Genomic DNA, 72,089 nt, shown 5'->3' on the forward strand with positions numbered 1-72,089 from the left:
ACTGAAAAGAAAAAATGTTGATGACACCTGAATGAGTATCTAGCATCTAGTTATTTTCTCATACCAGGCAACACTTGAAAGTTAAGTCCACTAAAAATAATTTTTATGAAGTTAATTTAAATTTTCATTTGTTTTACTTTTGCAGAAAAAATTAGTTTTGATTAATGTTTTAAAATTTTGATTACATCACTATTATCATCACAACTATATAAATTGCTAATCTACATATGTAATTTGATACATTACAATGTAAATAAGTTACATTTAAAGTTGCTCAGCAAATAGTTATAAAGTTAAATGTTAATGGCTTTTTAAATTGTTAAACTAACTTTTAACATAAACACTCAAGTTAGTCACTATAAATCCTGTATCGAAACTCTTTTTATGTATAATGCATAAATACACATAGTTATATAGATATACAGTATATCTGTGGTATTCAAATTTCACAAGGGGGGATGCAATTAGAACAAAAATGTTTAAAAAGGCTTCTTTCTAGGTAATAATTTAAAATGGTGATAATAAAAAACAGGTGGAAATAGTGCTCTAGGGGCTCTTTCCACTCCTAACAAGGGAAGATACATGATGTGTTCTACAATTATTTGGAATTTTATCAATGACATACTGAAAATTATGGGAGTTCATTCACCACAGCAGTGGTCTCCAATCTGATAAAGATGGCAAAAACATGCACCAGAGTCTGTCCCCATTCCTTCTGTCACTCCCTCTTCCTGGCTCTGGACATTCCCCACTTGCCTGGGACCAGACTTGATCTCTTCCTCGCTCCACGTCTTCAGTCCTTACATCTGAGTAGTGAGGATAAACCCATCACTTGTCCTAACCAATTCTAGGCCTTGTAGGAAAGGAAAAGAGGTGGGGAGCCCTGCAAGCCCAGTGGTCTGCAAAAGGAAAGTTAAGTCGGAAGGGCAGAGCTCTTCATGACTATGATTCACCCTTCTTTCTACCAAGCACTTTGAACTATTAGAATCAGTCCCCAGGTTCCCTGCTACCCCTCCCCATCATCCCGTATCCATCCCATTTTTAGATGGATATAACCTGGGAATCTGAAGGGGCCCCGGACATGGTACCCACCCACTAGAGTCCTTCCTAGGCCTAATCTGCCTGTGACCTCTCCCAGGTACTACCCAGCCCCTGAGGAGACCATGGCCTATGGAATTAATGGAAAAATCTTTGCATCCAGTGAAGAACACCTCAGCAGCTAAAGTAGGTCTTGATTCATGGCCACAGGCAAGAAACTGCCTTGCTCTTGATGCAGCTTTTTCTTGTTTAGATCCTGTTCCCTAAGCAATAAACCATGTTCCTTTATTGCTTATAGACTCTACAGGGAGATGCAGCTATTACTAAGGCCCCATTGTCCTTAAGACTGTCCCAGATTAGGGGGTCTGGTAATGTGGGGATTAGATGGTGAGGGATTCCTAGAAAGAAACGTCCAGGGAAATATTCCCCCAAACATGGCGAAGGTAGATCTCTGATTGCCTGAGGGCCCCATGCCTTAATGGGCAGTGGAGCTACACCTTCAACTACACAAGGGGACTTTGGCACCCAACTCACAGTGCTTCTCTCTACCCCAACACCTGGCACCATCCTGGGTGATTTCACTGTCCAAATGGATGACCTAACCAATACTCTGTCTTTCCAAGCCATTGAACACTCATCTCCAGGAAGTGGCATCTTCTCCCCCTTTAACCACTTATTCCTTGGACCTTATCACCCAGAGCTCTCTCTGCTATCTTCTTAAATATAATCATCCCACTGTCTGACCATCTAACTAGTCCACAGTTCATCCTTCTAGTTCTCTCAACATGCGTTCCCAGACACCTAGAACACTGCCAGACATATAGGAGGCACTTGGTATATTCACTTAACATTCTGCCTTGTTCATAGACTTCACTGAGGCTCCTGTCCACAAACTCCTGCACTGTCTCCCAATCTGTCACACAATCTCATCTTCCTCATCAAGCCTGCCTGGGTCCCATGGTCCATCTCATCCACCATTCTGTACACCTACTCTGTGTCAGACACTGTGGACATAGTAATGAAGATATAGACGCAAACACTCACTGCCCCTGGTCTTGTGTCCTTCTTCCACGACCAAACAACAGAACTAAAACCTTGGAATAAACTAACACTCCTCTTGATTCCTACAAGATTACTGAATCTTGTAGAGGCCTCCCCACTGCCTGACACCCTTCCACAGTCCCCTCTCCAAGTTCTTTCTGTACAGATCCTTCTCATAGGCCTTACCCTCCCACCACCTCAGGGACTGGGCTGCATGAGTCAGTTTTCAACATCTCCCTCTCTATCAGCTCCTGCATGCTCAAGCCCCTCTCTCCTTTCCAAAGAAAACCCTTGCTTGTCCTTTATCTCCCTTTAGATACCTACCTCTCTCCTTCTTGTCTCACCCAAGGTTCTCAAAAGAAGAGCCTATACTTGATGTCCAGTCTCCTCTGCTTTCCTGCTCCAGACTTGCCAACTTCAGGGCTCTTCTTCAAAGTGTGTCCTCCGTACCTGTGCTCCCTACAACTCCCCACACCACTGCAATCCTGCCTACTCTGTAGGCTAGAGATGGGGCCCTACCTATTCCAGAGAGGCATGCTGATCTTGCCCCAGTGAATCCAACAGTGTCACCTCTAAGCACAGATTGAGGTGAAAACTTTCCCAATTCATTTTTAAATGTGATACCAAAATGTGGCAGCCCACCAAAAAAAGCAATAAACTCAGAAATGGCGAATAGATTTAATGTAGAGTGTCAACTTCAATTGATTGATAGTGGCTGCCTAGAGTGCTGTGTTGAGTAGGTTTCTGAGGATGCACCCTGGCTCGAAGAGAAAGACTGCTGGGAGTAGGAATATCTGAAAACACAAATAAAAGAAAATCAAAAAGTCAATTGCTATCCACTAAAAGGGAAGGAATAAAATGCCAAAAGCAGTGTTTTCCCATACTCTCCATGTGGTCCTCTAACCCTGGCCTTCTTATAACCACCCAGCTCCTCATCCAATCCCCATGAGTCCCGACTGACCCCAAGTCTAAGTAGATACCTGAAATCTCACTTGTAGGAGAAACCACAGGCACCAGAGCCGCCACTGGTGCTGGCACCAGCTCCACCAAGGCCCGAAAAGAGCCCGAACGTGAGGGTGGCAGTCAGGCTGGTGCTGGCGCTGAAGCTGCTGCCAGCACTGGCACCAGCGCTGGCACCACCACTCTCCTGGGCTTTGGCTTTAGCTTCGGCTCCCGCCTGGATCCGGGCTTTGGCCCAGGGTCCGATGTCAGCTTCATCCCAGTTGCAGGGCCCAGCAGCATTCTCAGAGCCGAGCCCAATGCCCATTCGAGCTCTAATCTCAGCCCTTGCCTTGGCTTCAGCTGCAGCCTCAGCCGCAGCCTTCATATCTGCTTCCATTGCCTCTCGGTACTGAGCTGCCCATTCCTTGGGATCCTTCTTTTGTACCTGAAACGAGAATAACAACCATCTGAAGGGGCAGTCTGAGTACTGAGCACCTACTGTATGCTAGGCACCATGCTACATGCTGTATACAGTAGTAATAATACAATAAATACTACTAGTAATTATGCATCTAATATTCCATCCCTGCTCTGACACTTACTCTCTCTGTGACGTTGGACATGTCACCTAACAACCTCTCTGAGCCTGAGTTTTCTCATCTGCAGTAAGGTAATGACATATTAGTTGTAAAGATTAAACAATTCAGATAATGTATTGGCACATTCATACGGGCTTCTGAATGTTCGTGTATGAGCTGCAGGCTGCTCTGCACACGGCCTATCCCACCCAGTGGCACCCCATGTTCTTGACAGGCCAAGCTTGGGCAGCTCTCTAATTACCTTGCAGGCAAACTTGAGGACTTTCATCTTGCTGGTCTCATAGTAGGAGCGCAGGCCCCAGAAGAACTCATACTCAGGGGGATTGCTATTAGGGACTCTGGCATAGTCCAGGTACCTTGAAAAGAGAGGTTCAAAGACTTTATAAGACCACTCAGAGTCCACTCATGCATGGACTGGACAGGCTTCAGATGGCAAACTCCCCTGCTGAATACTGCAGCTTGTCTTCCAATATTGAGCCCTGTCTCACTGGTCCTGCTCAGCAATCAGATGGAGGTGCAGGGGGACATGTGTATGGGGTTTGTTCACAGGAAGGCCATGAGTTCGTGCTCCTGGTCACAATGACCCAGATTCTTGTTGGGTTTGTTGTAAACCATTTCTTCATGCCCCCTGCTCTGAGCACAGCCCATCAAAGGGGTTCATCCATGGCCTGGCTGAGCCCTGAGACAGTCGCCCACAGAAAATGACTGTGAGGGAAAGAAACTGTCAACCTACAGCAGTGTACTCCATGCATCCTCCCTACCATTTGTGTGCGAGTGCACACATATTCTCCAGGGATCAAGGACAGGGTGGGTCCTGGTCAACAAAGTCAGGAGGGCTGGGCTCCAGGTCCGAATGGACCCTTTACCAGCCAGGGTCATGCTCAGACTTCCACTCTCCGAGTCCTAGGCTTCCTAAGTAATAACAGGGATGGGATAACAGCAGCTATTCTGCAGGGTATTTATGAAAATGAAATGAGATGTACAAGTCAAGACCCCAGTACAGTACCTGACTGCCTAAAGCTACCAATCCAATTTATGGCATTTCTTTATGGAAATTACTTTCTATGAAGCCTGAGCAAGCATAGTAAAAATAACCAAGGTACTGGGGCCAGGATTTAAATCTAAACACAACTCTTCCATTTGCTACCTATGTAATCCTGAGCAAATTATTTCACCTCTCTGAGCCTCAGTTTCCTCACATGTACAAATGCTAGTGATGACAATCCCTGCCTTGAAATTTCTCTGAAGACATACGTGAGAGTACAAATAGGTCAGGAAATGTGTGCACCTATTCTCTGTCACAACCTCAGGAATAAGCAAGCACCTCTATATGCACACATATACACATGCACAAGCACACACACATGCACCATAGCTTTATTACTCAGTTCTGAAACAGGCAAAATGCATGGCACACATCAACACCAGACAGACACTTACTTCTGCTTCACAAACTCATCAGTAATGAGCTTCTTCACATCTCCAAAAAGTGAGTGATGTATCCTGACAGCAGAAAAAGATAAATAAATACATACGTACACACATACATATATACATAAATACAGTTGGGGCTGTGGCACATCCCAGATGTGGGCCAAGGCATTTCCAACAACATAGAAAAGAGGTTTCCAGCATATGACGGAAGCTCCACAGAACCCCAAGAGACAGTGAGACAGAGAGGACCCTTTCCTCATCCACCCAGGTCAGAACCCTGGACCTTCTGCCCCATCCAGCACCCCCACCCACTCCACCAGACCACCAGGCTGATGCAATCCTGGGACCATCCTCTCTTGCCAAAGGACAACACGGACAGCAAGTGCTGAGAGAGCCCAATCATACCCGGGGCGCAGCCCCAGCTTGCGCAGCACCTCCCAGATGACAGCTGCAAGGGGAGGCAAGAGAACAGGGACAGAAAATGAACATGTGGAATTCCAACCACAACCCCCAATTCAGCTGCCAGCCCAGCCACTCACCCTCACTGGACCGATTTCCATTCATGAAGATGATGCTAAGAAGCACCATGAGAAGACCCAGTTTTGGTGAGTCCTTGGTCCTAGGAGAATAATGGGACAGAGAGAAGGTTTACGTCCAGCAGCCATCTGCAAAAAATCACACTGGCCAGCTCACTGGGCTAGCCTCCCCCAGATTCTTCAGATATGGGAGAATTCCTCCCAGTCTATGCTTCAAGCTCTATGTAACCCTGAGTGAGGCACTTAGACTCTTGAGCCTAGTCTCCTATGCATAAAATGGGACGATCACATCCTCCTCTCCCCGGGATGCTGAGAAGATAGAAGGATGCCTGTCAACTTGGTAGGACCTGGGCACCCAGTCAATGTGAGTCCCTTCTTTCTCTCCCAGACTCCTCAGCCCTGAGAGAACTCGAGGCACAGCCCCAATGATGCTCCTGTCCTTCAAGCGCCATGATCCACCCATACCAGGAAGCCCTCCCCTGAGAACCATTCTACCAAGGCCAACAGGAAGAGACAAGCAATGACAGGTCTGCTTTCCTGGGAAGCTTCTGGAGAGACAGAAAATCTGACAGTAGGAATGCCCTGCCCCAGGCTTCTACACCCTTCAGTCAATCATAATCAGGCACCACTAGTCTGAGTAGGGCTCCAACTACGTTCAGGAGCTGGAACAGGGGATTTTTTAGGCTCTGTCTTTCCTGACTCCCCAGGGGGATGTGAGGAGAGAAGAGGACAGAGATGGACAAAAGCAGAAGCCTCCCTCCCACCCTAGCCCTATCCCAGCTTACGTTCCCAGTATGCCTGCATCAGTGGGCTCTAAGGTGCTGAGAAGAATGTATAAGTGGTCATTTTTATCAATTTCCTTTAACTGGATCCCAAATACCTGTGGATGGGGAGAACAGCTTGTGAGATCACAAAATTCAGCTCCTGGGCATCCCACAGCTCCCCATGTACCTAGGTGTGTGCGTGTGTGTGTGCGTGTGTGTGTGTGTGTGTGTGAAATCAGTGAGATAATGCACATTAAGCACTTAGTTGAGTGGCCGGCACACAGCTAACAGGCAACAAATGTACTATTGTTATCAACCTCATCTTTGTGATTAGTGGGAATCTAGGGAGACAGAGACTGGGCAATGGAAGGGAGAGGTGACCACTTGAAATACATTACAGGACGTGTCAATCAGTGGACAGCAGCCAGGACTAACCTGGGTGGCTTGGGTCCTCGCTGTGCTTTACCACTGACTTGCTGTGTGACCTCGAGCTAGCCTATGCCCCTCCCTAGGCCACTGTCTGCCCATCTGTGCAGTGACAGGGCTGGGTTAGTTAGTCTCTGTGGTCCCCCCCAGAAGGGACATGGACACCTCTGTTTGATTCAAGGCTTCCCCACTGCACCCATCCCCCAGGTCTGCCCCTTCACCTTCTCCAAGGAATAGCCTGCTCGTTCAATGATTTCAGGGTACACATCAGTGTATTCTTTGATGATGTCCTTCAGCATGTCTGCAAGGGGAGAGTGTTGCGAGCACCTGGGCTAAAATGAAGCCAGGTGGCCCCCATACCCAAACTATAGACCCTTTACCAACCCGGCTGTGGGTGGCACAAACAGGTTCTGAGCTAATGAATAGAGATGCTAGTATTGCCAAATTAGAACCTTGGGAGGACATAAGTGAGAGCATAAGAGTAAGACAGGCTCTCAGCACATGGAGGGGAGAGGGCAATGGAGGGCAGAGCTGGGGGAAGGAAGGGTTAGGAGGACTCTACCTGAGCGTTTGATGGGAATCTTCGTCTGATCTTTCACCAACAGGTATTTCACCAAGTCATTTGCCTAGGAGAAGAGAAAAAGATGGAAAGCTCAAAATATGTTTGCAGAAGACTTGAGAGGATGGCAGAGAAGAGGACAGCCAAAGCTGTGAATAATGCAGAGTGGAGAGGACAGAGTTCTTACCCTCCCTTGCAAAAGGGCCACATCCCGAGGTGGTGGTGCTTCGGGCTCTTGGGATGACTGGAGCTTGGCGGCTCTGCGGCGAGCCTTGCCCCTCCGGGCCTTAGGTGACCTTAGAGAGAGCAAAGCTCTCCGGGCCCAGGCAGCCAACCGAGTCCTTGATGCCCTGCGGGCCCAAAAGGCTATGGGGCCCCTGGAAGCCCTGCGGGCCATTGAGGCCATTAGGGCCTTTGAGATCCTTCGGCCACCTGTGGTTCCAGAAGCCTGACTCTGATCACTGCTGCCATCCTCTTCCCCATTCAGATGCTTCACCTGCATCAACAGAGAAGCAGTACAACATTGCCAGATGAAACAGATGGTCCTTTTTCCTCATCTTCTCTCTTCCAGATGTCCCCTCTAATCCCACCCCTGCAGTAACAGCCTAACTCACTAGACAGTGGCCATGTTGAGTCGTGGGTTTGTCTTTCACTGGTTTCCAAGCAGGAGTTCATCTTCCCACCAGGCCAGGAGCAACCCAAGGGTGGGGCCTGAGGCTTCTCCTCTTCCTGTGTCCACCACTGGCTCTGCTTATACCACCCTGGACAAGTCACTCCACCTCTCTGGGACTCAGCTTCCTTCTCTACGAAACTGGATTACTTTCAGGATTTAATGAGATGACCTGTGTGAATGTGCTTAGCTCAAGACCTTACACATGGTAGCTACTATATAAATATAAACGACATTTCGTTCAAATTGCTGTTATGCATATTCCTGTCTCCTGTCTCCACCAGTCTGTGAGCTTTCTAATGACAGGAATTATATTACATTTTGCTGAGTGTCTCCCACAGCCTTGATTAGCTCAGGGAAGTTTCTAAAGGTTTGCAGAGCCATGAACCAACTAAGAGAGGAGAGGAGTAGAGGGGCAAAGATCTTACCTTTCGGGCTTTCTTGGCCTTGACCTTGGGCCGAGTATCCTGATTCTCCTGAGCCTGGGCAGCTGCACCCTCAGGCTCAGGTTCATCTCCCGGAGCCTGAGAGGCAGAAGCCTCAGTCTCCAGGGCCTTTGTATTGACCTTTGTATCAGCTACACAGCTGACCTTTTTGGTCTCAGTAGCAGGCATTGTCACAGCCTGAGGGTCAGCATTCTGTATCTTGGTGTCAGCTGCCAGACTCTTCTTTTCAGCTGCCAGAACCTGGGTATCAGTCAGCTTAGTGGTAGGTGAGGACTGAGTGGCAGTTACCTCCTGAGCCTCTGTGGCCTTTGAGACCTCTGTGGCCTTTGAGACCCCTGCAGCATTTGAGACCTTCACAGCCTTTGAGACCACTGGTGCCTTTGAGGCCTTCGGTGTCTCTGAGACTTCCAAGTTCTGAGTCACTGTCAATAGGGTCTGGGTCTTCAAGCTGCTGTCCTTTTCTGAAGCTTCAGTCTGCAAGAGGGAGCAGGGAAGCTCACAGACCTTCTCTCCACCCTCAATTAGGCAAAAGGCTCCAAAATTTCAGGGCCTCACTTATCAGAACTACACTAACTCCTACTTGCAGTGTGCTCTGACCACCTCTGTCCAACAAGGCCTCCCCTTCCTTTGAGCAGAGGAGATGGGGGCCTACCCTCCCTCCCGCCTTCCTTCCTCTCTCCTTCTCCCGCCTTCCTTCCTCCCTCCTTCCTTCCCTCCTCCCTCCCTCTACTTGGGGGAGGGGGGCGGCACCCAAGCAGGGAAGTGGGTGGAGAAAGTCAGGGACAGGAGGGGAGGCGCCAAGGGATTTGGGGCAGCAGCAGGGGCTGGAGAGGAAAAGCAGCTATGAGAGCGCAGAAAGAGGACTTACCTGGACGCGGGTTGGACCCGTACCACTCTGGCTTGTGTCAGACATGTCTCAAGTTGGCCTGGCAAGACCTGAGCCTGAAGGAGAGAATGCCTGGGTCAGGAGGAGAGTCCACGGAACGTCCTCTCTCCTGCTCTGCTGGGAGGCTGATCCTCACCTTCCCTAAGGTCCCAATCCCAAACCCCTCCCCCCACCCCCAAGGACTCCGTTCTCAATTCAGCAATCCAGAGCGTCTAGGTCTCAATTCTCTGCAGCCGCACCCTCCCCTTTTCCAGGAAGATGTGCCAGCGCGGCAGCTCTGAGGACCCCGCCCCTTTTCCCAGTGCACCCCCCTATCAGCCGCAAGTCGACAGTGCGCATGCGCAACCGCTGCAGGGCCCATCTCAGCCCCGCCTGCTTTCCCAGCACAAGCCGTTTCTTTGATGTCCACCGTGCACATGCGCATTTGGCAGCTGGCTTGTCTCCGAACTGGCCCTTCTTTACACGCCCCTTTCTAGCGATCCACAGTGCGCATGCGTGATGGTCACGGACTCAGTCCAGCACCTTTTTCCAACACGCCCCTCTCGAAGTCCGTAGTACCATTCGGTCCCGCCCACTCCCCAACAAGCCTCCCTCTCAAATTGTCGCAGCGTCTGGTGGTCCCGGCCCCTCCCCTACGCACACCCACCCCAAGTCCTCAGTACTGCCTGGTCCCGCCCTTTTTCATAATACGCCCCCTCCAAACAGGGGCAAAGCGCATCTCGGTTCCACCCCTTCCCTAATACACCCCCTCCTCAAATCAGTATTAAGCTAGTGATTCCATCTTGGGCCCAGCTAAACCAGGTCCAGTCCCCTCCCTTCCCAGCCGGATGGATCCGGTACGATCCAGTCCTTACAGCGGGATTTCTCCAGATCCCAGAGGGTGGGGCCGACCCCTACAGGGCTCGGATCCAGAGCTGGGCCCCGCTGCTCACCTCGTACTTCTACAACTCCCGAGTACGTCCACTCTCTCAGAGCCCCTCCGAAACTCAGAGACTGCCCTCCCCCCTCAGGCCGGAAGTGGTCCCGCCCCTTTCCGCCTCCCTAGGGGGCCTCCGTCCCAGCCAGTCTGCCCTTCCCCCCTCCCTGCTCCTCATTCCTTATCCCCTACTCCGTATTCCCTCTGCCTTGCTCCCTGCTCCCTAGTTCTCCATCGTCTTTCCTATTTACCCCACAGGATTCCCTATTCCCATTCCTTACATCCTCCTTCATGTTACCTATGCACTCCCTCCCCCAGTATTCCTTAACCCTTCTCAGCATCCCCTATTTTCTTCTCTGCATTTGCACTTCCCCTCAGTATTCACCTTCCCCCTCACACTCCCCGTCCACCACTACGCACGCCCGGTTCCCGGTTTTTCTGTCCCTCTTCCTCCACTAGTCTCTGCTCCCCAGTCCATACAGCCTACTACTCTCTCGGTCGATCTCTTTGCCTACACCCTCCTCCGGGTAACCTCTCCCCCAGCTGCAGTGGTGCAGTAAAAATTGCCCACCTGCCTGGCGGCTTTAGGTTCGAGGGGATTGGAACCACTGTCTGGAAACCCCAATCTCAACGCCCCTCACCTTGTCCTCGAGCGAGTCCGGAATTCGTCTGCCTTCTCTCAGTCTCTCTCGAAGTCTCAGCCTTCTGGACTAGAGCTGCAGCCAGCCCAGCCCAGCCCAGCCCAGCCCAGCCCCTTTCCGCAGCCCCCTGCCACCCCCCTTCTCCTTCCTCGGGGGTGGGGCGATGGGGCCCCGCTCAGGGCTGTCTGACGCCAAAGCCCGTGTTTATGCCACTGTACCAGGCTCGGTCTGAAGCCATTCCAGACCAAAACCACCCCCTCAAAGCGATTCATTCATTGAATATATTTATTTTTATATCTTTATTTGTGCTTATTACAAAGGTAATATGTTGTTGTGAAAATTCAAATAATGCAGAAATATGTAACATACCAATGAAAGGCCACCCTTATCTCATGCCCCAGAAATAACCAGTTAACGTTTTGATATACATTCCTCCAGATTTATTTCTATTCATATACTAATTATTTGAGTTTTCTCCCAAGTGGTGCACTATACCTACTGTTCTGTGGCCTGTTTTTTTTTTCCAGTTATATATTCTAAACAGCTTTCCATAGTGCACATTTCTCTTAACAGCTCCATAGTCTTTTCTTGTGTAAATGTCCCATAATTGATTTCACCAGTTCAGGATACATGAACATTTAGATTGTTTCATTTTTTTTTACTATTACTCCATTTTTAGACAAAACTTGTCAGCTAACTCTAAAAAAGTACATAGAATAAAATTCCCACCAGCAATGTCTCTTGCACCCTTATGTGCTGCATAAACTACAAATATTTTTCATGTTATTTATAACAATCTTTGCTATAAAAAAGATTTAATTATGATGTAGTGAAATGTATCAGGTTTTTCCTTTGTCACTACTGGATTCTGTTTCATGCTTAGAGATACTTTCCACACGCCTGTATTATAATAATCCCTGTTTTTTCCCAAGCACTTTTATGGCTTTATTATTTATATTTAAATGTTTGATCGTTCCAAATTTTGTTTTGTATAGAGACTAATTATTTTCCAAAATCATAGCCTCTAATCCCTACACTTGTGCAAATTAATCCATCTTTTCCTCCACTGATTTGAAATGGCACCTTTACCGTGTAATAAATTCACATAAGTAATTCAATCCATTCAAGAGAACAAAATCAGATGTATAAAAATGGAAAGTGGACAATATTACCATTAATTAAAGAGTATATGAATGCAGACCTGGACAACCTGAGAGTATCAATCAATTATTAGAAATCATAATGAAATTCAACACAGTGATGAGTTATAGAAATAATATTCAATACCCTTCCTACATCCAAAAATAATTCGAATGGTCATAAGTCTTCTGCTTTATGAAGTCACCTTTTTCTTTACTAAGCAAATAAAATACCATGAATAGCCCTGGGTTCTATGGACAATTTGACATACACACACACACACCACACACACACGCACACACACACACACACACACACACTTTCCAGATATCAAAAGTTGGCTTCTGTTCTGACTTTTTTCTCTTTCTCTGAATTGTTGCTTCCTCCAAGTTTGTGACTTCAGGTCACCACTTACTTGCCTCCTAAGTTCTCTCCCGCATCCACAGGGTTTTATTTTGCACAAACACAGCCCCTCCTTTGTTCCAGTTCTAGTACTCCAAATACTTATCCCTTTTAAATCATGGCAAGCCTTGAATGCCAAGATAAAGACTTTGGTCTTGATCCTGAGAGCACTGAGGGGTTATTGAAGGTTTCTAGGCTTAGATACAACATAGATTTGTGTTTTAGAAAGGACACCACCTTGCTGCCTAACCCATAAGGAGTATGGATTAAATGTCTTCCTGGAAAGAGAGAGAGAATAGTCATCCAGATAAACAATGGTTGTGGTTAGGCCTAGAGTGGTAACAGTAGAGGTGGTGAGAAGTGATTGAATACAGGAGATAGCAAAGAAATTAAAAGCAACAAGACTTTATGAATGATTGGATGTAGGGAAAGGGGTGAGGAGGAGGGAAGTGTCAAAAGGAACTCTTGGGGATCTAATTTGAGATATCGAATATGTGGACAGTAACCCCTTTCACTGAGATATGGACTACTAACGCAAGGGAACTGAGCATTGATTTTGAGGTACTTGTGATACATTCAAGTGGAAATGTCTCTAGGCAGTTGAATCTATATCTGAAGCTCAGGAAAAATATCTGGGCTGTGGTTACAGATCTATGAGTTATCAGTATATAAATGGTTCTATTAATCCATGGGAAAGGGCAAGAGCACCTGGGAAGAATGTAAAACCTTAGAAAATACAGGGCCCAGGGAAGAGCCCTGGAGACCAGCAGTGACGACAGCAGACGTGGAGGAAAAGGAGCCCAAGAAAGAGACAGATAAGTAGTGACCAAGGAGAGAGAGAGAAAAGGGGGAGAAAGTAATGTCACAAAACCAAGGGAAGAGAATGTTTCGAAAGGAGGGAGGCGTCAGTAGTGTTGAATGCTACCAAGAGGTCAAGAATAGCCCCGAAAAAAAATGTCTAGGGAGTGTAACAGTCAGGCAGTGGTCTAGTCTCTGGTGACCTTGGAAAGGATAGTTTCAGTACAGACACTTGTGTACAGATCGTTAATTGTTTACCCTGATATATATTCTCCTCTTCTTCCCTAATAATAGAACATCTGATTTTTTACCTGGACACATAGCTTCCTGGAATAAAGGCCATGAGGACAAGGGTCACCCCCTAAGGTTAGTGGAGCAGTAAACTAAAATGAATCTGGATCTCTAAAAATTTCATAAGGCCACTGTACCGGCTTTGGACTGCCTAACTCTGGATTTCTTTTAGGTGAGATAAATACATGTATGGCCTATTTAAGCCACTGTTGTTTGGGAGTCTGTGCCATGCAGCAGTTTTATGATTGCAGTGACTTGAGATGTGAATTGCAGGTGAGGTTTTTATGACAATGAATATAGACTACTCTTTCAAGAAATATCTGAACCTGATTCCAAAGCTCTCCCAAAATCTAGCTCTGACTAGTTTTCCAGACTTTTTCTGGCTATTTTTCTGAGTACTGCCTATATTCCAACCGAACAAAACACTTCTCTATTACCAGATGTGCCCTGCCTTATCTCATTAGGAGTCTTTTCTCATACAATTTCTTCCCCACAGAACATCCTCTGTTACATCTCCCCTCTGTCACAACTTCCAACACTTAAAAATTCCACAATATTTTAAGTCCTGGTTGTGGCCTTGGGGATCCTGGGGTAACTTTAAAATAATAAAGAGTCAGAATCTTAGGAGATATTGGACTCAAGGGACTCAGGTAAAATCTCAATCCACAACCCTTTCAGGAGAGAAAAGACAAACTCATTTATAATCTTTACCATTTGACTAGAGAGATTTCCTCCCACCTTCTCCTTGTGAATTCTTTTTTTTTTTAACTGAAGTATAGTCAGGTTACAATGTTGTATCAATTCCTGGTGTACAGCATAATACTTCAGTCATACATATACATACATATATTCATTTTCATATTCTTTTTATTATAGGTTACTACAAGATATTGAATATAGTTCCTTGTGCTACAAAGAAGAAACTTGTTAATTATCTTTTATATATAATAGTATCTGCAAATCTCAAACTCCCAATTTATCCCTTCCTACCCCTTTTCTGCACTGGTAACCATAAGTTTGTTTTCTATGTCTGTGAGTCTGTTTCTGTTTTGTAAATAAGTTCATTTATCTTTTTTTTAAGATTCCAGATATAAGTGATATCATACTGGTATTTTTCATTCTGGCTTACTTCAGTTAGAATGATAATCTCCAGGTCCATCCATGTTGATGCAAATGGCATTATTTTATTCTTTTTTGTGACTGAGTAGTATTCCATTGTATAAATATACCACAACTTCTTTATCCAGTCATCTGTCAGTGGACATTTAGGTTGTTTCCATGTCTTCCTTGTGAACTCTTGAAATCTTTTGATCTTTAGCATCTACCCATAAACTCTGACGAACCTACATTACTGAGACCCAGACCAGTTTCCAGCATCCATAGATCAGCAGGCAAATACATGAAATCATATAGATCCTATCTAACAAATAAGAACAAAGATGAAAGCTCAGTTATCATCAGGCAGCTCTGTTCAGGAGATAAGGAAAAGCAGGCTAAAAACTGCTTAGTGCAGAATGTCAGGGGATGAAACTGCCTAATATTAGAGCATCCCAGAGCATCGTAGATTTCAGACCCCTGATACCTAAATGGGAATCTCAGAATATCCTCATGGCCAGTCCTCTCTTAACACATTTCCCTTCCCCCAAACTAGACAAAATCAGTACCTCAGAATTTTGGAAAATTCTGAAGGCCAGGAGCAAGTGGTCTTTCAAGGCTACCCATCACTTCGTTAGTCATCTAAGTTGTACAGCACAGCATAGCAGTCAGCTTAATATTGGACATCACACTTTCCTGTTCCTTACATTTCCTAAACTATTCCCACGACGGGGCACCTTCCCCTGGGCCCCACTCCCTATTGCTGTTGGGCTCTTTCTGTTCCCAACATCCAGAAGGGGCAGCTCCCCTCCTTTCCATGTTCAGGCTCCTGTGCCCTCTCCCTTGAACTGCTGGCAAACTCTCATTGTTGTCCTCCTTTTAGGTACAGGACAATTTAATTCATTTTTTATCACTCTAAGCCCTGACGGCTATTCTTTCCACAACCAAAATGACTACACTCTGTTAAACCGAAGGCAAATTTCCCCTGGATGAGGGAACCCGCTGCCCACTTTGGGACTAACACTCCTTCCCTGCTCTTTGCACCTTGAGTCCTTCCTCAGCATATGCCACTGAGGTGGGTTCAGGCCTCGCATACAGACATTGAGCACCAACTATACATTAGGTACCTCTTCGGAGGTGGTCCTTGCTCTTGAGGCGCTGACATTTTTACCGACTGAGCACTAGCTTCATTTTACAGAAGACAGGTTGGGAGTGAGGGAGATAACTTGTCCATGACAAAGCAAATAGCAGATGGCAGAGATGCCAAATACCAGAACCTTCACCACTATGCTCAACTACCTTCAGTGTATTAAGTCCCAGAATATCCTTTCCAACTCTCTTCATAAACATCTGTGAGGCACATTACAGTAGGATTTTCTTGTGTGGAGGCAAGTCAAACTGGACACCCATACACCCATTTTGATATTGTCACAAAGTGTCATATAATTATTTTGGTGTTGTAAGATGAACATGAAGTTTTTAGGCTTTTCTTTTTATTAAAGTAATGCATGTGCATGACAACAAATCAAACAGTAAGGAAGAGCAAGAACACATGATAAAAATCAATAGTCCCCTGTCTTGACCCTGCCCATCTCCATCCCACCCCCTTGAAGCAACCTTTTAACAATTCTGGCTCTCAGTTCTGCTGGTGGTTCCCTTTACAACTCTAGATAACATGTATATACTTTGTTCTTGGTTTATAAAATTTAGACACTATCCTGTTGACTCCCCAGTATGACAACGAGGGGGTTTTTTTCCCATACACTGCCTCACATTTCCCTCCACTCCCCTGCAATGTTTAACATTGATAGTCCTTTTATGTTCTTAGTTAACTTAGTAACTTGGAAAAAAATGCTCAAACTTCTGTTCCTGATTCCATTCATTTTTGACAGATCATTTCAACTACCCACTTTTTAGGACAAGGATATTGGGGCCATTTATCCTCCCTCTGCCCATTCAATAGCTCACATTACCAATTTCATCTTTCCTTTACATTATCAAGGTTATTAACATTTACATTCTGTTCTGCAGCCACAACCAGGTCTTTCCTGCTTGGTCCCCAGGTTTACTTTAAAACCTGAAAATGAATAAACAGCATTTACATGATCATAACTATGTAAATATTTTTCAAAACCCAGCAAAGTAGTGAGCCAAGAATACAGTTCCTTCTCTATAAGTCCAACATCACAATCTTGGGCCTCTCAAAAGAGAATGTTTCTACTACCAGGGTCAAAAGTAAAAGTCTCTCTTATATTCCATCAGCTGCTTATAACCATGTTATATTTTATTTTACTTTATAATTAAACCATGATTTTCTTGAACAGTCACATGCACAGACACACTAGAGAGTTTCTAATAGCCTTTCTTTTTTCTTGAATTATTTGCCTTTATTGTATTCATTCAATATATATTTATTGAGTGTCTACAGCAGTAAAACAGACAGACATCCTTGCCCCCAGGGAGCTGATATTCTAGTGAGGGAGAAAGAGGAAATGATCAGACAATTATGTAAAATACATGACAAGTTTAAGTGTGATCAGTGCTATAGAAAAAAAATAAATCAGAGAAAAAAGGATAGAGAATGCCGGTGAGAGTGGAAGGTTATTACAGTTTTAAATAGGTTGTTTCAGAGAAAGACTCACTGAAAAGGTAGCATGTGAACCAAGACTTGCATGAGGCGAGAGAGCTAGCCAAGTGGATACGTGGGGAAAGGACATTCCAAAAGAAAGAACAGTCAGTGCAAAGGCCCTTGAACAGGACCGTGCCTGGCATTTTTTTTCATACTTGCCACTTTTGAAGAACATAAAGGTCAATGTTGCTAGACTGGTGGAGGAAAATGAGGAAAGAAGTAATAGGAAGTAAAGTCAGATAGATAATGAGAACTTAATCTTATAGGGCCCTGTAAGCCACAGTGAGATCCACAGGAGGGTTTTGAGCAGAGGTGGGAAAAGATCTGACTTGGGTTTTAAAAGGATCCCTCTGGCTATTGTGAAAATACACTGGTTGGGGGCGGGTGATGGGGTGGAGATAACGAAGTAGGAAACTGGAGGCCCAGTGACGATACTGTTGCACTAATTGCTTGGGTTGAATCCACTGTTTCCTGGTTCACTGTTCCAGGCACCTATTGTGGAAATCCTTCTTCAACTTTGGAATATTCACTTCTAATACGTTATTGACAAACTGTGATTTACTTTTTCTGTTCTCTTGTCTAGGACTCCTATTATCCAGATGTTGAACTTGCTGGATTAATCTTCATCTCTTAAATTTTCTCTCATACTTTGTGTTTCTTTGGGGTTGTTTTTTTTTTTTTGCCCTATATTCTGGGGAATTTCCTCATTTTTATTTCCCAGTCCTTCTGTTGATTTTCTTTTAATTTCAGCAACTTATTTTCCATTCCTGAGGAGACTTTCTTTTCTCCAATTGTTCCTGGTTTTTGGTATCTAGTTCTTGTTTTATTCATGTTGTATTTTGTTCTTTAATTTTGCTGAGAATATTATTTTTTCCGAAATTCTCTTTTCTTTCCAAAATTCCCAAATTTCTCTGGGGTCAGTTGTTCTATTTGCTTATTTTAGCCTCTTGTTTTCATGCTGCAGGTTCCATTTATTTGCCCAAGGATCCTTGGTTATCCATCCCAGTAAAGGGAAAAGGACTGGTAACTGATGTGGGTTTCTCTGCTGTTGTATAAGCAGGGCTGTTTTCTAGCTAGGCCTCTCCCTCATGAGGAAATTCTGACAGGAAATCTCCTGTGGACTTGGGGGAGGTGGCAACTGACAGTCCATGGGTCACCCAAATACTAGAATGAGGAGGCTTTGCTCTGTGGTTCCAAATGCCATAGGACAAGTCTGAACGTTCCCTGCACAGTTTGTAAAATGTTGTTAGAGATTTGGCCTGAAAGTAAGTGCTGAAGCTGCATGTACTCTATGTGCATGGAAAGGACAGAGAGAGAGGGGTTCTCACTGACAATGATGTCCCATGTGTATGCCTTCAAGTAATTTTCCTCCTTAGCTCCATGCCTCACACTTGCCCACGACAGTTCCTGCAGACACAGTCCAGAGTGTCTCTGGGTTCCCACAGACAGACAGATGCCCATCAATTCAGTGTCTTCGCACCCCATCCCCCAACTACGTCTCTGGAGGGACAGGGAGCTTCCCATACCTTTTTTTTTTTTAATTGATATAGTCAGTTACAGTGTGTCAGTTACAATGTGTCAATTATTTCTGGTGTACAGCATAATGTTTCAGTGATATATATTCATACTTATATTTGTTTTCATATTCTTTTTCATTATAGGTTACTACTAGATATTGAATATAGTTCTCTGAGCTATACAGAAGACATTAGTTTTTATCTATTTTAATATATAATAGTTAATAGCTTCCCACACTTTTGATCTCAGTCAGGCCTCATCTCGCTCTAGTCCTAGCAGCTAATGTTTACTGAACATGTACCATATGCCAAGCTTTCCGAAAGTACACCCTCACTTAATCTTTGTAACAAATTTATGAATTATATGCTATTATTATTTTCATTTTATAGATAAGGAAACTCAGGCTACAAAGCAGTTAATTCAATTGTTCAATATTACACTGGCAGTAAGTGGCAGAATTGAGACTCAAACCCAGTAGTTCTATTTTGAACCACTATCTTATATTCTCAGTCCTGCCCTAGCCTGCCTTCTGGACTCTTCTAGAAATTGTAGGTCTCATGCCTGTGGGATCCTTAATTTTTATGAGACCCCTAAGTCCCTCCTGTCTCAAGGCTAAAATCGGTGCCAGGAAAGACCAAGTCTGGGGCCTTTCCCCACCAACCCCTCCTTCATATCCGCTACCTTTTTAAGATGATCGGTGTTAAGTGATCTTTCTCTGGCCTCAGTTACTGGACTCCTATGGATGTTTATAGGAAAGAAAAACCCCACCCTGAGCCAACACAGCAAACAGACAGACCCAGTACTCTAGAATGTTTAGTTTCCATTCATCTTACAGCTGGATGATGGGAAAAAGGGAAGCATGGAACTGGCCCCTCTCCAGGCAAGATGCCAGCTCCAGCTCTTGGACAATCCTGGCTTGTGTGGATTCAATGCCATATTCAGAGCCTTCCCCACCCTTCAGGATAGTCCCTCCCTCTCAAGAGAAGGGATACCTGGAGGCTTAAAAGAGCAAGAGTTTGCAGTTTGAGCTCAGGCCTTCTTGATGTGAACAACAGAGCCGGGCCACAGGTGGCATCATGTGTGAGTGGAGATGTGTCATCTGTGTCCGCTTTTTGCTGACCTTGCTCCTGGAACTGACATACCAGTGACCTCCTGGCCCATCATCATCAAGCACAAAGGTCAGTTCTGGGATGAGGGAACAAAGCTCTGGGATTTGTGAGAAAATAAGCTCCTTGGGGGCAATAGGAGAATTTGGTCTGTTTTCTTAGTCCTAGGAAGAAGCTAGGGCCAGAGGATAGTTATTATCTGTTGAGTACATGTCAGGTGCTGCACCGGGGATTTTAGAATTATTATTTCATTGAGTCCTGATAGCCTCCATGTGAGCTAAGCTCTACTATTATTCCCATCACATAGAGGAGGAAGTGGAGGCTCAGAGGTTAAGACACAGGTAGGAGGTGACAGAACAACAATTTGATTCTAGGTCTATCTGATCCCAAATGCCCTCATTTTCCACTGCTGCACACTGAGAATGAACTAGATGTGTGGGTAGATGGAGGGACCATGGCTTCAGGAAAAGTGTGGAAGAAGATGGATATCTTACTTGCTGTATATAACTTGCCCAGTTAACTCATCCATAAAATATGAACAACAATAATAAGTAGCCCATAGAACCAATGTAAGGATTAAGTAAGATCATGGGTACCAAATGCTAATCATTCTTTCAGTGTATGATTGCACTTATCAGGTGCAATTCTTTATACCTGAGATCCTAAAAGGGGAATAAGTGTGTGTGTGTGTGTGTGTGTGTGTGTGTGTGTGTATCACAATGCCTTGCACAGAGTAGAGCTCAATGAATAACAGCTACTCTGTTATATTCTAAAGCCTTGCTACTCAGAGTAAATTTCATAGACAAGCAACATCAGCATCACCTGGGAGTTTGTTAGAAAGGCAGAATCAGTCCTCACCCTGGACTTGCTAAATCAAAATCTGCATTTTAGCAAGATCTCCAGGAAATTCATGTGCACACTCAAGTTGAAGAAGCACTTGTCCAGTGATCTCTTGATCTTCTGTGACTCTTTGGTTCTGAGACTTGGAAAAGCTCACTGAAATATTAGGCAGAGCCACAAAAGGAATGACAAAGTTCTTTTTCCCTCTCTGGGCCTCAGTTTCTCCACCAGTACCCTGAGGCCTGTCTGGGAGTCCTGGGTACTAGTGCATGTAGGCCAAGGATAGAGTCTACCTAACCCACCTCCTTGTCTTCTCTCAGCTATTGATGAAAAGCTATTTCAACCGATCGACCGTGGTTTCTCACTACGCCCACACATCGGTCACCTCTGCCCTGTTCAATCCACATGTGGAGGCCCATGAAACCATCTGTCACCTGGATCTGCCTCGCCTTGCCTTTATCTCCAATTTCACCACGTAAGTTTGCTTCCAAACTCACTGTTTTGTTCATCCGTGCATAGGTTGCTTCATTCTGTTTTTTGTTTTATTTTTTTCAGCAGAGCAGAGTAATAAAGAGCATGCACTCTGAGATCAGACTTCTTGAGTTTGAATCCTGATTCTGCCAGCTATGGTACTCAGGACAGGTCATTTCACTTCACAGAATCTCATTTTACACATCTGTAAAATGAGGATAAGATTAGAACCCACCTATGAGGATTAAAGGATCTAATATAGATGAAAATAGATGCTAAAATTAGTGGTGGGCACATAATATGTCCTTGATAACATTTGCTGGATTTTTTTTTTTTAACAAACATTTCCTGATGCTGACTGGGTGACTTACACTGGACTGGGTATCATGGAAAGATGAAGATGAATTGCACAATGGTCCTGCTCCCAAAGAGCTCACAGTCTAATAGAGGAAATTTTTAAAAAGCGGATAATTTTAATAGAGTATGCTGGGAGCAAAGAGAAGTGTGTATGCGGGATGCTGGTAACAGTGAGACTTAACCAGTAGATGGTGGTCAGTTCCCCAACCCCAGGCAGTCAGAGAAAGCCTCACAAAGATGACACCTGAACTGAGGCTTGAAATATAAGATGTTCATCAGGCAAGCAGTGGGAGGGCAGAGCTGGGGAGTCCAGGCAAAAGGAGTACAAGAGCAAATGTTTCCTCATTAGGGAAATGGCCAGGACTTCAGTGTTGCTGGAGTGCAGAACACAAGCAAGGGTAGAAAGTGGTCAGAAATGAGACTGGAGAGGTAAAGAAAGACTAGGTGGTAGGGGGCTGCTAATGCCAGACCGAGTACCTGGTCCTTACCTGATGGTCTCCAAACCATCTTAGGTGTTTCTACACCCATCAGGAAAAACTTGATCATCTACTTCCCAAATATGTATTACTTATTAATTTACAAATTATAGAAAAATGCTGCTAAGTAAATATATTAGGTTCATGATGAAGCACATGCAAAAATATAAATAAAGGATGAAGGGGAAAAAACCCTCTTAGCAGAGTGTTAACATCCTTTTCCCACTCCCTCACAATCTGTCTCCAGCACCCACCCCAAGTGTGTGCACCCCACTTTAGAAATAGCTGTGGCCCAGAATGAGGAGGCATGGCCAGGTTTTAAGCAAGGATTGACAATAGTGAGGTGGGGTGGGCTGGAGGGGCCAGCTGGGAATCAAGGAGCTCAGTAAGGAACCTGGGGCAGCTTCCATATGAGGGCTGCTGAGGCTGGAGCCTTGCACTGGCGGTGGGATTTGAGAGACCATAAGGAGGAAGATACAACCTGACACATACATGTGGGGAGTAAGGAAAGAGAGAGTGTGCCCACCTGATTTCCACTTGTCTGACCCGTGGATGACAGTGCCTTCTTGGAGATGGTAAACGTGAGAGGGAGCAGACATGGAGATGCTTAGTAGGGCCGCCTTAGCCTGTATAACACCTTCATGTGAATTAGAAAAAGGCCCCTGGCTTCAGGGCTGGTGACTCAGATTTAGCAGACGAGTGAGGCCAACACAGGCAGAGTTTCAGCCTTTGCTCAGACCCTTTTAACAGAACTGGGCCTTTTGCTGTAAACAACCTGTAAGCCTCTGTTAACAGCAGCCCTGGAGCCTGGGCTTTGTCCTCAGGAACCTCCTGGTCTTGATGGACAGATGGCATTTCCCTGGAGAAGGGAGAGGTTGGAGGATGTAGGTGGGGTGCCCCTGGCCAGGGAGTTCATGGGCTTCCTGAAAGCAGGATTTCCATCTGGGTAAGATTTGAAGGGACCAGGATAATGGCATGTGGGTGACCCAGGAGGATCAAAGGCAAAAAAGCTGGCATGGGTTTGGAGGATGAGGGCTAACCAGAGATGTTGTTGGTCAAATGATGCAAAAGCTAAGTAGTCAGGGAGCATGTGGATTTTTGCTTGAATAGAAAAAAACACCAAAATAATTTTTTTTAATTAAGCAAAGCAAGCTGGAGGAAATGTTCTTAGGCAGACTGTATGGAAAGTATGCTGGAGGCAGCACACACACAGAGGCCCCAGTGTGCTGCTGCCAGACGAGCTCTACCCGACACCCCCACAACCCCCAGGAGACCTTGGGGCAGTGCCAGCTCAGCCCACCCCGACACTAGCCCAGTCATAGCAATAGTCTGTTTCAGCTGCCTAGAGACACCTCCCGCCTGAGTGGTCTCTTCTACAGGTTGCATATCCTCCCCCAAGTGTTCCTAGAAGCTGCTGCTTTGGTCAAATGACTTCATTCCACCCCAACCACCCCTGGTATCTGTGCCTCAGTTTCTCCATTTGTAAAACGGAGACTATAGTTCCTGCCACATACAGAGTAGCAGTAATATTCTCTAGGATACTGAGCTATCTATCACTCCTCAAAGATCAGCTCTGACCCTTTGTCCCCCTTTAAGCTTTATCCAGGACTCCCCATTCTCTGTATTAAAAGTCTTCACAGCCATATGAGCTCATTGAGTCTAGTGTTCAATACCCTTTATTCTCTAGGCCTACCCAGCCACTCGAACTTCTCTCCATAACTCTTTTCCCTACCTCTTTGCTCTAGCCAACTGTAACTGCTTGCTGTTCCCTGAAACATGTTCTGTGTTTTCCCGCTGTCTGTAGGGACTGCCCATTCCACAAATAACTGTTGAGTGCCTGCTATGGGCCAGGCCACATTCCAGTTACTGGGAATACAAGAGAAAATAAGACAGACAGAATCCCTGCCCTCAAGGAGCTTACAATCCAGTGGAGAATACAGATAAGGAAAAAATAAGAGAGGAAATGTCTGCCAGTTTCAGGATGAGAAGTGCTACAGAGAAATAGAAAATAGAGCAAGAGAGATAGAGAGTGAAACAGGAGTGTGCTGAAAAAAGCTCAAGAAACAAGAAGGAGGCCACTGTGGCTGGATCAGAATGAATGAGGAGAAGAATAGGAGGAGATGGGATGAAAATGGTGACAGTCAGACTGTGTAGGGCTGTGAGGGTCCTGATGAGGACTCTGGCTTTGAGTTAAGATGAGAGCCACAGAGACTTTTGAGCAAAGAAGGGATGTGCCTTGACTTAGGATTTCATAGGATCTCTCTGCTGTGAGAACAGATTATTAGGAGGCAAAACTTTAAAGAGGGTGGCCAGTTCACAGCTACAGAAACAATAAAAAGATTGTGGTTTTCAGGGGTTTGGGGAGAGGGAGGGAGGGAGGAATGAATAGATAAAGCACAAGGGATTTTTAGGGCAATGAAATTATTCTGTATGATACTATAGTGGTGGCTACATGTCATTATGCATTTGTCAAAACCCATAGAATGTACAACATCAAGAGTGAACCCTAATGTAAACTATGGACTTTGGTTGATAATAATGTGCCCATGTTGGTTCATCAATTGTACCAAATATGCCACACTGATGAGGGATGTTGAGGGTAAGGGAGTATATATGCGTGGGTGGGGAGGGCTATGTGTGAACTTTCTGTATTTTCTGCTCAATTCTGTTGCTAACCTGAAACTGCTCTAAAAGAATAAAGTCTATTAAAAAAAAAAAGAGAGTGGCCAGTTAGTAGGTTATTGCATTTATCCAAGCAAGAGATTCTGGTAGCTTGAACTAGGGTAGTAATCATGGGAGTGGTAAGAAGTTGTCATATTGTCTAAAGATAGAGCCAAAATTCCCTGATGGATTAGATTTGGAGTGAGAGAGGAAGAGGGGAGTCAAGCATGACTCCAAGATTTTCAGCCAAACAACTATTTCCTGAGATAAGGAAGACCAGGGGAGGAACAGATTTGGGAGGTGGGAGAGATATCAGGAACTCAGTTCAGGATATATTAAGCTTTAGCTGCCTATTGGACATTCTAGTGAAAATGTCAAGTAAGCAATATATAGGGCTTGAGTTCAGGGCACAGGTCCACACTGGAGATACAGATTTGGGAGGCATCTGGTTATAAATGATATTTAAAGCCATGGGACTGAAATTCAAAATTTGAGAGTTTGAGATTTGCAAATTCTAGCCACTATATTTAAAAATAGATAAAAAGACAAATTTTTTCTGTATAGCACAGGGAACTATATTCAATATCTTGGAATATGAAAACAAATTTAAATATGTATATGTATGTATGTATGTGTATGTGTGTGTGTGTGTATATATATATATATATATATATGTATATATGTATATATATATAAAATTTCCTTGCAGAAGTCAAGGAGAACCACTGTGTGTGTGTGTGTGTGTATACATACACACACACACACACACACAGCTAGGACATTATGGTCTACACCAGAAACTGACACATTGTAATTGACTATATCTCAATTAAAAAAAAATTAAAGCCATGGGACTCCATGACCTCATCTAGAGGGTAACTTTAGAAAGAACAGAGGAGGAGAAAGAAGGGGAGGTCTAGAACAGAACCTTGGAGTGTTCCAAAGATTTAGAATCAGGAAGAGAAAGAGCCAACAAAGGAAATTGAGAGGGCATGGCCAGTGACCATACTCAATCCAAATACTCCCTGACTTTCAGGCCCAGTGTCAAGGCAACCTCCTCTAGGACCCTTTCTAGAAGACTTGGGCAAAAGTGCTCCCTCTTTTCTTTGAACTCCTTTATTATAATTTATTGCCTTCCTTAGAGCAATAGGAAAAACAGGGTTAAGTGAGTCTGAGTTAGTATCTCATTGGTCTCTGAGCTCCCTAAGGTCAAGGCTCCCTTCCTAGTCAGGCTCAGATGCCTTTGCAGCAATTTGTGTTCTGCTTTCACAGTTTTTACTGCCTGTACCACCCACCAAATTATTTACTTAATATACTTTCTTTAAATAGATACCGTTTTTAAAATTACCTAAATTAGGCTTATCCTAAGCAACAATTTCTATGAGCTCAGGGGTTCAACATGGTAGTTATATTTTTAATACACATTATAGTCAATATATAACAGTTATAATAAAAATGTTCATTTGTGCCCCACCTAAAATTATTTTATGTACCAAAACATGGAAATCTTCAGCACTTTGGGAAACATCAAGTCCTAATGCCAGGTTTACCATATACCAACAGTATGGTTTCTACTTCCCCATCTGACAAACAGAGGTAATGATAACTGCTTCACCTGGTTTTGCTTCCCTGGCTTCTCTTCTTTTCTCTTGTTTCTTTTCTCACTCTGGCTTCCTGGTACTATTTTGCTCTTTCTCTCTCCCCCTCCCCCATCTTCGTCACGATCTTCTTTGTTTGTCTCTTTCTCTCTATGTCTCTAACCATCTCTTCTTTTCTTTCTCTGTCTCTGTCTGTCCTTTCTCTTTTCTGCTCCATCAAGACCATCAACGATAAAGTCTATGTTGCGGAAGTCAAGGAGAAGCACCAGGCAAAGAAAATCTATGAGGAAGCCCATCAGCAGGGAAAGATAGCTGCTCATGTAGGCATCAGGTAAGGCTCCATCCAGTCTGAAACATGACAAGTTTATCTTAGATGTGTGATCAGGGGCTTGTACATGTTCTCACTGGGCCTCAATCTATACCTTTGTAAAGTGGGAACAATGATCTGTACTTCATAGGATTACAAGAAGATGATGTGAACTAATGTATATCAAATCTATAAGAAAGTAGGTGTTCAATAAATGGGAGTTTACGTCCTCATTTCCACTTTCCTCCTGACAGCAGGATATGGCTTATTTAAGAATTGGCACCTTCCAGTAAGGTTATATTCAAGTGACACTTTCCTAAATCTAATTCTGTTTCCTAACTGAGTTCCATTCTGCTGGCAGAGATGTATTGTCTTCTTTCAATATTTCCTCTCAGACTTGAAAACTGTTTCATCAAGCACGTAAACTTTAGGTTGGGATACCGCATATGGAGGAATTAATGTCATATAAACAAGCTTAGTCTAAAGCATGGGGGAGGGGGAGGTGTGAGGGGCTCTTTGAAGGGGAAGAAGCATTGTGTGCAAGTTGAAACCTCATTTTGTAAAACAAATAATTAGCCGCTTATTGTTCTAGTGTAGATTCAGATTTTCACCAACATAATTTTCTTCTGGGTAACCTGACTGTGATAGAATTTCTCAGGCAGAATATTTAGGAAGCTGAGTGAGGAAGGGAGACAGTTGAACTAACTAGTGAATGAGTGGATAACTAACTACGGGTAAGGGAGTTAGTTAAGCTAGAAGCCTGGCCAAGTCTATTGGGGCCAGAGTGGGGGTAGTCAGAACGGGTCATCTAATATCTCCTCTCCCTCATCTGAGATCTCATCTCCTTCACCCTCCTCCCTTTCATGACCAGGAACCGGGAGTCAGAGAAGTTCCGCATCTCCACCAGCCTGGCAGCAGCCACAGAAGGGACTTTCCTGGCCTACGAGGAGCTGCTGTAGCAACACCAGGGCCAGTACCAGCTGGTGGTGAGCCTGAGGCCTGGCCAATTGGTGAAAAGGCTGAGTGTAGAGGTGACAGTGTCAGAAAAGACAGACATTGGCTATGTTCACATACCACCTCTGAGGACCAGCCGCCTGCACATCAACACCCACACATGTAAGACCGGCCTTCCCTGAATGAAGCCTGCCCCTTTACCCTGTACCTCCCTTTAACACCACTTCTGTCCTGGGGTCCTTCCCTATTCAAACAAAGGAAGAGGGTATGTTTGGAGTTGAAGATATTTGGGTTACAAACTTGTTCTGATTCTTGCAAGTGGTGTGAAACCAGCAAATCTAATAACTTCCGATAGTCATAATTTCCATCATGAAAATGTAAAGAGTGGGAGAGGGGTAGCATGCCGGGCTGCATGAAATTACCTGTTGACAATGCTAAGGGATGCAGAAGCCACGTGGCTTTCCTCAGGAGTCACCGCTGAGAGTGGACGGGCAGTGGGAGGACACTGGGAGGTGCAGCCTGCCCTAGAGGATGTTGTCTCAGGCCCTGCAGGCCAGGCAGCTGTCCTGGCTGCCAGCCTTGCTTCAAACGCCATCTCCAGGTGTTTGAAGGCCACACTGACTACATCAGAATCGCTATATGAGCTGTCAGAATACAGATTCCTGGACACCACCCTCCCGGAGTCTGCTTCAGGGGGGTGGGGAGGGGGCCCAGGAATCTGTTTTGAACCAACTTGCAGGGGAACTTCATGTCCAGCCAGATTGGAAAACCACTGATGTGGCCTACATGCCTCTTCTGAGAGATGAGCAGACGTCACCCATATCACGCGGCCAGTCTCACCAAACTGGCTTCGGAAGACCTACTGAATCTGACCCTGCTGACCCAGAGAGACAGAGTGGAGCAGCCAGAAGAGAGACACAGATACAGACCTGGGTTCAAATCCTAAGCTGGGGCAGCGGGCAAATCACTCACTGGCTCGGCTTCACTTTTCCCATCTGCGCAATGGGGCCATGCAACCTACGGCCCATTGTGAGACTTTGAGAAAATGCCTCCCTGCGAATGACTGGTACAGAGAAACGAGGACAAGATGATCATTGTAATCATTAGCATGACTGAGCACTTACTAGGAACCAAGTATGGTTCCGAATACTTTACATAAATGATCTCACTTAATGCCCACAAATTTTGTCCATGAATTAGGTGCTGTTCTCATTCCCGTGCTACAGGTGAGGAAACTGAGGCTTAGAGAGTGTGAGCAACTTGTCCAGGGGCCCACAGACAGCATCTGAGTCCTTGGAGCCTGCACTCCTAAACCCTAAGCTATAAATGGCAGCTCCCTCCCCCTTCTCCTTAAAGGTTACAGCAGAGGGTAGAGCCAATCCTGTAGGGACAGAACAGAACAAAGACCTCTGAAAGGAAGGAAGCCAAGGGAATGTATGTAAGCAGGCGCCTCACAGAGTTTAGGGGCTCAGTTTGCCCCTAAGCTTCCTGACAGCTGTAGCAGGAAGTGGGGGTGGGAGCAGAATTCCCTAGTTTCCATTTTCTGGAAGAAAAAAGGAGGCACAGAGACATGTCAAATGGACATTTGTCTTGGACTGAAATTCCAGAGGAGTTGATCTTGTGGTCAGCTCAGCAAACATCCGGGACCAGAAATTCATCTGTGATTTCATGAGGCGCTAAAAGGCTTATTCACACACATGATTCTGAGAGTCAGAAGGCAGAGGGGGAAGAAAACAGATGAAATTCTATCCCAGAGAAGAATCTTGCTAGACCGCAGTGTCCCACAGCAGTAAGGGGCACGGGAGGAGACCTAGGCCCTGCCTGGGTGTCTGTCTCTCTCCACCACACACACCACGCCGTGTCTCTGGGAGGAGACCCAGGCCCCTCCAGACTCCTCCAGAGACTGGGCTCCGGGATGGGTGGCCAGTGAGCCAGGGCGAAGTTATGAGCGAGGGCCAGACAGCTGAGGGGAGGGCTGGGTCAGTCAGGCTGGGCTTTCTGGAAGAGGCAGAGCAGAGCATGAGGAGCTGGTGGTAGGATTTGGAGACGAATGTGGCATTTGGGCAGGTGGAAGAGCGTGGCAGGCAAAAGGAGCAGCAGGTGGTGCCGGGTTACTTCTCACCCTTCCCAGATATTGTCCCTTTGCATGTCCCTCTACCTGGCTTTCTGCCTGGTGAGCCCTCCATACCACCCCCCCATTCCCCACCCATGCAGGTGAGGCTGACTTGCCCCCACCCACGCAGATGGAGAGGGGAGAGACCTGTGTCCGAATTACTTTCTGCCCGACACTGCAAGACCAGTGTGCCTTCTCCAGCTCAGGCATCACGGCCAACTTCGTGGTCCAGTACGATGTAGTCATGGAGGACATCACTGGAGACGTGCAGGTGAGAGGGCCGGGGAAGGGAAAGAAAGAGCCCAGGCTCTGGAGTCAGACACGCCTGGGAAACACCAGGCCTCCACATGTTGCTGACTTGGTTCTCCCTGGGGATCAGTGAGGACTCGTGAACACGACAGGATGGTGAGTAGCGACACGTGACTTCACAACTTGGGAGGCACAGGTGCTCCCTCAAAGGGTTGGAGAGTGGGGACTGCCTAAACTGAATCAAGCTCCTAAGAATCCATTCCTGACTGAAGCAAGTCATAGCCCACTGTTCCCCAGTCCTTTTGGAAAGGGAACCAATGGCCGGGGTTTAGTCTCGCACACTTTCTGCAGCTCTGATAATCTCATGTTCTCTTGGACTTCCCTGAGGTCTCTAAATTTCAAAAACGAGTTTTGCCTCCCTTGAGCCACTGGCCTACACAGAGAGCCCTTAAATTCTGAGCTCACACACTCTCAAAGAACATGCAGGGGTCCCACGCTCTACCAAAGGGTTCGAGCTCTGATCCAAGACCCTTGGCTTGATGACGGCAATTGCACGGCAGCCTGAGATGTGTGGTCCCAACCTGCATCTCTCACCACACCTCTCACTGCCTCCAGCACACAGACCACCCTCCAGCTGCCCCACACTGTACCACACCACTCACCATTGTCCCCAAACACCCTCCTGCTGCCCCACAGGGCACCACAACACACACCATTGTGCCAACACACCCAAAGGGCCAGTCATCTGTGTCTGAGCATTTGCCCAGTCTCTCTGCTGCCCTGGGATTGTCTTCTATCCCCTTTCTCCACTGGTCAGTGTCCTTTTCACCCTTAAAGACCTTGCCCCAGTGTCACCTCTATGATGACCCCACCCCACTCACACTTCCTCTCTCTGCTCTGGGCAAATACAGTGCTTTGGTTACACCTCTCCTCGTGTAGTTACTTATTCATTCATTCGTATGTGGACTCATCTCCACCACGCAGAAAGCTACCCTCGCCCAGTCCTGTCCCCAGTGACTCTGCGAACTCAGAAATGAGCTGGAAACAGTCCCTTCTCTCCTACTGGAATGTCCCATCCTGAGGCAGCCTGATCCATAGAGATGTAGCAGCCATAGCATACTCTAGGTGCTGTGATGAAATCTGTAAGGGGTTATACGTGAATACCACTGGGGAGGGTTCCACTAAAGCCCTTCTGAAGCAGTTGCCTTTAAGTTAGGATGGGAAAAACGGGTAGACTTTACCTCCACCTGGGTGGATAGGGTGAAGGGAATGGCATGCAGAGAGAGGGGAATGGCCTGTGCAGAGGCACAGAGGTATGACAGAGGCCTGTTGTGGAGGGGGAATAAAAGGAATTCACCCTCTAGGAGCTGAGGGTATCATGCCAGTAGGTGGCAGCAGGGGCCTTAACCTGCTGTTCTGCTCTGTGTGTGTGTGTGTGTGTGTGTGTGTGTGTGTGTGTGTGTGTGTGTACTGAGGTATCTGGCTGCTTGTTCATTCTTTCCCTCTCCCACCATCGCCTGGAGTAGAAGTACAGATAGAATGGATGGAATTTAAGCATTAAATAGTACAACTGATACTCCCACCCACTGTGTGCTCTGACTCCTGCATCCCCCACACCAAGAACCCCTCAATTCACCTCCCATTCCTACTGGAGTATGCCCATCTTCCAAGGCCTAGCACATCCACTGCCCGGGCACCTAATCCTGTCTGTCAGGCCCACTGCTGGCTGATGTCTGGAGCCCTGAAGTGAGTCACACACACACACCCTATTCACTGTCTCCAGGCGAAACAGAGAGAGACAATCAATCGTGACCCAAGATGAAGTACTTTCTCAATGACAACACTAGGTATGATGGAAGCCATCGTGAGGGTCAAGGAGGTCAGGGATGGCTCCCTGGAGGAAGTAAAGACTGACCTGGGCCTTAAAGAATTCAAAGAAGTATACCAAGTTGGGAAGGGGGCTACCAGAAGACAAAGGCATTCTAGTAAAGCAAGTGCTGCATGGTACAAAGAACGGAGGCTCGAACTATCCAGAGGTGTGTAGGGGAACACAAGTGGGTGGGAGTTCCTGGAGCATTGACTTAAGGCCCAAGAAATGGTAAGAGGTGAGACTGAAGGCCATGAGCCCTGCAGGTGCTTGAAGAGGAACATAGAATTTATCTTGAACATGACCAGGAAGCCATGAGAGGAAACGACGTCATGAGGTTTGTGTTTAGAAAGAGCAGACTGAGCAGCTGCTGCAAAGATGCATGGATGGGAGGGGCCCCAATAAAGCAGGGAAACCAGAGAGAAAGAGGCCCTGAATCTGGGCTTTGTGAGTCTGCAACGGAGTAAGGAGGGGGGTGGACCTGAGACATATCCAGCAGATAAAACCAGCAGGAATTTGTGGCTGGTTGGATGTGGGGAGTGAGGGACACAGGAGGATTCAGGGGTGACACGGGTTTGTATCTGGAGTGGCCATGTGGGTGATGGTGCCTCTAAATGACAAAGACACACAAGGGCGGGATGGGAGATGGCCATGAATTGATTGTTTGTGCAGGATACGTTGGAGGCATCTTAGTCATCCAAGGGAACAGGTCCAATGGTGAGTGCGTTTGAAGTTGCGGAGGAGCAAGGGTGAAGAGCATTGGACTAATGAAAGAGCTGCCGACCCACCAGTGGAGATTCAGTGGTTGAACCCAAAAGAGAGCTGGGGACGCGACCCAGGGAGCATGTTCAGAGCCAGAGGGGCAGATCCAGGATGGCGGCTGATGAGGCAGAGCTTCCCGGTCCAGGAGCTATTGCGCTCCTCAGCCCCCGGGGTATCCGGCCCCAACAACAGCCTGTTCAGGGCTCTAAATCCCCACCACTTCCCTCCATTGTGCTGCGCAGAGGTAGTCGTTTTCTTTGCATGTCGTGACTGCAAATTTTTAGGCAACGCTGCTTATGAGACAGGGGGAGAAATGGAGCCCAAGAAAGACACGGAATCAGACGAACCAGAGAGCTGGGAGGAGAATAGGAGAGTTCACCGTCTCAGTATCCCAGGGGAAAAGAGTCCTCTGAGGACCAAAAGCGATTGCCCACTGTGAAATACATCAGTGAGGTGCAGTGTGATGAGAACTGAAATGGTGTTTGGAAACCAACTGGTCATTGCAGCCTTTGCTGAGAGAAGGATCAGCGTTGGGGGTGGGATCCACTCTGCAGTGGGCAGAGGAGTGAAGTGGAGGTGAGGAGAACATTGCAGCTGCCCAGGTAATGACCGCTACCGGGAGGAAAGGAGCTGGTTTGAAGTTTGGGTGGGGTTGGGATCAATGGGACTTGTCTTAGTGGATGGAGGAGACACACAGGGTTTTCTATTGTAAAGAAGACCCAGTCTGGTGTGTGGGCTGGGTTGAGAGGAGTCTGGCTGGTGGCAGAGGCATGGGAGGCTGGGAGTGCAAGGGGTTAGGGCAGGATTGTTTTGTCTTGCGGTAGAGGGAAGAGGCTTATGGGTATGTGGAGTCTGCGCAGGGGTGGGGTGGGCAGTCCAAGGGACATGACCTGCTGCCCTTAATTTTCGTCATGAGGAGGGAGGGGAGGCATTTCCTGAGACTGGAGTGGCATGACAGCTGAGGGGAGTGTGAGAGGTTGGTGACCTGGGTCATGCCTCTGGTTTACAGGATGTGAGGTGTGGGGCCGCTGGTGACGTGGGACCGTGGAAAAATAGGAATGTGATTTTTCCCAGAAGCGCTCACCTACCCAGGTATGGGAAGTACACAGAAGGGCAGCTGGGCTCTGCCTTTTTGGGGGCAGTTGCAGGATGGTTGACCCAGGCCTCGGGGAACTGCTGTAGAGCGCCGGGAGAAAGTGGAGACCGAGCCCACGCAGGCACCTGTGAATTGATTCGATGGCTGAGGTGGAGAGGAAGAGCAAGGTGCCTCTGCCCTGGATAACCATCTCCTTCTCCTCTCCACAGCCTGCCCCGCCACTTGCCCTCCAAGAGAGGAGGAGATGGTGTGTCCAGCCTTGTGATCAGAGAATGCCTGAGTGGCAGAGAGGAGAAGAAGCTGGTGAGCCAGGGCAGAGCCTCCTTCAGGCTGTGGGCAGCACAGACCCTCAGCAAGCCTATACTTACTTGCCTAGCTGAGCTGACACTGGTCCCGGGGGCCCTCCCAGCTCCCCTCTCCCCTTCCCTCAGCTGTCCCAGGCTCCAGGCTCTGCAGAGGCAGAGATGCAGTGGGGGGAGGGGGCCAGCAGCCAATCACATCCCCGACTGCCCAAGGCATCTGCACCTGGTCTAACCAATCCCCTCTGAATAAACAGCTCACTCAGCCTCTGCTCCCTCCTCCCCTCCCTGCTCTGCCCAGCAACAGCAGCAAGGAGGTTTAAGGAGGAGAGGGAGGCCCTGCAAACTCCCAGGCCCTGGCAGCCATGAGGCTGGGCCTCAGGCTCACTCTATACAGGGAGGTTAAAACAATACTTACGGTTCCTGGAGCCCAGGCAAAATGTCCCTCGGGGCCCTCAAGACTGTGCAAGCCCAGCTCTCCCAGACAGGAACTCACATATTGCAGAGATCCTGGTCCTTGGCGCCTCGGGCCACAAGCCAGTCTCATTCAGTCCACAGCTCAGGGGCAGGCTGTGGGCTGGCAGCCTGACCAGCAGAGAGACAGTTCTGGTGGAGGAGATGGACAATGGACAAACGGTTGCACAAATGCCTAGTCAATAGCCACAGTGACAGGCCTAGGAAGGAAAAGAGCAGGGTGTTATGCAGGAGAGTAAGAGAGAACCTGATTTAGACTGACTTCACAGTTCTTGTTCGTTTCCCTTCTTTTTGTCCAGATTTACGACGGCTATTTTATTCATTACTTGGCCCCCAGAGGCCTCCCAGCTGTTGAGAAAAACGTGGTGTTTGTTATTGACGTGAGCGGCTCCATGTTCGGTACCAAGCTGAAGCAGGTAACAGGGACCCTGGGGATCTCTCCTAGCTCTTGTTTGAGAAAGGTCAGAAAGCGCAGAGTGCTGGAGCAGTGGTTCCCTGGGACAGACACCCTGCCATCCCATCACCCTTGCACCTCATAGGTCTAGGCCTACCTTAGCGTCCTGGCGCCTTATGTATCAGGAGTCATGTAGACCTGGAGCCACAGAATCCTAGGAACGCTGAAGCATAGGACTGTGGGGTTGGAACCATCGAGCGCCTCAACCACAAACCCCTAGGTCTCATAAGGGCCCAGAGTCATAGAACCTTTGAGCTAGAGTAGTCTGCCATCAGAAAACCTGCATCAAAAACAGTAAAACTTGAGCCACTCTGGTCTCTGAAGCATCAAGGGGCCACAGGTTTGTTTTGGTTTGGTTTCTGACTACAAAGCCAGAAAAATACAGTGCACTGGTATTATGGTGCTTACAAACCATAGAGTCCTGGTTCCATCTAGGCTTCAATCAATACCCCTTCTACCAGAGCACCCTTGAATCAGAATACTGGAGTTGTAGACCAGAGAGATTTGGACTTCAGAACCTGAATCCATACAGTTCCGGCTGCAGTATTTTAAAGCCATAGTACGCTGGGCCTCTAGATTTAAGGCTCAGGTGTCCTGGGATAGCATAGCCCTTGTTCTTTGATGCCCTCAACCACAGAGCCTCTGGGATGTAACACTAACTGACATGTGTTTTATCAGCGTGTAACCAAACTGGAAGAAGGGAAGTATTAAAAACTCTCCCTCTAGCCTTTAGTATATGACAAAGGATATACCCAACTCCAAACCTTTTTGTTTTCCTGTCTCATCTAATGCAGGAAAAAAGCTGAAGAGCACTCATGAAGGTCATATTCCAGAGGCACAGGTGCTCTAAAAGCCTAGAGAACTATGGAATGCTTCTTCTCCCCCCCTAATGCATGGCCACCATATCAACTGAGTTCCTCTGTAAAAACAGGAGGTTACAGTTAAAAGAACTGGAAGCCTATATTCTGTTTACGAGTCTCTAGGGAAACTCAAGACAACATTAGAGACAAAAACAGGGATCCTAGAAGCAATTTTAGCCACTGACACCTGCAACTGCAGCAACTATCAAACACAACCTAACTCCGATCCAGATAAGCATAGAATCTCACAATGAAGGCCTATTTACCTCTGTTCCTTTTACCTCATACCTCATATCTGGCTTTCAACAACAAAAAAAATGAGTGCCAAAAGGAAAAACACAGTCTAAAAGTATAAATCAAGCATTAGAACCAGACTGATATGGCAGAGTTTTGGAATTATCAGACCAAGAATTTAAAATAGCTATGACTAATATGCTAAGAGTTCTAGTGGGAAAAGTGGACCACCTGCAAGAACAGATGAGAAATGTAAGCAGAGTTTGATACCGTAGCAGAGTCAAAAGGAAATGCAAGAAATATAAAACAATGTAACTGGAATAAAGAATGTCATTGCATGGCTCATTAGAAGACTGAATATGGCCAAAGAAAGAACCAATGAGCTAGAAGATACAACAATAGAAACTTCTTAAACTGAAAAATAAAGAGAAAAAAGAATGGAAAAAAACCCAGAATATCCATGAACTGTGTACAATTACAAAAGTGTCACATTTGTGTAGTGGGAATACCATAAGGAGAAGAAAGAGAGAAAATAATAGAAGAAATATCTGAAAGAATAACAGACACAAATTTTCCAAGATAAATCACATCCGTCAAATCACGTGTCCAAGAAGCTTAAAGAATACTAAGCAGGATAAATGCCAAAAGATATACATGCAGGCATATCTTATCCAAACTGCAGATAATCAAGGACAAAGAGAAAATCCTGAAAAAAAAAAAAAAGCCGACAGAAAATAACATCTTAGAGAGGAATAAGAATAAGAATTACATTGGGCTTCCCTTGAGGAAGGAAAAAGGAAAAAGAAAGTGAAGTGAAATATTTAAAGCATTGAAGGAAAAAGCCACCTGCTTAGAATTCTGTATATAGCAAAATTGTCCTTCCAAAGTGAAAAATAAAGGCCTTATCAACCAAACAAAAATTGAAAGAATTGTCACCTGTAGGCCTGCCTCACACAGCTAAATGTTGAAAGAATGTCTTTGTAGGGAAGGGAAATGTGGTAGCTCAGATACTTGAATCTACATAAAGAAAGGAAGATTGTTAGAGAAAGAATAAATAAAGGGAAAATAAAATATTTTACTTTTTAATCAGTTGATCTAACAGATAACAATTTCTTCAAAACAATGGTAGCAAAAATGTATTCAGTGAATATAGCTTATTGATAAATGAAATTAATGACAGCAATGTGATAAAAGACAAGAGACAGGAATGGACTACTCTCTCAGAAGGTACTTGCACTATACGTGAAGCTGTATATTGTTATTTGAAAGTGGACTTGGAAAGAAAAAAAGAAAGTGGACTTGGATTAGTTGTAAGAGCATATTGCAAACTCTAAGGCAACCACTAAGAAATTTTTTCTAACATAACAGATATTCTAAGAGACAAGAGAAAGTGGGATCATATAAAACACTTGACTGAAACCAGAGAAGGCAGAAAAAGAGTAGGAAACAAACAAACAAACAAAAGAACAAGGGAAATGAATTGAAAACAGTTAAAAAGATAGCAAATATTACTCTAACTATATCAGCAATCCCTTTAACCATGAATTGACTAAATATAACAACTAAAAGACAGAAATTGTCACTGTTAAATAAAACTAAACAAAACAAAAACAACAAACAAAAAAACAAGACCCAACTATGTGTTTTCTATAAGAAATTCATTTTGAATATAAAGACACAGATGAAAAGTAATGGGATGGGGAAAAAAACATATACCATGATAACACAAATTGAAAACTGGAGCAGCTATATTGATTTCAGACAAAGTACACTTCAGAGCAAGTAAATTGTCAAAGATAAATAAATGCATTATATGATGGCAAGGCGGTCAAGTCTCTAAGAAGACACAACAATCTTTAATGCGTATGCACTTAACAATAGAGTGTCAGAATACATGAGACAAAACTTGATAGAACTGCAAGGAGAAATAGACAAATCTACTATAAGTTAGAGACTTCAACTTGCCTATATCAGAAATGGACATATCCAAATCTGTAAGGACACTCTTGAACTGAACAGAATCATCACTCGATTGGATCTGATTGACATCTACACAATGCTTCACTCAACAACAGCACAATACACATTCTCCTCAAGCTCAAACGGAACATTTGCCAAGACAGACTATACTGTGGGTCATAAAATACACCTTAACAACTTTAAGAGAACATAAATCATACAAAGTATGCTCTCAGATTAAATGGAATAAGAGTAGAAATTAGTAACAGAAAGATGGCTGGAAAATCTCTAAGTAATAGGAGAGTAAATAACATACCTCAGAAAACATAATCTGTCCCTGGATAACAGGAGGTTCTCAGGAAAAGCTATCCTCTATCTCTCAGCCTTCTCAATGAAAACAAGAATATTGTGCTCAGTTCCTGATCTCAGAATATGTGACCTATCTCCTGAATTCATTTTATGGCAGGAAAGATTTTGACCACTTAGAAGCATTCAAGATATCTTCTGTCAGTTTAAGATGTAGAAAGAGGCAGGCCACTAGTATCCTTCCTGTGGTTTCTTGAATCCATATTGATATAAAGGATTGAAGGTATATATTGTGCTTAAAATCACTGGATTTAACACTTCCAAAATATGGATTTGAGTCCCTGGTACATCAATGACTAGCTATGTGACCTTGAGCAAGTCACTCTGCCTCTCTGAGCCTCAACATCATCACCTGTAAAATGGGGATAACATTAGTACCTTCTTCACTGTGTTGCTGTGAGGATGAAATAAGCTGATGCATCTAAAGTATTTAGCACAGTGCCTGGAACATAGCAAGTGTCCTATAAATGGTACCTAATACTAGAACCTACATACTCTATTCCCTGAACTTCCTATGTGCCTAGCCCTATATTAAGTATTGTCATGGAGAAGAGAGCCCAGAGGAAGTAGCATTCTAAGCCCTGTTCTCAGAGGGCTCAATACCTGTATGGAGAATTAAAATATCTCAGCAAGACAGTCAGCAAATAGAGTGAGACAGGAAATGCTTAGGTGCAAAGGGTGTAGATCAGAGTAGTCAACCAAGGAAGGGCTGCCCGGACAAAGAGTAAAGAAACAATGAAGATGTGAATAAGCGAAGCGGACATAGGATGGTCTGCATCTAAAAGGCACAACAAGAGCAAAGCTATAGAGACGAAATGGAATATAGATTATCTGGGGGCTGGTGAGAAGACCAGTCAGGAAGAAACGGAGGGTGAGGTAGAAGAATAGATTAGATAGAACAGAACTAAAGCATTCAAAGTCATAGAAAGGTAGCTGTAAATACCTGAAATCATAAAGCTCTTAAAGTTTAGGTTCCTGGAATCATTGAATCCTGGGTTTTGGGTGCTGGGGGACACACAGAGGTGGGCCAGTGTCGTGGTAAATAAAAGAATTTACAAAAGGTAAGGAGAAGTTTAAGAACAAAGGAAAAGTTTGATAGGTATGCTGCTACAGGCAACAGTGGGCCACACAGGCAAGAGGTGCTTGCGTGTCCCCCGAGTGTGAATGTTCAGGGTCTTTTAGTGAGGAAGGGGCTGTAAACACGAAGGGCTAGGGGAACAGATTTCTGATTAGCTGTAAGTGAGGTAAGGGGCTTTGGTATATGGGAGGATAGTGGATTTACAACTCCAGTAAGACGGAGATGTGGGCTGACACAATGAACGTAGTGGAATTTATGATTCCAATAAGGAGAAGACATGGGCTGAGACAAGTCAGCCTGAGCTACGGTGAGGCTAGTCATTTCCCAGGGCTGCTAATTCTGCTAAGGCAGACACCCAACAAAGAGCAGGAAGACACCTAAGGGCTAGAAGTTTGAGGGAGTCACAGGGCCTCAATAGGCACCAGTTGGCACTGCAATGGCACAGGAACCATAGAACACATGAATCCTAGCGCTCTGACAACACAGAGCTTGAACATTCTAGATCACCTCTGTCCAATAGAACCTTTTTGATGATGGAAATGTTCTAAAGTTCTGAGATGTCCAATACAGTAGCTACTGGCCACATGTGGTTATTGAACACTTGTAATGTGGCAACTGCAAGTGAATAAACCAAAATTTAAATGTTTTCTTTAATTTAACCAACTTACATTTACATTTAAATAGCTACATGTGACTAGCAGTTACCATTGGACAGTGCAGGTCTAAGCTTTGGGCCATATTGCTTAAAGAGCATTTTTGACCTGAGAATCCTAGACTTACAGAGTACTGGAGTCAGAGAATGTTAAAACCATACATCACTTAGACCTTAGTACCTTGTATAGAAAGAGTCTTTCAGTCTTGAACAAGACCTCAAGTCTTGGTCCATCTCCTTCACTTCATCTATATCCCACAGACTAAAAAGGCCATGAATGTGATCCTTTGTAACCTGCGGGCCAGTGACTACTTCAACATCATCTCCTTTTCTAACACTGTTAGTGTCTGGAAAGCTGGAGCCTCCATCCAGGCCACCACTCAGAATGTCCACAGTGCCAAGGACTACGTGGGCCACATGGAAGCTGATGGTGTGTTAGACCTACCCACCCAGATGGGCAGGCTGTGGTGACATGGGAAATTCTTGAAACACTCCCTTCATTCCATCATCCACCTCACCTCTCACAATGCCTGAAATATCACTGTTACTCTTTACACAGATAGGTCCCTTCATCTTTCTGTGTTCGTTTGCCTAGTGGAAAGAGCACAGCTCATTCTCCATGTATTTTAGGGCACATTCCTCTTTGGGCCTGAGTTTCCTCCCCTTTAAAGTGCATACTCAAAAGAATTTGCTAAAACTTTTGTTTTATTTATTTTTATCAATAATCTAGCTATTTATTTCCAAGCATTTGAGCAAAGTGCTGCCCTGATTTGGGCTTTTGATCAATCCTCTCTCAGTTAATTACTGAAATGTCCCTCACCCACCACCTCCTGATGACTCAGCACTTTCTGCCCCTGTGCATGGAGGTGGGGATGCTATCCTTGGGGAGCTGCCAATCAGACTAGAGAATCAGACATTCCCCCTAGGAAACAAGCAAAGCAGTCTGAGACAGGGAGTGATAAAAGCAAAGGACATGTGGGCCCCACTGTCAGATCTCAGGGAGCTTGTGTAGGGGTGGGGAGTTGGAAAAGATAAGCAGCGGAAACAGTCTAAGCAAAGATAAGGAGATATGACTGAGCCTGGGAAGTTGGTGAGGTGCCCAGTGTGTCTGGAATGGGGGTAGAAGTTACTAGAAAAGATGGTCTCACAGTCTGCTCTCCAATTAGGGACCGACATCAATGCATCTCTCCTGGCAGCTGTTTCAGTGCTGAACCATAGTAACCAGGAGTCTGGGAAGGGTCCCAGTGTGGGGAGGATCCCTCTCATCATCTTCCTGACAGATGGGGAGCCCACAGCCGGGGTGACGACCCCAGTGTGATCTTCTCCAACATCCGGCAGGCACTGGGCAACAGGGTGTCCCTTTCCAGCTTGGCCTTTGAGGATGACGCTGACTTTCCCCTGTTGTGTTGCCTGTCCCTGGAGAACTGGGGAGCAGCCTGGCGCATATATGAGGACACCAACGCAGCCCTACAGATGGAGGGCCTCTATAAGGAGCTCTCCATGCCTTTTCTGGCAGACGTCATCTGGATTACCTGGGCAGTTTGGTTGGGGCCTCCTCTTGGGCCCTTTTCCCCAACTACTTTGGTGGCTCAGAGCTGGTAGGCCAAGTGCAGCCAGGCGAGCAGGAACTGGGCATCCACCTTGGCAGCCTATGGCCCTAAGGATCAGCTTCTTGTGGCCCACCACAGTGAGGTGGCCACCAACAGCAGCCAGAAAGTCTTTGGTTGCCCAGGGGAGCCAGCCTCCAATGTAGTCCACTTCATACGCCACCTCTGGGCTTATGTCACCATTGGAGAGCTGCTACAAGCATGTTTCCAAACCCACCACTCACCAATTACTGGCTGCCAAAGTCCTCAACCTGTCCCTGGAATATAACTTAGTCACATCTCTGACTTCACTGGCCATGAGGCAGCCCAAAGAAGTCAGTGAGGAGGCAAGGAGACAGACTTCCACCACAGATGGACCAGGCACCATCATGCCTCATCCACTAGCAGGCAAAGCCTAGGGGCAGGCACAGCCCAGCCAGCCTTGGTGTCCAAGGTTTCTTCCAAACCAAGGCTTGTGAAACCAAAGTTCTTCTTATCCTCAACTACTCCTGCCTCTACAAAGATGCCTAGTTCCAAGGAATTGGAGCCATTGGGTCAGTGCCTTTGTACCCTATCCACCCTTGCACACCCAAAGCCCAAATTTCCAGCACAACAGAATTCTGGCACCTTGGCTCAACCAATGCTCAGGATGAAACCTGATGCCCTTGTGCCCTCAAATTCTGGTGCCATATTGCTTCTGAAGTCCAATATGCCATTACACCAGAATCCTGATACCCTGTTACCCATGAATTCCAAGACACAAGTCTCACCTCTGAATCCGGGCATCCCAGCCCAGCCCAAAGCTGGCACTATGAAACATATTACTCCCAACCTGGTGCTCCATCACAACCTAAACTAGATGCCTTATCACACCTCCAGCCTGGGCTACTCACATCACAGTCACCCAAAAGCCTGTCACAGCGCTGGCCTAGAATGTCCACACATCAGATCCTCAAAAACCCACCACAAATCAGAACAAGGGTTCCTGCTCCCAAGACCCCAAACAACCTGCTGTACCCTAAACCTGGGATCTTCTTACCCAAGACCCCTAAAATCCCATCACCTCTTAAACCTAGTGCCCCACTTCACCAAACTTCCCTAGGCTTATCACTTTCCAAACCTAGGACCCTAATCCCCAATAAACCCCAAACCCTATTACCCACTAGACCTGCAAAACTCCGGCGCCCACCTCCTCAGAGCCTAAGCACACTCCCAAGCACAATCTTAAGCCCCAGCAGTACCATGACCATTTCTGTCCTTGGAGAACCCCTCCCTACTCCCTTTCACCCCACCCTGCCCTCTCTGCTGCCCCCTGGGAGGCTCTGGCATCAGCATGACCTGCTGATAGAGCCCCAAAGCACCAGGCAAATTCTGGGACCGTCTGCATCAGGAGTCCGGACAATGGGCCTACCCAACAGCTCCAGGCTTATTCCAGAAGGCAGCCCCCCAAACCTGCCAGCCTTGCTGCCTTCTAGCACCCTCCCTGAGGCAGTCAGCCTGCTCCTTCTCCCTGAGGCACTAGAGCTGCTGTCTGAGTCAAGGGTGGAGTCCAAGTTCGCAGAGTCTTTGAATCCACTGGCTTTCTGTACCTTCTTCATGCCTGACAAAGATGGTGAGTGCCACACGCAAGAAGTCAAGCCACAAAAGGGCTGTATGAATAGCAAACACCAGGAACTGGAAGTGTACAAAGCTCTGCAGATTCTTGTGATTAAAGCTGCTTGTTTGCTTGCTTGCTTTGAGACTTTGAACCAGCTACTTAACTTCTCTGGGCCTCCTATACAGGCACAGAATTAGAGGCCCTGGGAGAGGAGGGGTGTTAAGACTGGGGAATACACATAAATGAACTGGCCAGGCTGTGGCTTTGACATTTGCTTTGTTGGACAAAAGAATTTCTCATGCTTCTCAAGCAGAGAAGGGGTGTGGGGTTATAAATGGTAGCATCACTGGGCAACACTGGTCTGATAGGTTCTTGTGTGCTCAATGAGAAGGATATAAAAACTGGGGAAGATGCTGGCAATTAATTTCCCAAAGACTGTGAAGTAATAACAGTTTACACTTTTTAGCTCTTCCTACATGCAGATACTGCTCTACATATTGTACCTGTGGTCCTCATTTAATCCTCACAAAAAATGTTAATATCTGCATTTTACACATAGGGAAACTGAAGCCCAGAGAAGTGAAGTAACTTATTCCATGTCACACAGCTAGTAAGAGATTTGAATTTAATCTGGTCCAGTGTTGAATGTGATTCACCACTTCACTATTCTGCCTTCCTGAGAGGAGAGATGTTTCCTGGGTGACCTTACAGGGCAGGATTAAAACCACTTGGTGGTGTTAGTAAGTCACAGAGATATAAATTTGGGAATGACATCCTTGACATAGCCTTCTCCTTCACCACCCTCCCTCCCAATATCCTATCCATCTTCAATTCCTGACGTTATCTAATGTATTTGTCAAATATACCCACTTCTCACCACCCCAACTGTCACAATTGTAGGGCAGACTACCATTGTGTCTCACCTAGAAAACTGCTCCAACTTCCTCACTGGTCTCCTTGCTTCTTCTCTTGAGAGATTCTTTTGGTCATTTTCCACCAGCAGCCAAAGGGGTCATTTAAAAACAAAGACCATTTCACATTTCTTCCCTACTTAACACCCCTCAAGGGTTTCCCATCACACCTAGAATGAAGTCCAAAGTCTTCTTTATGGGCTACAAGGCCCTACATGATCTGCCTTCTCTCCCATATCCCTCTGAACTCAAGCCCCACTGGCTTTTTCTCTGTTCCTCCAATGGGCCCTACTCCCATTCCTGCCTCCACTCAGGGACCTCTTCCAAGCTATTCCCTCTGCTTGAAAATAACTCTGACTTGCCTTGCCCTGTCCTCTTCCTACCACCCCATTACCCCTTGAACTCCAGCTCATGCCTTAGACTTCAGCTCAAATGTCCTCAACCCTTCCACTGCCCTATACTATGTAAAGTATCTGCAAGTCCCTCAGTCAACCTATAATTTTTTTCTTATAGCATTTATCACCATTGGTAATTATAGTTTCATTCATGTCTGCCTCCCCAACTAAAATAAGAGTGTCACCAGGTCAGAGATTATGACCACCTTTTCCACCATCATATCTGTGATGCTTAAAGAGTGCCTGAATGAATAAACAAATGAACAAATGAATGTGTGCATAAATGCTATAAGGAAGAATTTTGAGCATAACTGAGCTTGAAAGACTAAGATGCTATAGAACGCATAAGGCCTGTCTTGACAATGTGCAGATCAGATTTGGAAGCTAATGAGGACTCTTCTGGTCAGAGGGAAGGTGTGCCTTTTGATGGACTGAAAGTATCTTTGTCCTGAGAGTGTGAAAGATTTCTTTTATTACTTTTGTGCTTGGCAGGAAATCCACACTGGGATGGCAATTCTGAGGAGATCCTGGGAGGAGCTGGAGGCAGCATGGAATCTCAGGGAAGTTCTGCAGGACTAGCAAAAGGTGAACAAAGAGCTCCCCTGACAAAGATCCCTGAGCTTTCATTTCCGTTCAATTAGAATTCTCATAAGAATTGTGTGAGCCCAAAGGAGGAGCAATGTATTAGTTTCCACTGCTGCATAATAAATTACCACAAACTTAGTAGCTTTAAAACAACACCTATTAATTATCTCACATTCTATGGGCCAGAAGTTTAGGCACAATTTAGTTAGGCTCTCTGCTCAGGGCTTCACAAGACTAAAATGAAGGTGTCTATAAGACTGAGTTCTCATCCTCTTCCATGTTCATTTGAGTGGTTGGCAAAATTCAGTTCTCTGTGTTTGTAAAACTGAGATTCCTGTTTCCTTGCTGATTGTTGACTCTCAGCTTCTAGAGGCCACTTGGACCATGTTCAGGTCCTAAACGTTTCCTGCATTTCTTGCCATGTGGCTTCTTCCATCATCAAAGACAGCCATGGAGAATCTCCCTCATGACAAATCCTTCTCATACATCAAATCTTATCTGTCTCTGACCTCCAGACCCAGATTTAAAGGGCTCATGTGATTAGGTCAGGCACATCTGGCTAATCTTTCAATTTTGTCAGCTGCACCACAGAACATAACTTATTTGTAAGAGTGATATCTCATCATATCAGTCCTGGGGATTTTACAGGGTGAGTACACTGGGGACTCTTAGGGGCCATCTTAGAATTCTACCTACTACAAGCAAAGGGCAAGAGAAAATAAATAGCAATTGAGTTGGCCTGGAAGGATAACTAGAAATCAGTTCTTGGTAATTAAGGGAAAGCAGAACATTCCAGGTGGCAGGATAAAATAGAAGCAAATGATCACTAGCAAAACAAGCCAGGGCACTCAAAAGAATAGTCAGTTCAGCTGGGCTGGAGCATACAGAGAAGACTGGAGAGCTAGGCAGGGACTAAATTTCAGAAAAGACTTAAATGCTGAGCTCAGGAATTTGGGCTTTATCTGGAAGGAGGTGACTTAGAGGCCAGAGGGTCCCACAGTTCCTAGGAATGTGATAGATCAGTCTCTTACCAACACAGTCTCCCTTTAATTTGTAGGCTTGTTGCCAAGCATCTTCACCTTCTCATCCTCGGGTAAGCCAGCCACTCTCACTGTCCTGTTTGAGTATAGGCCAGTTTGTGCAGTGGGACTGGGGCTGGGCTGCCTCTCTGGGGAAATAGACATGGCCCTCCACCTTTCCCTCCTCTTTCCTTCCCTCTCCTCCTCTCCCACTCCTTCTAGGGCCATAAGTTCAGAGTTGTGTCTCCCGCCTTGCAGTGGATGGGGACCCCCACTTTATGATCCATATCCCACGCTCAGAAGAGAGGATTTGCTACACACTGGGCGGGCGCCCAGGGGACCTGCTACAGCTCATAGATGACCCAAAGGCAGGTGAGAGCCCCAAGGACTCCACCCCTTATAACTTTACAGTCAGATATACATATAGCAACACACTCAGATGTTTGTGGACTAATACAAACACATGGCAGTGCACCTCACTAACACACAAGTACATACCCAGACACATAAAACACACACAAATATACTCTAACACCAGGACAGATACACACATACAGACACACACACACACACCAGGGCATATAGTAAACTCACATAAATACACACCCAGGAACAGATATTTTGACATTTTTCACACAGTAACACATAAATGACACACAATACATGCCTAGATATACACAATGATACATACATCAACACACTCAGACATATGTGCACTGATACCCCCAGATTCATCCCAATATACAGGAATTTAGCACACACAAGCACACATATTCTGCTACTGTAGACATATGAAACACACCGATGAACCCAAATACCATGACACACACTCAGATGCATGCACACTGACACCTCCAGATACACAATATGTACCAACACACAACCAGACACACACAGCATAAACTATTCACCAACACGTATAATACTAACATATCCAGAGATGCATATAAACATACAACCAAACAATTACACACGCTACCATAGCGCCTTCCCTAAATATCAGATGCACTGATACGCCCAGAGATACTCATATGAACAGAACCAAACACACATATTTACACACACAGAGGCAAACACATACATGCAAATAGCCCCACGAGGGTAAGCATGCACACACATGCATATGTGCCCACACCACACAGGAAGGAGCAGTTGGATATGCTGTGGTAGAAGCACTTTCCTCAGGAGCTAGCTCTTTAACCACAGATCTGCACTACTTCATCTGGACTTCAATCCCTGAGACTTCACCCCTGCCTGTGCTGTGGGTGACCATGTGAATGACCATGTGAAAGCCTGTGCTCCCAGCATGCATTCTTTTCCCTCCAGGGCTGCATGTGCGTGGACAGCTGCTTGGGGCACCATCAAGGCCAGGCCACAAAGACCAGATCCGCATCTACTTCCAGATCATCACACTTACTGCAGACAAACCCTGGGCCTACACTGTCACCACTACCCGCAGTTCCATATCTGTGCAAGGCGAGGGTACCTTGTTCCTGTCCTGGGACCAGCCTGTCCTACTGAGGAGGCCCCAGCTGGAGCTCCATGTGGCTGCTGCAGCCTGCCTCACCCTCTGCCTTGGGCCCCACCTCAAGTTCCTAGTTCTCTGGCACTGCTACAGGAACCCCAGCACTCTGCAACTACCCAACCTGGGGTTCTGTGTGGTCAGTGGCTCTGGTCTCAGCCCCTCAGCCCATAGCCTGCTGGGTAAGTGCTACTGAGGCTGAGAGGGGTCAGGGAGCACCAGTCCCAAGAGAGACCCTGTAAGGGTAAAAGGCCAGTGAGCCCCCAGCACCCTGACCTCCAAACCACAAAGAGGAATCAGAGCCAAGCTCTGCCCTTGGGGAGCACCTGGTCTAGAGAGAAAACAGATCAGACATGATGTTTTTTTATTTCCTCTGAGTCGTCCCACTCCTCCAACCTGCCTTGTCAACTCCTTGAAGGACTGTACCCCTTCTGCTGCCATCTCATCCACCCTGGCTCTCTACTTTCATACTATACTCCTGTCCCATCTGGCTCAACATTTCCCACAATGCCCAGCCTCTTCCGTCCCCCTTTGCTGCCCATCTTCCCTCTCACTTTTCCTTCTAGGTTTCCTGCTTTAGGATCCTTTCAGAGCTCTCAGTGGGACTCAAACCACTACCCTGACTGGTGCTGCATCTCTTTCCCTTAGGGCAGTTCCAGCATGCAGACATCCAGCTGGTGGCAGGGCCTATGGGGGCACCAAGGCCCAGATATGCCTGTGGTCCTAGGCAAGAGGCTGCTGAAGGAATCACTGAGGCTGCTGCCCCGCTAGGCTTCCTGCTGGCTGGTAAAATGCTCTCATGTACAGCGGCTGCTGGGCCACCTCTACCTTGCCTATGTCATGTGATGGCCCCTGAATCCCAGAGCCAGGAGACCTGAGTTTGAGAGACCCAGAAGCCAGGGCATAGAGTGATCCAGGAACAAAGACCTAGGGACATGGAAACACACAGGGACACGGACACACACACTCACATATGCCCTAAGTAACACATACACAAAGACACACAAACTCACAGAGATGTGCAGATCGATGCACTTAGAGGCTTAGGGATTCCTGCCTCTTCACAGTCCTTAGCGTCTTCAGTCTCTACTCTCTTCAATATAATCTCCACAGCAGCCTTAAAAGTGACTTCCTTAAAACAAACAAACAAAAAAAAATGAGTCACCAGTCCTGCTCACAACCTTCTCTGGTTCCCATGGCATATTTAAGCCTCTTGCAGTTCCCCTAACAAACCATGCTGTCTCCTACCACTGGGCCTTCTTATGTGCTTTTTCCTTCTGCATGGGACTCCCTTCCTTGGCTTCATGTAGGTAAATTTTACACATCCTTCAAGTCTTAGTTGTCATTTTATCTATGAGTCATTCCCTGACCCCTTCTATACATTGAGTTTGGTCCCCTCCTATTTTCTCCTAGCCCATCCCACTCTATTCAAGCTCACTTATCATACTATGTAGTAATCATCTATTTACTTGTCTGGATCCTTGACTTAGACTGTGAGCTTTTTGAGAGCAAAGACATTTTCTGAATCATCTATGCATCCCCAGTGCCAAGCACATAGCAGGTGCTTAGTAAATACTTGCTGACTGAATGAATGAGTTTTTAAAAAAGATCCCACAATGCAGCAGCAGACAGACATATATAGATACTCACAACCAAAGACACAGCATCAAACACAGAAAGTCAAGCAATGAGGACACAGACATGGATGGAGAAAGAAAGAGAGACATACGGAAACACAAGGATATCAAAATAAAGAGAACGGACAAAAAGATACATAGACATACAAAGCAAAGGGGAACAGGAAGCCAGAGTGACAACATCAGGGACATAAACTCAGAGAAGCCAATGCTCTCTTGCTGGGCTTCTGTATCCCCATTTTGAGGTGCTGTCCCTGTCACAAAGAGGCAGGGAGACAAAAATGAGTTCACCCAGGGACAGGCACACAATGACTAATGTGAAGGTACTGAGATATAACAACATACAAACTAAAAGATAGAGATGCACAGAGATCCAGACACAGGAGCAGAGGGGTCAAGACACACAGTGACACACAGAGACACAGAAGTAACCAGGGAGACATCAGTTAAGACCACAGTCCAAGACACCAAGGACAGAGAGATAGAAACAGAGACATGATGACATGCAGACATGAGATGGAGAATGGGAATAAAATATAGAGACACAAGACCAGAGACCTACAAGAACAGAGAAGCAGAGACCTTACACAGACCCAGACTTGGTGACAAAGACCCAAGGACACAGGCACATGCAGAAGAACACACTAAGAGTGGGACAGGAGCACAGACTTATGTATCCAGTGACAAAAACATGGCAATGCAGACACCTTAACAGTGACAAACACCACCAAAGAGATAGGTCTCAGATCAGGTAACAGAGCCATAAGGACAGGCAAGATGAACACCCAGGAATAATGCAGATATTGTGACACAGTAAGAGGGACACAGGAATTTAGAGACAGAGATCCTAGAACAAGTAGTCATGGAGATGTGAACCCACAAATATAGTCATATGGATACAGGCTAGACATAGGGACAGAAACTCTTCTGGAAGGATCAAGGTAGAACCAAAGAAACCTAGACACAGAAAGAGACACACAGAACACAAGCAAATGGGCTGAGACACAAAATCAAGATACACCTGGGGATGCCCACAAATAGAGACACACAGGCAACCAAGGCCACAAATGAGGGGATGGGGACAGTGAATCAGACCCAAGGACACAGAAATACTCAAAAATTAAAAGACATGGTTCCAGACTTCCAGACACGAGACATGAACAGAGAGACAGGGACACAACTGTGCTGAGTCATATCAAAACAAAACCAGGGACAGGGCAAGGTGGAAAGAGAAACAGATGCAGAGAGACACCTTGACAAACAGACCCATAGTAACAAGAACACAGTCATGGGGATCTAAAGAAAAAGACCCAAGGACTGAGAAAGAGAGATACTGAGACACAAAGCAACTTAAGACACAGCCACAGCAACATCAAGAAAATAATACAGAAATCTTGGCAAAAGCTGGGGAAAATAAATGAAGAAGTAAAATAAATACCAAATCACAGACATGGAGAGTCAAGCCCCAGAGATGCACAGATTCAGGGACTCACCAACAAAGGGCACATGGAAGAAGTCATATGCAGATTCATGAACACTAGACACTAGAACATTCTAGAGTCATGAACATTCAGCCAATAGAACACAGATGCTCAGAGAGAGACACACCCAGACAGAGGAATACAGAGACTCTGAGACACACTTACACTGGATGACAGAAGTTCAGAGACATGCAAAACTTAGGGATGCACAAAGACAGGAAAACACAGATACTGGAAAACAGAGGCTCACGGATGTCCAGAAACAGAGAGGCACAGACACTAGATCACACGGAAAGACTCAGGGACATGCAGACTCAGGGGTGCACAAATGACTGAAGGACACGATAAAGACTCAGGAAGGTGCAAAGATTCAGGGACATATAAAGAATCAGGAGCACAGAAACTCAGTGATGCACAGAAAAAGGGATACATAAACACTCAAACATTGGATGCCCAGTCACTGAGACACAGATATCCATAGGCACACAGAAACAGGGAGACACAGACACTAGATAACAGAGGCTCAAGATATGCAAAGACTCAAGTACTTTCAAGGACAAGGATATAAAGACACTAAGAAACAGAGATCAGAGGCACACAGGGACAAGGACATAGAAGCAGGGGAATACAGACAGAGACTCATGGATACCCAGAGATGGAGATATACAGATGCTGAAACAGAGACTAATAGGATGTATAACACATGAATGCATAAAGAATGGGACACAGAAATTCACAGACTTACAGGGATCCAAGGATATGCAGATACTGGATGACAATATACAGTGGAAACCACAGACATAGAACACAGAGACACTGGAACACAGAAGCCATGGAAAACTAAAATATGTAGACACTGGAATAGTTGCTTACACTGATATTAAGACACACACTGCCATTGGGAAATATAGGCAACTACTAACACACACACAGACACTGGAATATACGAATACTTAACACACATAGACACTAGAACAGATGTCAAAACACACAAGGAAGCTGGCACAAAGAGACAATGGAACCAGACACTGCCACACAGGTACTGGGAATCACAGAGGGACACATAAAACCTGGGACACACACTCCACTAAGATGCAAGGAAACTGGGATATAGAGACTGAAGCACACAAAATCTGAAGCTCAGAGATACACACAGCATGTAGACACTGGGACACACAGACAATAGAATACAGATATAAAGACACACAGATGTAAGGACATATAAAAACACTGAGACACACAGACACTTTGCCTCACAAACAGTGGAACAAGCAAACACTGGAATAGATATATACTGATGTACACTGACATTAGAACCACAGAAACTGGGACACACCCTAGGACAGTTACTGAGGCACATACAGACATGGAACCATCACAGAACTGGGCCATATAAACACTGGGTCAAACAGATATTGTGACACACAGATACTGAAGTACACAGAAACACTGATACTGAGACATATGCAACATGCAACTGGTCACTGGGGTGACCCACATAGCCACATACCACATACCATGGGACATATAGAACTTGAGGAACACAGATACTGGAACACACACAGTCACCAAGATAAAAATACACTAGAACATACAGTCATTGGAACATAAACAAATACTGAAACACCCAGACATTAGAGTACAGAGAGATTGTGATTCACAGGCACTGGGAATTACACAGACATTGTGACATACAGTCATTTTGACACACAGACACTGGTGTACAATCAGGAGTAGAGACAAGAAATTGGAACTTATAAACATTGAAGTACACAGACACTGGGATACATAAACATTGAGACACACAGCTACTTCGATGTTCAGACACTGAGACACAGCCCCTGAGGCACACAGAAACTTGGATGGCCAGAGACACTGGGGGATACAATCACTAGGGCACTCAGGCACTGGGAAACAAGGTCTGCAGTCATTGATACAACCACTGGGACATACAGACACTGAGACACACAGACACTGACACATAGAGATGTTGTGGTACACAATAGAACACACAAACACTGGATTCCCCAGAAACTAGGATATACAGACACCAGAAAACATACAGACACTGGGATACACAAACACTAATACCGAACACTTATGCCTACAGATTCTGAAACACAAACTAGGACATACAGAAAGTGTGATATAGTCACTGAGGCACACAAACACTGAAACTCAGACACACTACAACATGCTGACATAGAGACACAGTCACTGAAACATACAGACACTGGGATATGCAGACAAACACACAGAAACTGGAGTTAAGACACTAAGGCACACAAAACACTGAAACACATTGGCACACTGAAACATGCTTACTCTGGAACACACAGTCACTTTGAAACACACAGTGGGACAAACAGACATTGGCACAGGCACTAGAACATAGTCATTGGGACTTGCATAGACAATAGGACGCATAGACACTGGAACTTACAGACATAGGGATACACTGACACTGGGACCTATAGACACTTTTCACAGATACTGAGACACACAGACACCAGTACAAAAACACTAGGGCATACTGACTAGGGCAGACACTGAGGCACACAGAAACAGTAAAATTGAGCTACACAACCAACATGCTGACACTGTGACACACAGACCCAGGGGGCACATGGACACTAATGCACTCATTTACAGAGATAAATAGAAATTGATATATATAGACATTGTGGTAGATAGACACGAGACACAAAGACCTTAAGACACATAGAAACTTTGATATACAGTGACATGGAGATGTACAGTCATTGAGACACTCAGACACTGGGAATATATATAAGGTGCATAGTCACTAGGACACGCAGACACTGGGATACACACACACTGGAACACACAGATATTGGTGCACACACACGAGATGTTGAGATACACCATCACTCGGACATTCACAGATTCTGTGACACATAGACACAGGGAAACACAGGCATTGGGGTACACAAGCCCTGGGGCATAAAGATTTGGGAACACACAGAAAGTAAGGCTCATAAACACTGGGATGTACAGACACTACTAGGGTACACAGGCCCTGGGACAGACACACACACACACACACGCGCACACTGGTACTTACAGAGACAACAAAACACACAGACATTGGGATATTCTGTCATCAAGAAATACACAACTTTGGAACATACAGTCAATAGGATGCATAGACACTGGGAAACAGGCATTAGTATATATAGACAATAGGACACATTGACTGGGACACACAAACTCAGGAACACTTGGTCAATGGGACACACAGAGACATTGTAACACAGAGACACTGAGATATATAGACTAGGACAAACAATCATTGAAACATACCCAGATACTGCAACCCACAGACCCTAGGAAACACAGACATTGAGATATACAGCCACTGGGACATACTGAAACAGGGAAAATAAAGACTCTGGGATATACACAGATACTAAGATAAAAACACTGCTCAGTATAGTCACTGGGACTTGTACAGACATTGGGGCCCAGAGATACTGGCACTTACACAGAGGTGTAAATACCAACACCAGGAAATACAAACACTGGGATATTAAAACAATGACCCCAAGATATAGACACTTGAGCATGGAGAAAAGCTAGGACACACAGTCACTGAGACACCCAAACACTAGATCACAAAGACACTGGGACATAAAGACATTAGGACATATAGAAGCTAAAACATATTAACACCTGAACACATTGTCACTGGGATATACACACTGTGACACTCAAACACTGAGACACGAAGACACTGGGATGCACAAACAGTGGGAGATATAGACAGTAAAACACACAGAAATAGGACAGACAGAATATGAGAAACACAAAAATTTAAGGTGCTCTTCATGCCAGGCTTTGCAAGACTTTACCACTGCTTTACCATTGGCCAAAAGGAGAAAAGGAGACAATAGGGGAGGGAATGGTGTCACTCTGAGTCTTAGGGCACAGGTAAGCATGAGAGTGCTCTAGTGAGGAGAGTGCTGACTGGAGAAGAAAGTGGATGGCAGGGTAAAACAAGTGAAGTGGGAAAAAGAAGTATGGATGAGAAAAGCGAGTTTTCTTACAGGACCAGAAGAACCAGGGCAACCTGGGCAAGGGTTGAAGGTGTTTCAAGTCAGACTTGAGGAGCTTGGTCTGATAGGATTGGAAGAGAAGAAGTGATGAGAGGAGAGAAAAACGCCTTGCTGAGCTGTTAGTGAGTGGGAATGAGCAAACACAAAGATTCTATCCTTGCTACACTTTATTTTTTCTCAGAATAATAATTATTTTTTAAGCCTGTTCATATACTTTTCATATTGAAATCCATCTGGACAGTCTCTTCAGCAAATGATGTTGGGAAAACTGGACAGCAGCATGTAAAACAATGAAGCTAGAATACTCCCTTACACCATACACAAATATCAACTCAAAATGGATCAAAGACTTAAACATAAGACAAGATACAAGAAACCTCCTAGAGGAAAATATAGGCAAAATATTATCTGACATACATCTCAAAAATTTTCTCCTAGAAGAAATAAAAGCAAGAATAAACAAATGGGACCTAATGAAACATACAAGCTTCTGCACAGCAAAGGAAACCATAAGCAAAACAAAAAGACAACCTACAGATTGGGAGAAAATCTCTGCAAATGAAACCGACAAAGGCTTGATCTCCAGAATATATAAGCAGCTTATACGACTGAATAAGAAACAACCAAACAACCCAATCCAAAGATAGGCAAAAGACCTGAACAAGCAATTCTCCAAGGAAGACATACAAATGATCAATAGGCACATGAAAAAATGCTCAATATCACTAATTATCAGAGAAATACAAATCAAAACTACAATGAGGTATCACCACACACCAGTCAGAATGGCCATCATTCAAAAATCCACAAATGACAAATGCTGGAGAGGCTGTGGAGAAAAGGGAACCCTCTTACACTGCTAGTGGGAATGCAGTTTGGTGCAGCCACTGTGGAAAACAGTATGGAGATTTCTCAAAAGACTAGGAATAGACTTATCTTATGACCCAGGAATCCTGCTCCTGGGCATATATCCAGAAGGAACCCTACTCCAAAATGATGCCTGCACCCCAATGTTCATAGCTGCACTATTTACAATAGCCAAGACATGGAGACAGGCTAAATGTCCATCAACGGATGACTGGATAAAGAAGTGGTGATATATTTATACAATGGAATACTACTCAGCCATAAAAACCGACAGCATAATGCCATTTGCAGCAACATGGATGCTCCTGGAGAGTGTCATTCTAAGTGATGTAAGCCAGAAAGAGAAAGAAAAATACCATATGAGATCGTTCATATGTGGAATCTAAAAAAACAAACAAAAAAACCCCCAGAAAAACACAGCATGAATACAAAACAGAAATAGACTCAAAGACATAGAATACAAACTTGTGGTTGCCAAGGGGGCAGACGGTGGGAAGGGATAGACTGGGATTTCAAAATTGTAGAAGAGATAAACAAGATTATACTGTATAGCACAGGGAAATATATACAAGATCTTATGGTAGCTCACAGAGAAAAAAATGTGACAATGAATATATGTATGTTCCTGTATAACTGAAAAATTGTGCTCTACACTGGAATTTGACACAACATTGTAAAATGATTATAAATCAATAAAAAATGTTAAAAAAAAAAAAAGAAAAGAAATCCATCTGAATTGATTTTTGTATGAGGAAGGATAACTGTCCAAAATTTTTTTAGTTTTTTTAAAACATATTTTTATTGAGTTATAATCATTTACAATGTTGTGTCAAATTCCAGTGTAGAGCACAATTTTTCATTTATACATGAACATACATATATTCATTGTCACATTTTTTTCTCTGTGAGCTACCATAAGATCTTGTATATATTTCCCTGTGCTATACAGTATAATCTTGTTTATCTATTCTACAATTTTGAAATCCCAGTCTATCCCTTCCCACCCTCTGCCCCCTTGGCAACCACAAGTTTGTATTCTATGTCTATGAGTCTATTTCTGTTTTGTATTTATGCTTTGTTTGTTTGTTTGTTTTTGTTTTTGTTTTTGTTTTTTAGATTCCACATATGAGCAATCTCATATGGTATTTTTCTTTCTCTTTCTTGCTTACATCACTAAGAATCACATTCTCCAGGAGCATCCATGTTGCTGCAAATGGCATTATGTTGTCGATTTTTATGGCTGAGTAGTATTCCACTGTATAAATATATCACCACTTCTTTATCCAGTCATCCGTTGATGGACATTTAGCCTGTCTCCATGTCTTGGCTATTGTAAATAGTGCAGCTATGAACATTGGGGTGCAGGCATCATTTTGGAGTAGGGTTCCTTCTGGATATATGCCCAGGAGCAGGATTCCTGGGTCATAAGATAAGTCTATTCCTAGTCTTTTGAGAAATCTCCATACTGTTTTCCACAGTGGCTGCACCAAACTGCATTCCCACTAGCAGTGTAGGAGGGTTCCCTTTTCTCCACAGCCTCTCCAGCATTTGTCATTTGTGGATTTTTGAATGATGGCCATTCTGACTGGTGTGTGGTGATACCTCATTGTAGTTTTGATTTGTATTTCTCTGATAATTAGTGATATTGAGCATTTTTTCATGTGCCTATTGATCATTTGTATGTCTTCCTTGGAGAATTGCTTGTTTATGTTTTTTGCTCATTTTTGGATTGGGTTGTTTGGTTGTTTCTTATTAAGTCATATGAGCTGCTTATATATTCTGGAGATCAAGCCTTTGTCAGTTTCATTTGCAAAATTTTTCTCCCAATCTGTAGGTTGTCTTTTTGTTTTACTTATGGTTTCCTTTGCTGTGCAGAAGCTTGTAAGTTTCATTAGGTCCCATTTGTTTATTCTTGCTTTTATTTGTATTGCTTGAGTAGACTGTTCTAGGAGAACATTTTTGAGATGTATGTCAGATAATGTTTTGCCTATATTTTCTTCTAGGAGGTTTCTTGTATCTTGTCTTATGTTTAAGTCTTTGATCCCTTTTGAGTTTGTTTTTGTGTATGGTGTAAGGGAGTGTTCTAACTTCATTGCTTTACATGCTGCTGTCCAGTTTTCCCAGCACCATTTGCTGAAGAGACTGTCTTTATTCCAATGTATAGTTCTACCTCCTTTGTCGAAAATTAGTTGACCCAAAGTTTGTGGATTCATTTCTGGACTCTCTATTCTGTTCCATTGGTCTATATGTCTGTTTTTGTACCAATACCATGCTGTCTTGATGACTGTAGCTCTATAGTATTGTCTGAAGTCTGGGAAAGTTATTCCTCCAGACTCTTTCTTTCTCTTCAGCAATGCTTTGGCAATTCTAGGTCTTTTGTGGTTCCATATAAATTTTATTATGACTTGTTCTTGTTCTGTGATATATGTCCAGGGTAACTTGATAGGGATTGCATTAAATCTGTAGATTGACTTGGGGCAATATGACCATTTTAACAATATTGATTCTTCCAATCCAAGAACATGGGATATCTTTCCATTTTTTAAAGTCTTTAATTTCCTTCATCAATGGCTTATAGTTTTCTGTGTATAATTCCTTCACCTCCTTGGTTAGATTTATTCCTAGGTATTTTATTGCTTTGGGTGCTATTTTAAAGGGGATTGTTTCTTTACTTTCTTTTTCTGTTGATTCATTGTTAGTGTAAAGAAATGCTCAACAGTGATATTGGCCTATAATTCTCTTTTTTGGTAGTGTCTTTGCCTGGTTTTGGTATCAGGGTGATGGTGGCTTCATAGAATGAGTTTTGGAGTATTCCCTCCTTTTCAATCTTCTGGAAGAGTTTGAGAAGGACTGGTATGAGTTCTTTGTATGTTTGGTAGAATTCTCCGGTGAAGCTGTCCGGTCCTGGAGTTTTATTTGTAGGGAGGATTTTTATTGCTATTTCAATTTCATTTCTAGTGATCGGTTTCTTCAAGTGGTCAGTTTCTTTTTGATTCAGTTTTGGTGGACAGTATGTTTCCAGAAACTTGTCCATCTCCTCTAGGTTATCCAGTTTGGTTCCATATAGTTTTTCATAATATTCTTGTATGATATTCTGTATTTCTATTTTATTTGTTGTAATTTCTCCATTTTCCTTTCTTATTTTGCTAATTTGTGCTCTCTCTTTTTTCTTCTTTGTGAGTTTGGCCAGAGGTTTGTCGATTTTATTTACTTTTTCAAAAAAACAGCTTTTGGTTTAATTGATTTTTTTCTATGTTTTTTTTAAATCTCTATTTTATTTATTTCCTCCCTAATCTTTATAATTTCCTTCCTTAGGCTGCCTTTTGGGGTTTTTGTTCTATTTTTTCTACTTCTTTCAGCTGGTGGGTTAAATTGTTTATTTGAGATTGTTCTTCTTTTTTGAGGAAGGTCTGTATCGCTATAAACTTCCCTCTTAGCACTGCCTTTGCTGTGTCCCATAAATTCTGTGTTGTTGTGCTTTCATTTTCATTTGTCTCAAGGTATTTTTTAATTTCAACTTTGATTTCCTCATTGACCCACTGGTTTTCTTAATAGCATATTGTTTGATCTCCATGCTTTACTTTTTTTCTCCTTTGTTTCTCTGTTGTTGATTTCTAGTATCATGGCATTTTGGTCAGTAAAGATGCTTGAGATAATTTCTATCTCCTTAAAATTGTTGAGGCTTCTTTTGTGCCCAAGTACAAGATCAATCCTGGAAAATGTTCCATGTGCACTTGAAAAGAATGTATATCCTATTTTTGGGGGGTGTAATGCTCTGAAAATATCCACCAAATCTAATTTTTCTATTGTATTATTTAATTTCTCTGTTGCCTTATTTATTTTCTGTCTGGAAGATCTGTCTAGTGATAAGAATGCAGTGTTAAAATCTCCAACTATGATTGTATTCCCATCAATATCCCCCTTTATCTCTGTGAGTAATTGTTTTATGTACTTAGGTGCTCCTATATTGGGTGCATATATATTAACAAGTGTAATATCCTCATCTTGTATCACTCCTTTAATCATTATAAAATGTCCTTCTTTATCTTTCTTTATGGACTTTGTTTTAAAGTCTATTTTGTCTGAAATCAGTACTGCAACACCTGCTTTTTTGTCTTTTCCATTTGCATGGAATATCCTTTTCCATCCTTTCACTCTCAGTCTATATGTGTCCTTATCCCTAAAGTGGGTCTCTTGTGTGCAGCATATTGAAGGTTCTTGCTTTATTATCCAGTCTGCCACTCTGTGTCTTTTGACTGGAGCATTTAGTCCATTAACATTTACAGTCATTAATGATAGATGTGTGTTTATTGCCATTTTGAACTTATCTTTGCAGTTGAATTGGTATATCCTCTTTGTTCCTTTCTTCTTCCTTTTGTGGTTTGGTAATTTTCCTTTGTATTATCATGGATTTTATTTAGGTTTTGTGACTCCCTTGTAAGTTTTTGGCTTGTGGTTACCCTTTTTTGTAAGTCTATTAACCCATTACTATAACTGTTTTTATTAAACTGAGAGTAACATGATCTCAAACCCATCCTACCAAGAACAAAAAATTTAAAAAAGAAAGAAAAATATTCTATATTTTCCTGCCTCCCTCTCCCAATGATTTAGATATCTTCTTTTACAATTTAGTGTTTATTTGTAATTCATGAGTTATCACCTTTCCAGTTGTGAGTTTCTCATTTCTGTAGCATCCTGCTGCTTTTCTATTTAGAGTAGACCTTTCAATATTTATTTTAGCATGGGTTTAGTGTTGCTAAACTCTTGTAGCTTTTTCTTGTCTGTGAAATTCCTTATCTCTCTTTCTATCCTGAAGGATAGCCTTGCTGGATAAACTATCCTAGGCTGAATCTTTTTTTCATTCAGGGCTTTGAATATATCCTGCCACTCCCTTCTGGCCTGTCATATTTGTGTAGAGAAATCAGCTGAGAGCCTTATGGGGGTTCCCTTCTAACTCACCCTTTGCTTTTCTCTTGCTGCCTTTATGATCATTTCTTCATCCTTGACTCTGGCCATCTTGATGATGTCTTGGTGTGGGTCTGTTTGGGTTCTTCCTGTTTGGGACCCTTTGAGCTTCCTGTACTTGGATATCTCATTCCTTCTTTAAGTTTGGGAAGTTTTCAGTCATGATTTCTTCCAATACCTTTTCAATCCCCTTTGATCTTTCTTCCCCTTCTGGGACCTCTATTATGTGAAGATTGGCATGCTTTATATTATCCCATAGGTCCCTTATGCTATTTTCATTTGTTTATATTTGTTTCTCTTGTAGCTGCTCTGATTGGGTTCTTTCTGTTGTCTTGTCTTCTAGGTCACTAATTCGTTCCCCTACATTATCTAGTCTGCTTTGCACAGCCTTTAGATCATTTCTCATCTCAGCCAATGAGTTTACCAATTCTACTTGGCGATTCTTTATAGCTTCTATTTCATTTTTGACATATCTCTAAACACTGTCTCTTTCAGTTCCTTCAATACTTTGATCACTTCTTTTTTGAAATCTTGATCTAGGAGGCTATCAATGTCTATTTCATTGATCATTCTTTCAGGGGATTTCTCTTGTTCTTTTAATTGGGAATGGTTTGTCTGCTCCTTCATCTTGCTCATACCTCTCTGGCACTGTGGTTTATGGAGTATCAGTTATCTATTGTGGTCCTTAGGGAGTTTATTTATTTATCTATCTAATGCCTATTTAGGAATAACACTTAAAAAGAGAGAGAAAGAGAATTTTATAAGAAGTGAAAAAAATAGGTTTGAAAACAGTGTGTAATGAATAATATAATAGCAAGTTGAAGCAGAATAGCAATCAGGTTGAGACAACCTTTAAAAATCTTTAAAAAAGGAGAAAAGAGGGGAAAAATGTATTTGAAACCAGTGTATAATCAATAACAGTACATCAAAACCAAGAGAAATAAAAATGAAATGAAGTGAATTTTTAAAAATAATAATAAAAATATTTTTTAAAAATTTAAAAAAGATTAAAACTGGGAGTATATATAATTATTTAAGAAGTAAAAATTAAAAGGGTAATAGAACAGGTAAAAGAAGATTTTTTTAATAAAAGGGTGGGGTGTTCTCCTGGAGTCTGTGTGCCCTTAATGTGAAGTCTTTCTGTCTTTGCCCTGTTTTGGAAGCTCAGCTTGCTGTTTCCAGAGGCCCTCCATTGGCGCCTTCGTCTGTGCTGCTCCCAGTGCCTGATGGCAAGCAGATCGTGCCCCCTCCCAACACTGGGTCAGGTGCAGCTCTCCTTTGCTGTGGGCGGGCGTGTCACTGCCCCTCCCGATGCTGCAGTCAGATGTTGCAGACTGGCCAGGTAAGAGGGTGGGTCGCACACCCTCCCAGCACCTCGGTCAGGGGCTGCGTTCCTGCTGGAAAGGTGGGGGGCCGCCCACCCTCTCCCAGTGCTGGTTGCTCCACTGCTCTGTGCCACTGCACGCTCCGTATGCAGGCTTAGGGAAGACCAAGAAACAGCCCCGTCCCTGCTCCGGGCCAAAACCTAGCTCCTTGTTTGTCTTGGCAGAGCAAGTTCTCTGAGGGATGAGGACAGAAAGATCCTATCTGCCTTGGGCTGTAGACAAGTCTCTGTCTGGCCTTTGAGGCTGCTAAGTCCTTAGGTGCAGATGCAGGTTTCTCCCCCGCCTCCGCCTGGGTGCTCAGTGCTGGAGGATATGGCAGCTGTGCCTGAGCCCCGCCTGTCTTCACCCGAAAACTTTCCACGGGTTTTCAGAGATAGGGGTATGCAACCTTCCCCCCAGGGCACATCAGCTGTGTTGTTTTATGGAGGGCCTAGGTTGTTCTGCCCTTTGCACCCACACCAATGGCATGCAGCCCCCTGTAGTCCCCCGGGGCTGCCTCAGTGCAGCTGTCCCAGTTCTCTGCTTGGCTCAGGCAGCCTGTCCCGGCCGCCAGCTGACTGCCCGCAACTCGGGCTGGGTGTTGTGGCGACCCTCTGTGCCCATTTAACTTAGTTCTGTTGGTCAAGGCCTGCTCTGTACAAATCCGAGCCTCAGAGGCTCCCCCTCCATCCTGCTAGCCTCTCAGTTGGAGAGGGGAGACCCAGCGAATGAGCACCAGTCCTCCTTTGCCGCTCCCTCACCGCAGGACCCATCCAGCACTGTTTTGCCTTTTCTTCTTTCATTTTTCCTTTTCTCCTACCAGATTTTTGGCATCTCTGTCTTTTTGAAGAAGATGATGTTCTATTGGAGTTCCATAGGTGCTCTGGTTGGCTGAATGGGTCTGTGGATGTGAGTCTTGGTGTATTTGTGGGAGAGGGTGAGCTACAAGTGTCCTTCTACTCTGCCATCTTGGCCTCCTTCTTTTGCTACACTTTCATACTCTTTTCTTTTTTAATTGAAGAATGGTTGATTTACAATATTAGTTTCAGATGTACAACATAGTGATTCAATATTTTTATAGATTATACTCTATTAAAATTTATTACAAAATAACAGCTATAATTCCCTGTTCTACAGAATATAACCTTGTTGCCTACCTACTTTATACATAGTAGTTTGTATCACTTAATCCCATACCACTACTTGTCCCTCCCCACTTCCTTCTCCCCTTTGGTAACCCCTAGTTTGTTTTCTATATCTGAGTCTGTTTCTGTTTTGCATATACATTCACTTGTTTTATTTTGTAATTCCACATACAAGTGGTATCACATAGTATTTAGCTTTCCCTGTCTGACTTATTTCACTTAGCATAATATTCTCTAGGTCCATCCATGGTGTTGCAAATGGCAGAATTTCATGTTTTTTTATGGTGAGTAATATCTATTTTATATATACATACATATATATGTGTGTGTGTGTGTGTGTGTGTATACACACACACACACACACATATCACTTCTTCCTTACCCATTCATTTGTTGATGGACACTTAGGTTGATTCCATACTTGGCAATTTAAATAATGCTGCTATGAACGTTGGGGTTCATGTATCTTTTTGAATTAGAATTTTCATTTTTTCCAGATATATACCCAGGAGTTCTGTTTTTAGTTTTTTGAGGAACCTTCATACTGTTTTCCACAGTGGCTGCACCAATATATATTACCACCAGCAGTGTACAAGTGTTCTTTTTTCTCTACATCCTCACCAGTGTTTATTTGCTGACTTTTTGATGATAGCCATCTGACAAATCTGAGTTGATATTTTTTGTTGTTTTGATTTGCATTTATCTAATAATTAGTGATGGTTGAGCATATTTTCATGTGCCTGTTGGCCATCTGTATATCTTCTTTGGAAAAATGTCTATTCAGATCTTCTGCCCATTTTTTATTGGGTTGTTTCCATAGTTTGATATTGAGTTGTATGTGCATAGAAAAAGTAAAAAATAATTAATTTCAGAAAATAATAGACGTTATGGAGAAAATAAAATACAGTAAAGAAAGAGTGACTGGTGGGGCTCTTTTGGCTAGGTAGATCAGAGAAATCCTTTTCGAGGAGTTACATTTCAGCTAAGACCTGAATTAAATGATGGGCCCTGTTAATGGAAGATCTGGGGACAGAACGTTCCAGGCAAGAAGGAACAACTGAAGCAAAACTGAAACTGGAGTCAACTTGGAGTATGATGAGTTTGATCTGTTTTAAGAGTCAGTGCTCTAGAGGTGATAAGACATGATCTTGGGCAAGGGCAGTCGGGTTTAGAGGAGGAGATGAATACAAGAGATATTAAAATATTAATATTGCCAGAATAAGCAGCTCAAAATGACAGAATGGAATTTAAGCCAAATGTAATTAAATGATGCACAGGTCTAAGCTTGTTAGTAGGACACCTGGCAGGGTGAGCGATCACCTGCAGCTATGGCAGTAAGTCTTCCTAGGCTTGGAGTTCAGGGATTTTTAAAAAAACAAAAATATCTCAAGCTTTCTAGAGGCAAACTAGATGAATTTCATGCAATGGTTAGTATTGGTCACTTGCTATGAGTCAGGTATTGTTTTATTTGTTAGAGATACAGCAGTGACAAAACAAAATCCGCTGCCTTCATGGAGCTTATGTCATAGTGGGAGAAGACTGAAAATAAACAAATAAACAGAGCTGAGATGAAAATAAAGCAAAGTAAGGCAATAGAGATTGTGGGGAAGGGACCATCCATTATTTAAGACAAGGTGCTTGGACAGGGATGGTCTGGCTGAGAAGGTGATAATTGACCAATTAGAGTGTTCAACTATCTTGTTTTCCCAGCACTGTCTAAGTTTTAGCACAGAAAACCTCATATCCTGGGAAACTCTTCAGTTCCAGGCAAACCAAGGCAGTTATTCACCCTAAGAATGGAAGAAGATAAAGGAGAGTCCATGCAATTATCTGGGAGAAAAGAGGTTCACATAAAAGAAACTGTTTCACTCCAGGATATTTTCCCTCTTCCACTGCAGCAGTATAGGGAAGTATATTTTATCTCATGGTATTTCCACCTCTACACAGACCAGCTAGAAGGGAAGGAGACTAGAAGGAGTGAATGGGCCTGGAAACACCAAGAAGGGAAAATGCTGCCTGAGCTGAATGTGTTTGTGCCCTCTCTTCTTACACAGGTGTTAGAATAGCTCAGAATTGAATAAACACATAGCAAACCTAAAGTGTGTTCATACATTTGATGTTCAACAAATCTAAAAATAGTGCAGTGGTGAAATAAATTCTTGGTTGGCATCTTTGTGGCATAAACTTGCACCCATGGACCTATGTCCTCCCTTTTCTCTGCCCTTACATGAATGTCAGGCTCAGGAACGTGGATCTTATTCTGTTGGCAATGAGTCACCACAGAATCGTTCTGAACAGGGGCAGATTATGATGGCAGAGAAGGGTTTTCAAGGGAATCAGGTAGTATTGTGGATGACAGAAAGGAGGATATTAAGGCTCAAAGAAGACAAATCAACCAGGAAGATCCTTGGGAGGAGCTCTCAGCTGGCAGCCTGCATTACTTGATCCAACTAAAGGCAAATCTGGAAGCCAGTTCTATGTCAGAATGGGACCCTGGCCCCTGGAATGATGGGTGTTGGAGAAGAGACATCACAGACATAAAAAACCTACCCAATTTATATTGAGTAGGTGCCTCCTGACTCCAGCCTGACCTAGTGCCCTCCTGTCCTCTGCTCCTATCAATTATATCCATCTTAGAAAGAGATGTAGGAAATTCATTCAAAAGGAGGCTGACAAGTCTTAATGGAGTTTATCTTCCTGGGGGATTGGTCTCTTAACCAGCATTACCCTCAAAGAATTACCTCTCACAAATGGTGACATTTCAGGCATCATCAGAAAAGGAAAATGAGAGAAATTTTCTTTGGGATTGGGGAAAGGGATAGAACTTCTTGCCAACTGACTCAAATTAGTCCTAATCTATCTCAAGTTGACATAGAAGGAATTCATAGTTGGATTCTTGAATGAGTTTTCCATCAATGGAGCTGTCCAAAGTGTGGCTTGTTCCTTTACAGGCACCTTGGGGAGAGTTGAGATCAGTCCTTCTTTGGTGGACAGTTGATTTCAGATAAATTCCAAGGTCTTTTCCAGTCCTGAGATGCTGGGGTAATGATGTTAGCAATGAGTCTTTCTTCTTGTCTGTCTCCAAAAAACAATTGGAACTCTACTCTTGGTCTTGATGGATCTGGCCCATGTTTTTCTTTTTAAAAACAACAGAAATTTATTTTTCACAATCCTGGAAGCTGTAAAGTCCAAGATCAGAGTCCAGCAAGGTTCAGCTTCTGGTGAGGGCTCTCTTGCTGCAGATGGCTGCCTTGTCTCTGTGTTTTCACATGGCATTTACTCAGTGTGTGTGTGTGTGTGTGTGTGTGTGTGTGTGTGTGTGTGTGTGTGTGTGTCTGTGTGTCTCTGTGTCTGTGTATCTGTGTGTCTGTGTGTCTGTGTAGATATCTGTCTGGCTCAGGTTTTGAGTGGTTACTCCTACTGGGTCATACCCTACTTGGGTCCTGGACTCATCATATTACAACATATGCTACCTTTCCAACCTCTAGGGCTGTTCATCTGCCTTGAGGAGAGCTTGGAGAAAGAGAAGGCAATGCAACTGTATGACAGCTGTGTGACAGACCCAGAAGACATCTCATGAGATATGACTCTTGCATCGGGGCTAGGGAGGGACAGCTCAAGGAGTAGAGGACTGATATATTTGAAGCTTGCTTTCTCTGACACCCAAGTTGGAAGAGACCCCAAAAGGTAACTGAATACTCTTGTGATTCCCCACTCAAGTATTTGGGGCCCAAAGAAATGATAGGACATACCCAAGGCCAAGCAGAGAAAAGGAGAGGAAGTTGTAGATGATGACTCTGGATACTAAAAATTGGAAAATTATTCTCAGCTATAAAAGGAAGAATTAATATACATTACAAATAATTCTCCGGACCAACCTCACGTGTTATTGACTCCAATAAACTACATACATTTATTTACGGGATCTACAGTTACTCAAGTGTCATATGCTCAGATTTTACATTCCCAGATGTTATACACACTCCTTCAGATGTCACACACACATACACACACATACTTCCTTAGACATTATCCACACTTACTCAGATGTCATACATATTCATTCAGATTTAGTCATGCTTAATCAAATGTTATCTCCCACAAGCTAGTTGTCACTCATGATCACTTAAACAGCTCTCACACACACTTCCTCAAATGCTACACAGTACTCAGATGATGCCAATGCGGATGGTACCTATGCTTAATCACATATCATACACACTCATGCAGACATCCTGAAATCCATAACTATTCAAAGTGTGGTCCCTGGACCAGAAACATCCTCATTAATTGGGAGCTTGTAAGAAATGCAGAATCTCAGGCCTTACACATATCTGATTATTTAAATCTGCATTTTTAATAAGATTCCCAGGTGATTCATATGAACATTAACATTGGAGAAGCACTGACATCTGGTGAATGACAATACTCATTCACCATAGTAGTCCCAGTGCCTAACCAGCAGTTAGGCATATCAACTCTCAGTAAGTGGTCTTTAAATACATTAGTGACACATTCTGACTTCACCCATGCTCATCAAAATGTTCCTTCATTCAATTCCATGCTGAAGTAATTTCCTAAAGAATACCTGGCTCATACGCACAAGGGGAAAGGTAAAGGGATGCTCATTGCAGCAATAGTCGATATGGGAAAATTTGAAAATTACCTAAATAAATCAAGAGCATAGATAAAGTGTAATCAACTCATCTAGTGAAATACTAAACAGCAGTGAAAAGTGAAGAATGAAAGCTACAGGGATTATCATAGATAAAACCTAAAACTATAATCTTGAGTGAAAAAGCAAGTTAAAAATGACGCATTTACAATTATACTATTTACACATAATTATAAAACTTGTAAAACAATACTTTATGTTGTTTATAGGTAGACTGATGTATAGTAAAAATATTAAAAGTTGCAAGAAAATAATAAAAACCAAATTTAGAATAGTGGCGACCACTAGGGAGAGAGCAAGGGAGAGAAGTAATAGGATTGGGAGGAGTACACAGGGATTTTAGCTTTGTAATATTTTATTTCTTATAAAGAAAAAACTCTGAAGCAAATTAGGCAAATGCTAAGAGTTAATAAATCTGAATGGTCTGAAGTCTGGGAGAGTTATTCCTCCAGCCTCTTTCTTTCTCTTCAGTAATGTTTTGGCAATTCTAGGTCTTTGATGGTTCCATATAAATTTTATTATGATTTGTTCTAGTTCCGTGAAATATATCCTGGGTAATTGGATAGGGATTGCATTAAATCTGTAGATTGCCTTGGGCAGTGTGACCATTTTAACAATATTGATTCTTCCAATCCAAGAGCATGGAATATCTTTCCATTTTTTAAAGTCTTCTTTAATTTCCTTCATCAATGGTTTATAGTTTTCTGTGTATAATTCTTTCACCTCCTTGGTTAGATTTATTCCCAGATATTTTATTACTTTGGGTGCTATTTTAAAGGGGATTGTTTCTTTACTTTCTTCTTCTTTTGATTTATCGTTAGTGTAAAGAAATGCAACTGATTTTTGAACGTTAATTTTGTAACCTGCTACCTTGCTGAATTCTTCAATCAGCTCTAGTAGCTTTTGTGTGGACCTTTTAGGGTTTTCTATATATAGTAACATGTCATCAGCATATAATGACACTTTTACCTCTTCTTTTCCAATTTGGATCCCTTTTATTTCTTTCTCTTGCCTGACTGCTGTGGCTAGGACTTCCAGGACTATGTTGAATAGGAGTGGTGATAGTGGGCATCCTTGTCTTGTCCCAGATTTTAGTGGGAAGCTTTTGAGTTTTTCACCGTTGAGTACTATGCTGGCTGTAGGTTTGTCATATATAGCTTTTATTATTTTGAGATATGTTCCATCTATACCCACTTTGGCGAGAGTTTTTATCATAAATGGGTGTTGAATTTTATCAAATGCTTTTTCTGCATCGATTGAGATGATCATGTGGTTTTTGTCCTTTCTCTTGTTGATGTGATGTATTACATTGATTGATTTGCATGTGTTGAACCAGCCTTGTGTCCCTGGGATGAACCCCACTTGGTCATGATGTATAATCTTTTTTATGTGTTGTTGGATTCTATTTGCTAAAATTTAGGTGAGGATTTTGGCGTCTATGTTCATCAGTGATATTGGCCTATAATTCTCTTTTTTGGTAGTGTCTTTGCCTGGTTTTGGTATCAGGGTGATGGTGGCTTCATAGAATGAGTTTGGGAGTATTCTATAGAGCTACAGTCATCAAGACAGCATGGTATTGGTACCAAAACAGACATATAGACCAATGGAACAGAATAGAGAGCCCAGAAATGAACCCACAAACTTTTGGTCAACTCATCTTCGACAAAGGAGGCAAGAATATACAATGGAATAAAGACAGTCTCTTCAGCAAATGGTGTTGGGAAAACTGGACAGCAGCATATAAAACAATGAAGCTAGAACACTCCCTTACACCATATACAAAAATCAACTCAAAATGGATTAAAGACTTAAACATAAGACAAGATACAATAAACCTCCTAGAGGAAAACATAGGCAAAACATTATCTGACATACATCTCAAAATTTTTCTCCTAGAAGAAATAAAAGCAAGAATAAACAAATGGGACCTAATGAAACTTACAAGCTTCTGCACAGCAAAGGAAACCAGAAATAAAACCAGAAGAAAACCTACGGAATGGGAGAAAATTTTTGCAAGTGAAACCGACAAAGGCTTGATCTCCAGAATATATAAGCAGCTCATACGACTCAATAAGAAAAAAATAAACAACCCAATCCAAAAATGGGCAGAAGACCTAACCAAGAAATTCTCCAAGGAAGACATACAAATGATCAAAAAGCACATGAAAAAATGCTCAATATCACTAATTATCAGAGAAATGCAAATCAAAACTACAATGAGGTATCACCTCACACCAGTCAGAATGGCCGTCATTCAAAAATCCACAAATGACAAATGCTGGAGAGGCTGTGGAGAAAAGGGAACCCTCCTACACTGCTGGTGGGAATGCAGTTTGGTGCAGCCATTATGGAAAACAGTGTGGAGATTCCTCAAAAGACTAGGAATAGACTTACCATATGACCCAGGAATCCCACTCCTGGGCTTGTATCCAGAAGGAAATCTACTTCAGGATGACACCTGCACCCCAATGTTCATAGCAGCACTATTTACAATAGCCAAAACATGGAAACAGCCTAAATGTCCATCAACAGGTGACTGGATAAAGAAGTGGTGGTATATTTATACAATGGAATACTACTCAGCCATAAAAACCGACAACATAATGCCATTTGCAGCAACATGGATGCTCCTGGAGAATGTCATTCTAAGTGAAGGAAGCCAGAAAGAGAAAGAAAAATACCATATGAGATCGCTCATATGTGGAATCTAAAAAACAAAAACAAAAACAAACAAACAAACAAAAACAAAGCGTAAATACAGGACAGAAATAGACTCACAAACAGAGAATACAGACCTATGGTTACCGGGGGGTGGAGGGTGGGAAGGGATAGCCTGGGATTTCAAAATTGTAGAATAGATAAACAAGATTACACTGTATAGCACAGGGAAATATACACAAAATGTTATGATAACTCACAGAGAAAAAAATGTGACAATGAGTGTGTATATGTCCATGAATGACTGAAAAATTGTGCTGAACACTGGAATTTGACACATTGTAAAATGATTATAAATCAATAAATAATGTTAATAAATAAATAAATAAATAAATAAATAAATAAATAAATAAATAAATAAATAATTCTGAATGGTGAGTTAATATTATCCTCTATGCTTTTTTGTATGTTTGAAATATTTCCTTGAACAACAATAAAAACAAAAACATGAACAAGAAGATGAAAGGAAAAGATTCTGCTGTTTTACATCGCTCCATCTTTTCAAAGAGTCAGTATTTCTTCCTCTGTCTTTCCCAGGAAAATTTTGTTTTCTTAAGTTGGTTGGTCTTTCTTAATTCACAGGTCAGCACAGGCTCCCACAATTACTTGACCCATCTGGCTTTGAATTTAACCCCTGGTGAAGGTAGTAGTGGGCCCTTTATTTTCTATTGACCCCCACTGTCAGACACTGTTAGGTGATTGTTAAAGAAAACCAGAAGGTGCTGGTTTCCAGATCACTGTTTCATCACTAATAATTCATATTCATGCTGGCCCCATATACTCACATACAAGGTTATGCACAAAATGTTTTGCTTACATACCTGGTAAGAGGATCTGGAAAAACTATGTACTGTCTTGGATATTTTTAAGTTGACATTTGAAATTCTTCATCATGTTTAACTAGTTTCAAAGGATGTCACTTTCAGCTTACTGTAAACATTTTACTTCAATTGTCACATCATTCTTTTAAATCTATCCAGGGAATCTAAATACCACAGCCATATGACCATCAGAGATTTTATAGCATTTCTCCTCGAACTGGATTTACATTCCACTTCCCCCACAGAAATTTATCTTAATGAAAAAAAAGTTTATGTTTGGCATAATTTCGTGATCATATTTCTCAGCATCAAAAAATACATATATAAACTGAAAATAGCATTTTAAGAATTTATTTAGTTTTATTGAAGTTTACAACGTTTTGTCAGTTTATGATGTACAGCATAATGTTTCAGTCATACATATACATACATATATTTTTTCATATTGACTTTCATTATAGGTTACTACAAGATATTGAATATAGTTCCCTGTGCTATGCAGTATAAACTTGTTTTTTTATCTATTTTATGTATAGTAATCCATATCTGCAAATCTCATACTCCCAGTTTATCCCTTCTCACTCCCTTACCCCCCTGGTAAACATAAGTTTGTTTTCTATGTCTGGGTCTGTTTCTATTTTGTAAATAAGTTCATTTGTGTATTTTCTTTTTAGATTCCGTGTATAAATGATATCATATGGTATTTTTCTTTCTTTCTGGC

At 43.7% G+C, this 72,089-nt stretch overlaps 2 protein-coding genes and 1 pseudogene across 4 annotated transcripts; 1 reads left to right on the forward strand and 2 right to left on the reverse strand.

The window, feature by feature from the left end:
* Nucleotides 1-2,738: 2,738 nt before the first annotated feature.
* Nucleotides 2,739-11,005, reverse strand: MAGED2 (MAGE family member D2). 3 transcript variants are annotated; one of them, XM_064483113.1, is made up of 13 exons: nucleotides 10,899-11,005; nucleotides 9,324-9,397; nucleotides 8,744-8,929; nucleotides 7,527-7,835; nucleotides 7,343-7,406; nucleotides 7,002-7,081; nucleotides 6,376-6,470; nucleotides 5,594-5,673; nucleotides 5,460-5,502; nucleotides 5,061-5,123; nucleotides 3,862-3,976; nucleotides 3,060-3,466; nucleotides 2,739-2,873 (listed from the first exon to the last, which is right to left on the reverse strand). In XM_064483113.1, exons 2-12 carry the CDS (start codon nucleotides 9,366-9,368, stop codon nucleotides 3,068-3,070), a joined length of 1,479 nt encoding a protein of 492 aa, XP_064339183.1. In that variant the 5' UTR covers nucleotides 9,369-9,397; nucleotides 10,899-11,005; the 3' UTR covers nucleotides 2,739-2,873; nucleotides 3,060-3,067. The 3 variants fall into 3 exon arrangements, with proteins under 3 accessions (XP_064339183.1, XP_010998531.2, XP_031300972.1); XM_011000229.3 differs by having other exon boundaries at nucleotides 8,438-8,929; XM_031445112.2 differs by lacking the exon at nucleotides 10,899-11,005 and adding an exon at nucleotides 10,274-10,364 and having other exon boundaries at nucleotides 8,438-8,929.
* LOC116151114 (small nucleolar RNA SNORA11) lies at nucleotides 4,147-4,266 on the reverse strand (annotated as a pseudogene).
* An 8,842-nt stretch (nucleotides 11,006-19,847) lies between the features above and the next one.
* ITIH6 (inter-alpha-trypsin inhibitor heavy chain family member 6) lies at nucleotides 19,848-48,465 on the forward strand. Its single transcript, XM_064483114.1, is given in 21 exon segments — nucleotides 19,848-19,949; nucleotides 21,038-21,196; nucleotides 26,502-26,611; nucleotides 27,459-27,703; nucleotides 29,756-29,925; nucleotides 34,701-34,817; nucleotides 40,266-40,434; nucleotides 40,466-40,468; nucleotides 41,171-41,314; nucleotides 41,317-41,523; nucleotides 41,526-41,644; nucleotides 41,646-41,824; nucleotides 41,826-41,983; nucleotides 41,986-42,417; nucleotides 42,420-43,202; nucleotides 44,986-45,078; nucleotides 46,136-46,171; nucleotides 46,356-46,469; nucleotides 47,424-47,801; nucleotides 48,268-48,313; nucleotides 48,315-48,465. Coding segments are annotated over 21 exon segments (3,915 nt in total).
* Nucleotides 48,466-72,089: the final 23,624 nt, after the last annotated feature.

This window comes from Camelus dromedarius, chromosome X (genome assembly GCF_036321535.1).
Source record: "Camelus dromedarius isolate mCamDro1 chromosome X, mCamDro1.pat, whole genome shotgun sequence".
Taxonomy (NCBI): domain Eukaryota; kingdom Metazoa; phylum Chordata; class Mammalia; order Artiodactyla; family Camelidae; genus Camelus; species Camelus dromedarius.

Excerpts from the sequence above, each read along its gene's own strand:
- MAGED2 (XM_011000229.3), bottom strand. The coding sequence starts at position 9,368 with ATGTCTGACACAAGCCAGAGTGGTACGGGTCCAACCCGCGTCCAG. Across the intron at positions 5,674-6,375 it reads GATGCAGGCATACTGGGAAC|GACCAAGGACTCACCAAAAC; the intron begins GTAAGCTGGGAT and ends TTATTCTCCTAG. Across the intron at positions 3,977-5,060 it reads GATGAGTTTGTGAAGCAGAA|GTACCTGGACTATGCCAGAG; the intron begins GTAAGTGTCTGT and ends TCTCTTTTCAAG.